General features: G+C 39.9%; 2 protein-coding genes and 1 non-coding gene across 3 annotated transcripts; 2 read left to right on the top strand and 1 right to left on the bottom strand.

Moving 5' to 3' along the window:
- Positions 1-22023: 22023 nt before the first annotated feature.
- On the bottom strand, positions 22024-23092 carry LOC138896527 (probable glutathione S-transferase parA). Its single transcript, XM_070181689.1, has 2 exons — positions 22735-23092; positions 22024-22544 (listed from the first exon to the last, which is right to left on the bottom strand). Exons 1-2 carry the CDS (start codon positions 23050-23052, stop codon positions 22200-22202), a joined length of 663 nt encoding a protein of 220 aa, XP_070037790.1. The 5' UTR covers positions 23053-23092; the 3' UTR covers positions 22024-22199.
- On the top strand, positions 22589-22668 carry LOC117279157 (small nucleolar RNA snoR4). Its single transcript, XR_004509566.1, has one exon. It is a non-coding gene; the product is annotated as a small nucleolar RNA snoR4 (small nucleolar RNA).
- A 17737-nt stretch (positions 23093-40829) lies between the features above and the next one.
- On the top strand, positions 40830-42901 carry LOC108948098 (zinc finger BED domain-containing protein RICESLEEPER 2-like). Its single transcript, XM_070180684.1, has 3 exons — positions 40830-41820; positions 41953-42726; positions 42810-42901. Exons 1-3 carry the CDS (start codon positions 40830-40832, stop codon positions 42899-42901), a joined length of 1857 nt encoding a protein of 618 aa, XP_070036785.1.
- The last annotated feature ends 29188 nt before the right edge of the window (positions 42902-72089 follow it).

The raw sequence follows: 72089 nt of genomic DNA, 5'->3' as shown, positions 1-72089 counted from the left end.
AATAAGTTTGAAAACAGAAATTTTTCCAAAATCCTTTCAATAATAAATAAAATATCTCATTTTCTTTTTCAGATAACCATTGTAAAATAAATGCATCACTATGCCCATCTGTCAACATGTGTGAGAAATCATGAATAATGTGATACCGTACAGCATGAAAAAAATACATCTCTATGCATATATGTCATGTGTGCATGTCAATGCAATGTATCTCAGAGATTGTACTCATGTGTTCACACTCTCAGAGTACTCAATCTCACTGTCTCACATTCTCTCTCACTGTGCTCAGCACACTCAATCACTCAGCGCTATACAATACCTGTTGCGGTATGCAGCCCGATCTCTATTTATAGTCGACTGCGCTCACTAGGGGTGTGTACAGACTCATGAGGGGCTGCTACAGCCCAAGCGCTATAAGCACGGACAACTCACGTGCCATAATATGAATATCTGGATCCGCACGGCCAACTCACGTGCTGCACGACCAACTCACGTGCAATAGTATAATATATACAAAGCAAACATGGCCTTCTGAGGCGTGCAGCTCGATCCAAAAAATATCCTCACAATCAGGCCCTCGGCCTCCCTCAGTCATCAATCTCTCCAGTATCTCTCTCATGGACTCACAATGTCATGAGAACAACCCAAAATGATGATATGATGTATCAATAAATAATAACAGAGACTAAGATATGATATGTAATGACATGAATATGACTGAGTATAAATTTTTAATTTAAAATAAATAATTCACAACAATATGACCTCTGTGGATCCCAATAATACTGGCACATAGCCTCAACATGATTTTTAATATGCTTTTCAGCTCAATTTCTTTAACTCATAAAACCGTATGAAAAATACCAAGATCATTTAACTACAAAATTTCACATAATTAATTATGTCATAATTTCTATAGTGCACGCCCACACGCCCATCACCTAGCATGTGCATCACCTCCCAACAATTCACGAAATACATATATTCAGGGTTCATTCCCTCAACTCCAAGATTAGAAGAGTTACTTACCTCGAACAAGCTAAATCCAATGTCGAGCAAGCTAAGCAATACTCCAGAAATTCCATTCTGTGCATATCAACTTCCAAACGGCTCAAATCTAGTCACAATTAATTTGATTCAGCCCAAAAAAAAAAGTATAGGAATTAATTCCATATCAAAATACTAATATTTTTTAAAAATCCGAAATTACACTCAAAAATCGCACGTGGGGCCCACGTCTGGAAACGCGACAAAAGTTACAAAATATTAACGCCCATCCAACTATGAGTCCAACCATACAAATTTCACCAAATTCCGACATCAACTTGACCCTCAAATCTTCAATTGAAGTCTTTGAAGATTTCTACCATTTTCAACCCAATCTTTACCCATTTGAACTCAACACTCTTTCCATAAACCTTATTGATACGTATAAATAATACTATTACACCGAAGAATCATACTCTTAATCACCCATCATTACCCAAACTCGAAATTAAATATTAGGGGCTGGAACCATACCTCTTTGATGAAGAACTTGAGGGATTTCTTGTTGGATTTCAAGGCTTGGACAAGAATTTGATGAACAAGACACTTCATCTACTTTCTCTCTCTAGAACACTCTCACTTCTCTCTAAAATCATCAGATAATTGCCCCAAAATAAGCCCCAAAGCCTATTTATCAAAATGGGGTCGGGTTATGAAAATAGAAAAATTAACCCTCCAAAAGCAGATTTGCGGTCGCATAATGGACCGAAGAATGGGTATACGGGTCGCAAAATTGATCGCAAAATCGGCGCCCAAAACTGGGCTCTTCTGGTCCATTCTGCGACCAGTTTTGCGGCCGTAGAAGCAGTTTTGCGATCGTATAATTGGTCGCAGAATTGCATTTTTTCTAGCCTTTGCTAATTTGGTCATAACTTCTTGTAGGAATGTCCAAATGATGAACGGTTTGAAGCGTTAGAAACTAGACTCAAAGATCTTTCATTTGATAGTTAATACACCATAAAATACTTCGTATCATGAGAGTTATACTTATTTGAAGTTAGGTCTTGTGCAAACTCACTTGAAACTTTAGTCTTATGAAATTTCCAACTTCTACATTCGATGCCGAAACCTATCGAATCAAGTGCGATTGACTTCAAATATTGCACACAAGTCATAAATGACATAATGAAGCTATTCCAATTTCTATAATCAGATTCTGACCTCGATATCAAAAAGTCTACCCCCGGGTCAAACTTTTCAAATATTCAAAATCACCATACGGATCTATTGGAATCATCAGAATTAAATTCTGAGGTCGTTTACACATAAGTGAATATCCAGTCAACTTTTCCAACTTAAGTTTTCAATTATGAGACTAAGTGTCTCATTTCACTCCGGACCCGAACTTTCGGACCCGAACTAACTACCCCGATAAATCATAAATCAACTGTGAGGTATAAATTGAGCAGTAAATAGGGGAACGAGGTTATGATACTCAAAGCGACCTGTCGGGTCATTACAGTTAAAGTTTCAATTTACAAGGTATTATTCCAATAATGTTATGTATGTATATTTCAAATTTAATGGATTGAAATTAATTATTCTAATTGTTTTATTTCTTTCTAACTAGGAACGTTTGGACAATCACTATTTCTCATTAGTGTGCTATTCAATCTAACAATTCAAAAAGCAACATATCTCTAAAATTAGTAATGTATATTTTACCCCGCATAAAGTCAAATTTTACATATTTGACCTATTCCCGAGTCTCTCGCATTGCTCAAGTAAGTGAGTGACTCCATATGAGGACCTCACTCTCTTTTGCCTACTTTCTCTTCACACTGTTCTCAAAGATGAGGAAGATAGGCGGTAGTAGGTACCACAAGTTTTCTGTCACGCACATATATCCAGAAGCAAGTGTATATTAATAATACTATTTGCAGTAGAAGTTATGGCTTGCATATATTATCAGGACGTATTAGATGAAATACACTGTATCTAATTACACTGTGATTGTTCATGTTCTTAGGTTTAAACAATATCCAATTGTCTTGACATTGACAAATAATTAATTCATTATATATTGATCCTCATTGAACACGATTCATAAAAACTTGTACTTTATTCTTTACTTAAAGTTTTATTTAAATAATATTAATAGTATATTTATAGAACTGTGTACTACATGATTCGGCATACACGTGTAATGCATGTGTCGAGAAACTAGTTATATTAAAAGTGGGAACCCTAAAACTAGAAAGTTAAATTACCTAAATGTCCTTCTCATTAAATTAAATATCAATTTAAGAAATATAAAAAAAATAAACGCCCACTAACATCCCAAGCCAACCTTCATACCTTTTACTTAAGAGTCACATCCCTTCAATTGCTATGTTATTGGCTTACTTGGTCAATAAATCTCATTTAGTAGAAACAGTCAAGACACTTTGTTAAGTACAACATTTTATCCACAGACAGACAGACAGTCAGAGCGCACTATTCAGATATTGGAAGATATGCTTCACGCTTGTAATATAGACTTTAGAGGTTCTTGGGATCAGTTCTTGCCACTTACAGAGTTTTCCTATAATAGCAACTACCAGTCGAGTATTTAGATGGCTCCATATGAACCATTATACGGGAGGCAATATCGTTTGCCAGTTGACTGGTTTGAACCGGGAGAGGCTCGGTTGTTGGGTACCGATTTGGTACAGGATGCCTTAGAAATGGTCAAGATTATTCAGGATCAACTTCACACAGCTCAGTCTAGGCAAAAGAGTTATACTGACCGTAAAGTTCATGATATTGCATTCATGGTTGGATAAAGAGTATTGCTCCGGGTTTCACCTATGAAAGGCGTAATAAAATTCGAAAAGAAGGGAAAGTTGAGCCCTAGGTATATTGGACCCTTTGAAATTCTTGAAAGGGTGGGTGAAGTAGCCTACAAGCTTGCACTACCACCTAGTTTATCAGCAGTTCATCCAGTGTTCTATGTGTCTATGCTCCGGAAATATCATGGTGATCCGTCCCATATTTTAGATTTCAGCTCGGTCCAATTGGACAAAGATTTGACTTATGAAGAGGAGCCGGTAGCTATTCTAGCCCGGGAGGTCCGACAGTTGAGGTCTAAGAGTTATCCTTCAGTTCGGGTGCAATAGATAGGTCAGCTGGTAGAAGCATCTCCCTGGGAGTCCGAGTCGGACATGCGGAGTAGATATATAATACTACATGTTAGCATGTAATCCTAATACCTTTAGGAACATGTTATATTTTCTATTAGTAAAATTTGGTGCAGCGGGGATTAATGTATAGATGGTACAGGTTCATCAAGTCATTAGATCTTCGTGGAATGGTTAATGTTGTCCAAAACTAAAACCCGTATATCAGGCAGTTCCGGCCATTATCACTTGGGAGTTGTAGAGTAGGAGGAATGAATTTAGAAATGGTGGAGCAGTGTCATGTAATACAGTGATTCATTAAGTCAATAATACACTTTACTACTTGTCAAAGGTGAGATATCCTTGGCTAACTCATAGTCCTTTCTTGTGGCCGGACATGATCAAGGTTTTTGAAGGATATAAGCCTGTTCTTTTGACTAGAAGAGTAAACTGGAAAGTGTCTCATGTGGGATTGTACAAGTGTAACACTGATGGAGCTTCAAGGGGCAATCCAGGGCCAATATTATTTGGCTTTTGTGTTAGAGACAGTGTTGGAGTTTTGGTGTATGCAAGGGCACAAACTATGGAGGAGACAACCAATATTGTAGCTGAGGCAAGGGCCATAGTCAAATGAGTGGCATATTGTGTGGAAAAAGAGTTGCATCTTCTCATAATTGAAACTGATTCCTTAGTCATGAAGAGGATCATAGAAGGAGAATGGGATCCTCCTTAGTGCATTGTGGCAGAAGTGAAGAGGATTAAGGAGATGAGGGATCAGCTTAATGTGATCTTCCACCATGTCCTTAGGGAGGGCAATGTTGTGGTAGAGTTTTTATCTAACTATGGGTGATGTCGTTCCCTGTTTGGTCGTGAGACCGGGTGATCTCTCCTTATGTTATCTCTTCGTTCTTTCCTGGGCTCGCCTTGTACCGAGACGAGCCGTCGAGTCGGTCCATTGAGGTCGTCATCATCTGCTCGGACTTCGACACAGTAAGCATTATGGATTTCATCCCAAGTGATTTGGGGGTACTTCATTAACCAACTCAGCAATTTTCTGGTCGCTCTTGAACCCTCTCTACTCAACCCATTCTCAAAGGCTGCGACTGTCATCCCTTCGGACACATTTGGTAAGGTCATCCTTACCTTGTTGAATCGGGCGAGGAAGTCCCTCTCCTAAGGACTGCTTGATGGTGAAGATGTGTTTTATTCTTCTTTTGGCTTTCTTGGCCCCAACATGCACCGTCATGAACTTATCGGATGGAACTAACTGGTAGCTATGAATACCATGTTAATTCCCCTCCCGTGAGGGTTTCTCCAAATTTCTTCAGCAAAATAGAGGACATTTGTTCCTTGCTAAGGTCGTTGCCCTTCACGACGGTGATGTAATGAGTCATGTGATCTTCGGAGTCGGTCGTTCTGTCATATAACCTGAGATACGGCAACATTTTAAAGGTCTTTGGTATGGCATATGTGGCTGCTTTCTCGCTATCTTGTTGATTCGTTCTTGGTATTCTTTCATTTGATCTCGGAGCATTTTGTTTTCATTCTCCATTTCTTCCATCCTCTTCAGAACAACGGCGATGACACTATCACCTGCATTGCTAGTAACATTGTGAGTTATACCTGGTGTTGGAGGGTATGGTTGGTCGCCCTGTTCGACTGCTCATTGTACCGTGTGGGTTCTTGTGGTCTCTATGGTCGTGCATGGAGCAGCTTTGTTGAGCACACTTATTAATGTATCGGTCAACCATTCTTCGAGGAGCTTTTTCATGGCCATTGGTGTCCCTTCTCCTGTGGACGTGGAGGCCCCTTTTCCATTTGGTTTTGTTGTGCTACAATGGTCGTTGGTGCTCATTCAAATAGTACAAACAACCCAAAATCCTAAGGGGTAGTTTTTCACAAAGTTAGACAAGATACTTACCTCAAACAAGTTAATCAATCAACAAATAAGCCTTTCCCATGCAAATCCAATTCTGGACAGTTCGAATCTAGCCAAGATAACTTAATATCATAAATAAAAGTCGTAGGAAGCTATTTTGGATAATAAAGATTTAATCTTTAACAAAAATCAAGAAGTCAACTCTAAAAGTCTACCTCGGTCCCTCACCTCGAAACTCGGCCAAACTCACTAATTTTGAATATCCATTTCGATATGAGTCCAACCATACCAAAATCATCCAATTCTGACTTCAAATCGACCTTCAAATCCTCATTTTATACTTTAGGAAAGTTTTTACAAAATCCCCCAATTTCTCCAATTCAAATCACTAATTAAATGATAAAAACAAAGATGGAATCATGAATAATGGACAAATCTGAGTTAAAAACACTTACCCCGATCTAAATCGTGAAAATTCCCTCCAAAATTATCTAAAATCGAGCTCTACAACTAAAAATATGTTAAAATGAACCTAAACGTCGAAATAGAGTACTATATAGTCCGCCCAGGTGTTGTGCATCGCGATCGCGGAAATAGAGTTGTGATCGCGAAGAAAAAAATTGCCCAGCTGCCAGAACCTCTTATGCGAACGCGACACTCCAGTTGCGATCTTGATGACCATCCGCTCAGAACTACGTGATTGCAGTCCAGCCCTCGCAACCGCGATGAGCAAACGCGTGCCACCCCTCAGCCTTACTTACCTTCTACGCGAACACGGCTTCCCCCTCGCGTTTGCGATGAACAACCTCCCTCAAGCTCTGCCAACGCGTCCCTATATTTGCGAACACGATGTAAAAATTTCACCTGCCACCAAATAGAGCTACACGATCGCGACTTCCTCTACGTGATTGCGAATAAGGAAACTAGACATTAGCTGACAGCAATCCAAAACTTAGAGGAATGGTATGAAACCTATCCGAAACACACCCGAGGCCCCCGAGACCCCATTCAATCACACCAACCAATCTAAAAACACAACACAAACCTACTTGAGGTCATAAATCACACCAAACAATATCAAAACTCTGAATCGCACCCCAATTCATGCCTGCTGAACCAATCAACATTTCCAAATTCAAAATTAATGGCGAACAAGCCTAAGCAACTACGAATTACCTCAAATTTTTCATGATAGTCCCAAATGATACACAGACCTATACCAACTCTGGAATAATAATTCGAGCCCGATATTAATAAAGTCAACTCTTGGTCAAACCTGTCAACCTTCCAAGCCTTCAACTTTCCAACTTTCACCAAAAAATACAAAATCAACCTACGGACCTCCGAATTAACGTTCGGACATACGCCTAAGTCACAAATCACCATACGAAGTTATTAGAACCATTAAAACTTCATTCCGGAGTCGTCTACACACATGTCAAACTCTGGTCATCTCTTTCAACTTAAACTTCCAACTTTGGGATTAAGTGTCCCAATTCACCCCGAAACTTTCCCGAAACTAATGCAACTACCCTGGCAAGTCACATAACCACAAATGAAAATAGAAGAGGCAATAAATAAGAAAATGATGCTGCAACATATAAAACGACCGACCAGGTCATTACTTGTAGATATTCTTGAATCATTTAGGAGCATTCATTTAGATGCTAATTATTACATGACATCTATATATGCTAGTCTGGAGTCTCGACTCCGTTGATTGTAGCATGTGTTCTTTAAATGTTATATCTGAGCAACATTATGATTATTTGTTGACTTGGAAAAACATTCTTTATATCTTTCGACTGTTGATATTTTTGATTCTTGTTATTCATGAGATTATTTACTGTTTCAATTCTAAGCTTTGTTATTTATATCCTTGTTGTAAGTATCTTGATGCCTATAGCCTCGCTACTACTTCTTTGAGGTTAAACTTAATACTAACTGGGTATCGATTATGGTGTACTCATATTACGCTTCTGCATATCTTTTTTTGCAGATCCTCAGCTGGGTCCTAGTGGAGCCTATTGATTGTGCATAGGCGTTGCACAGAGAATTAGGGTGAGCTGCACTCAATGGATTCATTTCGCAGTTTTTGAGTCCCTGTCCTTTTACCATTCTTTGTCTATTTTATTATTTTAGACAACTTTGTTCATGTATTTAGACTTGTATTTATTCCGTAGTTGCTGGTGTACCTATTGTCACGACCCGAAATTTCCCACCGACGGAACCGTGATGGCACCTAACATTTTACTTGCTAGGCAAGCCAATGTTAGAAAAATCGTTAAACCAATTCCTTATTTCCATTCAGTAAATAACCATAATTAATTAAGATGAAATATATTAAGTGCGGAATATCATAAAACTGTATTAATTACTATCACCCGGATCTGGAGTCACAATTCACGAGCATTCTAGAATTTACTACAAGTAATAGTCTGAAAGAAATACAACTGTCTGAATGAAAGAAAACAGTAGGACATAAAAGATAGACGGGGACTTCAAGGTCTGTGAACGCCGACAGATCTACCTTGAGTCTCCGAACAGCAGACCAGTAGCAAATCTCGATCAACCTGAGCCGGTATCAAAATCTGCACAGAACGTGTAGAGTGCAGCATCAGTACAACTGACCCCATGTACTAGTAAGTATCGAGCCTAACCTCGACGCAGTAGTGACGAGGCTAAGGCAAGGCACCTATAAATCAACCTGTATAATTTAACAGTGTATATGCAAATAACAGAAATGAAGAACTAAACAGGAAATGTCGGGAGGGGAACATACTGAGGGGAATACAAGATAAAGAACTACAACAGAGTGATCACCAGAGCAGTCAATATACCATGAATCAACATGAATAGTGAATACAGTAAGGAAAAATGCACGGCATCACCCTTCTTGCTTTTACTCTCAATCTCACCATAAAATAAATAGAAACGGCACGACATCACCCTTTGTGCATTAACTCTCATATCATGGCATGGCATCACCCTTTGTGCATTAACACTCACAATATAGCACGGTATCACCCTTCGTGCATTAACACTCACAATATAACACGACATCACCCTTCGTGCATTAACACTCACAATATGGCACGACATCACCCTTCGTGCATTAACACTCAAAATATGGCACGACATCACTATTCGTGCATTAACACTCATAATATGGCACGACATCACCCTTCGTGCATTAACACTCACAATATGGCACGGCATCACCCTTCGTGCATTAACACTCTCCCTTACCATAATGCAATGCATAAATATCAACAGGGAGATAGAATAACAAGTACAAACCTTACCTCAATATTTGGTTCAATAACATCAATCTCAACTTTGAAATAAAAACTCAATTATCACCAGAAAATCCGTAAACATGATAAGAACGATAAATTGAACAACACTAGTATAAACATATCGCAATTAGGCATAGGAATAAGACAACATAAGAAAAACTGAGAAACATGGAAAACAGGTAAATTTGGCGGCGCATAAGTACTCGTCACCTCACATATACGCCGCTCACATGAATTTCACTTAGCAAGTAATCTAAGGTTCCTAATTCCCTCAAGTTAGGGTTAGACACAACACTTACCTTGCTCCGTAGGCCACTTAATTCTCAATCACAGCTTTTTCTTTGGAATTCACCTTCAAACCACTCGTATCTATTCAAAAAATGACTCAATAATATCAAATATTGCTAAAGGAATCAATTATATTGCATAAATTAAATTTTTCAAATTTTCCTCCAATAAGTCGAAAAATCGACGCCGGGCCTGCTTGGTCAAAACTCGAGGTTCGGACCAAAATCCTTTTACCCATTCACCCCCGAGCCCGAATATGTAATTAGTTTTGGAATCCGACCTCAAATTGAGGTCTAAATCCCCAAATTTTCGAAATCCCTACTTTCGACCCTAACCCCTAATTCTACCATGAAAACTCTAGATTTTAGGTTAAAAATTCAAGAAATGTAATGGGTAATTGAAAGAAAATGGTTTAGAATCACTTACCAACAATTTGGAGAAGAAATGACTCTTGAAAAATCGCCTCTCACCGTTTGGTTTATGAGAAAAATGAGTTTTTTGGCTAAAATTCCGTTTTTGGGTTCTGTTAAGTGCTGGGCGACAGTGTTCATCGCGTTCGCGAGAGCACTGTCGCATTCACGAAGTGTATGGGCTGCCAAGCCTTCGCGTTCATGAGACAGTGCTTGCAATCGCGTAGGCTACCCTTCCCTGGTCTTCGCGTTCGTGAGCCATTGTTCGCGTTCGCGGTGAAGAAAAAGCTATCTGCCCCTCCCTAGTGCCTAACACTTCACGCTCGCGATGGGCTTGTCGTGTTCGCGAAGGGTAAGTCCCCCATCACTTCGCGTTCGCGGCCAGGCCTTCGCGTTCGCGAAGAAGAAAACTTCAGCTGTCCAGTTTACTCTTCGCGTTCGCGAGAGTACCTTCGCGAACGCGTAGAAGGACATGCCAGAACACAAACTCTGCAAAAAAAACAAGATTTCAAAAGTCCAAAACATCCCGTGGCCTATCCGAAACTCACCGAGCCCTCGAGACTCCAAACCAAACATGCACACAAGTCTAAAAATATCATTCGAACTTGCTCGCGCGATCAAATTGCCAAAATAACTCCTAGAACTACGAATTTAGCATCAAATCAAATGAAATTCTCAAGAACACTTAAAAATTCATATCTTCTCAACTGGATGTCCGAATCACGTCAAATCAACTCTGGTTTTCACCAAATTTCACAGACCAGTCCGAAACCAGAATACGGACCCGACACTAACAATGCCAAACATCAATCAATTCTTAAAAATAATTAATTTTTAGACTTTTAATTTTCATCAAAAATTCATAACTTGAGCTAGGAACCTCCGAGTTCGATTCCGGGTATACGCCCAGGTCCCATAATTCGATACGGACCCACCGGAACCGTCAAAATATGGATCCGGGCCCGTTTACCAAAAATGTTGACCGAAGTCAACTAAAATCAACTTTTAAGGCATAAATTCTCATTTTCATCAATTTTCAACATAAAAGCTTTCCGAAAATCTGCCCGGACTGCGCACCCAAATCGAGAAGGGTAAAACTGAGATTTTTAAGGCTTAAGAGCGCAGATTTGAGTTCTAAAACATAAGATGACCTTTTGGGTCATCACATACTCCACCTCTAAAACAACCGTTCGTCCTCGAACGGACATAGAAAAGTACCTGGGGTGGTGTAAAGATGGGGATATCTACTCCGCATATCGGATTCAGAATCCCAAGTAGCTGCCTCAATAGGCTGACCTCTCCACTGCACTGGAAATGAAGGGTAACTCTTGGATCTTAACTGGCGAACTTGCCGGGCTAGAATTGCCGTCGGCTCCTCCTCGTAAGTCAAATCCTTGTCCAATTGGACAGAGCTGAAATCTAACACGTGGGACAGGTCACTATGATATTTTCGGAGAATAGACACATGGGATACCGGATGAACGAAGGATAACCCTGAAGGCAACGCAAGTCTATAAGCTACCTCCCCCACTCTCTCGAGGATCTCAAATGGCTCGATATACCTAGAGCTCAACTAGTCCTTCTTCCCAACTCTCATAACACTCTTCATGGGCGATACCCGAAGCAATATTCTTTTTCCAACCATGAATGCAATATCACAAACTTTACGGTCGGCATTACTCTTTGCCTAGACTGAGCTGTGCGAAGTCAATCCTGAATAATATTGACCTTGTCCAAGGCATCCTGTAACAAATCGGTACCCAACAACCGAGCCTTTCCCGGTTCAAACCAACCAACTGGCGATCGTCATCACCTTCCGTATAATGCCTCATATAGAGCCATCTGAATGCTCGACTGGTAGCTATTATTATAAGCAAACTCCGCAAGTGGCAAGAAATGATCTCAAGAACCTCTAAAGTCTATAACACAAGCACGGAGCATATCTTCCAATATCTGAATAGTGCGCTCTCACTGTCCTTCTGTCAGTGGATGAAATGATGTACTCAACTCCACCCGCGTGCCTATCTCACGCTGTACAGCCCTCCAGAACTATAAGGTAAACTGCGTACCTCGATCTAAAATAATAGACATGGGCACCCCGTGAAGGCGGACAATCTCACAAATGTAAATTTCAGCTAACCTTTCTGAAGAATAGGTAGCGCCACTGGAATGAAATGTGCTGACTCAACAATGTGATGACTTGGTCAACCTGTCCACAATGAACCCAAACTGTATCAAATTTTCTTTGAGTCCATGGGAGTCCAACAACAAAATCCATAATGATACGCTCCCATTTCCATTCAGGAATTTCTAACTTCTGAAGCAACCTACTAGGTCTCTGATGCTCGTACTTAACTTGCTGACATTTCAGACACCGAGCTACATATGCAACTATATCCTTTTTCATTCTCCTCCACCAATAATGTTGCCGCAAATCTTGATACATTTTGGCGATACCTGGATGAATAGAATACCTAGAACTGTGTGCCTCTTCAAGAATTAATTCACGAAGCCCATCCACATTAAGCACACAAATACGACCCTGCATTCGCAGAACTCCATCTTCCCCCACAGCAATCTGTTTGGCATCACTGTGCCGCACCGTGTCCTTAAGGACAAGTAAACGAGGATCATCATACTACCTCTCTCTGATGCGTTCATATAAAGAAGACCGAGCGACTGTGCAAGCTAGAACTCGACTGGGTTCTGAAACATCTAACCTCACGAACTGATTAGCCAAAGTCTAAACATCTGCAGCTAATGGCCTCTCACCAACCGGAATATACGCAAGACTGTCCATACTCACAGCCTTTCTACTCAAAGCATCGGCCACTACATTAGCCTTTACGGGGTGATACAACATGGTGATATCATAGTCTTTCAACAACTCCAACCATCTTCTCTGCCTCAAATTAAGATCTTTTTGTTTGAACAGATACTGAAGGCTACGATGATCAATAAATACCTCACACAAGACACCGTAGAGGTAATGCCTCCAAATCTTCAGCGCATGAACAATGGCTGCCAATTCTAAGTCATGAATAGGATAATTCTTTTCGTGAACTTTCAATTGCCGCGACGCATATACAATTACCTTGCCATCTTGCATTAATACTGCACCAAGCCCAATGTGAGAGGCATCACAATATACCGTATACGATTCTGAACCTGTGGGTAATTCCAACAATAGCGTTGTAGTCAAAGCGGTCTTGAGCTTCTGAAAGCTCAACTTACACTCGTCTGACCATCTAAATGGGGCACCCTTCTGGGTCAATCTGGTCTTAATAGTTGTTCATAATCAAATTACAGAATTGTCAATTAACTTCATGTTAACAAAAATCTCATTTCAAACCTTCACAATACTAATAACGAGATGCGAGGCATGAAAACCTCATAATTATTTACCCGAATTAACGAGTCACATTTAACGCCACCTGGGCGGGCACCTACCTCGTAGGTTACAACTCAATATTACAACACGAATTTGGCAAGTATGCACAGAGAATTTCATACAAAAATTTTTCAAATAAACCTAGCAGACATGACTCACTATTAGTACTATAATACAAATTTAATTTTCATAAGGGAGAATTTAAACATAAGAATTTTTATCACAAGGATCTCGTCCTTATATAACTTCCACCGCAGCTCATAGCCCGGTTTAAACATATCAATTTATTTAAAAATATGAGGACCTCGGCCTCAGTTCTGAATCACAAGTAATATGCACATCTTGCCAATCGAAACTTTCCATTTTCTCCTTGTAAATAACTTTCGTTAAACAAAATCACAACACATAATGAACCCCACACTGGTAGGGCATATAATTCACAATTTGTAAATAAATTATCCGGAAATACATCAAAACATACTGAAATAAGTACCAAAAAGGCACCTTTAGCCTCACAGATCTTATTAGAGTCCATCATGGAATGATAGGTGTAGTTATCTCCACAAAACCTCCCAACAGAAGTAAACACATAAGTAGATTATAGAATTACGAAGCTCACTCATAAGTGGAGCACAATAGGAGGACTCGTCTTGATACTCAGAATCGAATCAAGTTAAGGAAATTATTCCATTATTTTAAATTGAGGTCGTACATATAACGACACTATCTGATGTAACGAACTCCACCATACCATAAAACAAATATAACAACGGCTGGGTCTCAACTTCTAAGACGCCTTCTACCCTCCTGTCCTCCACCTTAACTGATCGTGTGGGTGGTGTAGTAACTGCAATGGGGCATGTAGCCTGAGTGCTTTGATGAAATATGCCTCTCCCAAGTTTGAGACAATTTTCTCATGATGTGCCCAGTATCGTCGTATTCATAACAACCCCTTTGCGGGTTTGGCTGCTCATATTGAGTTTGTGCCAGATAACTGGGATAACCATTGTAGGAAACTCATGTCAGTGGTGCATTAAAAGAACTTACTGGAGCACATCGATTAATTCGATGTACGAACTGGGCTGGCCGACTGCCCGATCCTCCGCCATAACGATTTATAGTCGCAGAGTAGAATCCACTAAATTCCCCAGAACCTCGAGACGTCTTGGACTCCTTAGTTTCCTTTTTCCTCACCCCGAACATGTTCTAATATCTTGGCAATTTCTACCACTAGTGGAAATGAAGTATCATTCTGTAGCTCCCGAGTCATACAAAAGTTTACAATCATAATTAAGTCATTTAATGAGTATGTGGACTCGCTCTCTGGCTGTAGGTTTAGTAAAGTAGGAATATGACGAGCTAACTTATTGAACCTGATGGCATATTATGACACTGTCATGGTGACCTGACGCAATCATTCAAACCCTATGCGCCATGCATTACGAAGAGTCCAGGAAACAAACTCTTTCAAAAGTATTTCTGAGAACCGAGCCAAGTGGGCGGTGTTGTATTGGCTGGTCTGCCCTCTTCATAGGCTTGCCACAGACACCTGTGGAGAATTATCTCTGCCAAGGCCAATTTCTTCTTTTGTTATGCTGACTCAACACTGTTGAGCTGACCCTTTTCTTAACATACTCTTCGATTCTTCTTAGGGGTAAACTTTACCCCTATTTATATACAATGATCACAAAAGTAGAGCTCCATACATACAATTCTTAGTCCAGAATCTCGTCAACCGCTGTACTTCCTCCGAAGCACCCCAAAATCCGCAACCGTGATGTCCATGCTGAGTAGACTTTCTGTAAATTTAATGTTGTTTCTCTAAGTCCTTTGGTACTGAAGTATAAGATTATTATGGAGGCGGACATACTGGAAGTCCCAACCTTATCCTCTACAAAACCTCAGGCCTTAAATACGTGTAAATTTTGGGAGAATTTTTCAGTACCACATATATACATTTCAGGCCAAAACTGATATAACACATGACTCGCAATCCATTCATTGATAGTGGACTCCCCCACTCGGCGCGAAGTCATAGCTCACCATTTCCGATGGTCCACAATATTAACTTTCACAAGTCGTATAAATCAACCAGATGCCAAGGTACGTTGCACCCCCACATTATTCACTAGGTGATCTCTTTATACGTCCGCATCTTCAGTCGCAATCACACGTTGAGGCAATATTTGAGCATCTCTGGCTCCCTCGTAGTTCATCTGCGGCATCACGAACCGTCGATGCACAACTGATACCGAGTGCGCAATGACATACACGAGTAGATACAAAGGAATGTGAGATATAGGTTTCAAGCAAAATCAATGCCGCACGGTAAGGAATAAAAGAGGTGATATTGTTCCTAAACTCCATAGCCTCTGAGAGATAAGTACAGACGTCTCCATACCGATCCTTCAGACTCTACTAAGCTTGCTCGTGACTCGTGAGACCTATGTAACCTAGGGCTCTGATACCAACTATCACGATCCGAAATTTTACACCGACGGGATCGTGATGGCGCCTAACATTTTACTTGCTAGGTAAGCCAATGTTAGAAAAATCGTTAAACTAATTCCTTATTTCCATTCAGTAAATAACCATAATTAACTAAGATGAAATATATTAAGTGCGAAATATCATAAAACTGTATTAATTACTACCACTCGGATCTGGAGTCACAATTCATGAGCATTCTAGAATTTACTACAAGTAATAGTCTGAAAGAAATATAACTGTCTGAATGAAAGAAAACAGTAGGACATAAAAGTTAGACGGGAACTTCAAGGTCTGTGAACGCCTACAGATCTACCTTGAGTCTCTGGACAGTAGACCAGTAGCAAATCTCGATCAACCTGAGCTGGTATCAAAATCTGCACAGAAAGTGCAGAGTGCAGCATCAGTACAACTGACCCCATGTACTGGTAAGAGTCAAGCCTAACCTCGACGAAGTAGTGATGAGGCTAAGGCAAGGCACCTACAAATCAACCTGTATAATTTAACAATGTATATGCAAATAACATAAATGAAGAACTAAACAAGAAATATCGGGAGGGGAACATATTGAGGGGAATACAAGATAAAGAACTACAACAGAGTGATCACCGGAGCAGTCAATATACCATGAATCAACAAGAATAGTGAATACAGTAAGGAAAAATGCACGGCATCACCCTTCGTGGTTATACTCTCAATCTCACCATAAAATAAATAGAAACGGCACGGCATCACCCTTCGTGCATTAACTCTCATATCATGGCACGGCATCACCCTTCGTGCATTAACACTCACAATATGGCACGGCATCACCCTTCGTGCATTAACACTCATAATATGGCACGACATCACCCTTCGTGCATTAACACTCACAATATGGCACGGCATCACCCTTCGTGCATTAACACTCTCCCTTACCATAATGCAATGCATAAATATCAACAGGGAGATAGAATAACAAGTACAAACCTTATCTCAATATTTGGTTCCATAACATCAATCTCAACTTTGAAATAAAAACTCAATTATCACCAGAAAATCCATAAACATGATAAGAACGATAAATTGAACAACACTAGTATAACACATCGCAATTAGGCATAGGAATGAGACAATATAAGAAAAACTGAGAAACATGGAAAACAGGTAAATTTGGCGGCGCATAAATACTCGTCACCTCACATATACGCCGCTCACATGAATTTCACTTAGCAAGTAATCTAAGGTTCCTAATTCCCTCAAGTTAGGGTTAGACACAACACTTACCTTGCTCCGTAGGCCACTTAATTCTCAATCACAGCTTTTTCTTTGGAATTCACCTTCAAACCACTCGTATCTATTCAAAAAATGACTCAATAATATCAAATATTGCTAAAGGAATCAATTATATTGCATAAATTAAATTTTTCAAATTTTCCTCCAATAAGTCGAAAAATCGACGCCGGGCCCTGCTTGGTCAAAACTCGAGGTTCGGACCAAAATCCTTTTACCCATTCACCCCCGAGCCCGAATATGTAATTAGTTTTGGAATCCGACCTCAAATTGAGGTCTAAATCCCCAAATTTTCGAAATCCCTACTTTCGACCCTAACCCCTAATTCTACCATGAAAACTCTAGATTTTAGGTTAAAAATTCAAGAAATGTAATGGGTAATTGAAAGAAAATGGTTTAGAATCACTTACCAACAATTTGGAGAAGAAATGACTCTTGAAAAATCGCCTCTCACCGTTTGGTTTATGAGAAAAATGAGTTTTTTGGCTAAAATTCCGTTTTTGGGTTCTGTTAAGTGCTGGGCGACAGTGTTCATCGCGTTCGCGAGAGCACTGTCGCATTCACGAAGTGTATGGGCTGCCAAGCCTTCGTGTTCGCGAGACAGTGCTCGCATTTGCGTAGGCTACCTTTCCCTGGTCTTTGCGTTCGCGAGTCATTGTTTGCGTTCGCGGTGAAGAAAACGTTGTCTGCCCCTCCCCAGTGCCTAACACTTCGCGTTCGCGATGGGCTTGTCGCGTTCGCGAAGAAGAAAACTTCAGCTGCCCAGTTTACTCTTCGCGTTCCCGAGAGTACCTTCGCGAACGCGAAGAAGGACATACCAGAACACAAACTCTGCAGAAAAACCAGATTTCCAAAGTCCAAAACATCCCGTGGCCTATCCGAAACTCACCCGAGCCCACGGGGCTCCAAACCAAACATGCACACAAGTCTGAAAATATCATACGAACTTGCTCGCGCGATCAAATCGCCAAAATAGCACCTAGAACTATGAATTTAGCACCAAATCAAATGAAATTCTCAAGAACACTTAAAAATTCATATCTTCTCAACTGGATGTCCGAATCACGTCAAATCAACTCCGTCTCTCACCAAATTTTACAGACCAGTCTTAAATATCATAATGAACCTGTACCGGGCTCCGAAACCAGAATACGGACCCGGCACTAACAATGCCAAACTTCAATCAATTCTTAAAAATAATTAATTTTCATCAAAAATTCATAACATGAGTTATGGACCTTCGAATTCGATTTCGGGCATACGCGCAGGTCCCATAATTTGATACGGACCTACCGGGACCGTCAAAATATGAATCCGGGCCTGTTTACCAAAAATATTGACCAAAGTCAACTAAAATTAACTTTTAAGGCATAAATTCTCATTTTCATCAATTTTCAACATAAAAGCTTTCCGGAAACCTGCCCGGACTGCGCACGCAAATCGATAAATGATACTTTTAAGACTTAAGAGTACAGATTCGAGTTCTAAAATATAATATGACCTTTTGGGTCATCACACCTGTGCCGCCTAGTCTTGGGGGTTATACTGTATTGGCCGTGTTTAGGCCTTGTCATGAATGTATCAGATATGTTTGCTGTTTTGGAACTATTTATGTCTTTATTTATAATATGACTCTGTAATTAAAGAATTTGGCTATATATTTTTGAATTATGAATTGACTTGCTTAGCAAGTACGGATAGGTGCCATCACGGCCTAAGGTGGGATTTTGGGACGTGACAATTATATTATAATAATAACGAGCCTATTTGGCCAAGCTTCTAGGAGGTTAAAACCTTTTTGTCAAAAAAGTACTTATTTAGAAATTTGAGGTGTTTGACCAAGACATAGAAGTGCTTTCAAGCAGCAACTAGTTTTTCTGCTTTTAGGAAGAAGCTACAATATTCTAGCTTCTTCTAAAAAATAGAAGCAGAAGCAAACATTTAATTTTTTCCAAGATAAAAATATCCTTACTATAAATTTATATTTTTTATATTACCCCTCATTAATTTAACATTTTTCTTCAATATTTTTTGTTTTACCATCCCTTTCTTCTTTTTTTTTTTATTTTTATTTTTTGTAGTGCTTTTATTCTGCTTCTCCTATTCTTTTCTTGGAACAATCTCTCTACTATAAATAGATTTCTTCTTTTCTCTTCCAACATTTTTTTTCTCCTATTACTCTTTAAAATAACAAGGCTAACTATGATATTCAAGCACTCTCTTCAATATATATGATATCTTTTTTCTTTTGTAGTATACCAAAATTATATGATCTCCAGTTTATATATTTATTTATATTCTTTTTGGTGTGCGCGCATATATATATATATATATATATATATATATATATATATACACATACTATTATTGACAGAATGCAATATTACCTAGTTTGTTATTTTCTCAAGAATAGATAGTGATTTTCATACATGTAACTTGGAAGCACATATGTCCCTATCAATATTATTTCATTGGTATATTTGTATATTGATTGAAAAATATATATATATTGGGTTCTGTTAAGTACTGGGCGACGGTGTTCATCGCATTTGAGAGAGCCCTGTCGTGTTCGCGAAGTGTATGGGCTGCCAAGCCTTCGCGTTCGCGAGATAGTGCTCGCATTCGCGCAGGCTACCCTTCCCTGGTCTTCGTGTTTGTGAGTCATTGTTCGCGTTCGCGGTGAAGAAAACGTTGTCTGCCCCTCCCCAGTGCCTAACACTTCGCGTTCGCGATGGGCTTGTCGCGTTCGCGAAGAAGAAAACTTCAGCTGCCCAATTTACTCTTCGCGTTCGCGAGGGTACCTTCGCGAACGCGAAGAAGGACATGCCAGAACACAAACTCTGCAGAAAAACCAGATTTCCAAAGTCCAAAACATCCCGTGGCCTATCCGAAACTCATCCGAGCCCTCGGGGCTCCAAACCAAACATGCACACAAGTCTGAAAATATCATACGAACTTGCTCGCGCGATCAAATCGCCAAAATAGCACCTAGAACTACGAATTTAGCACCAAATCAAATGAAATTCTCAAGAACACTTAAAAATTCATATCTTCTCAGCTGGATGTCCGAATCACGTCAAATCAACTCCGTCTTTCACCAAATTTTACAGACCAGTCTTAAATATCATAATGAACCTGTACCGGGCTCCGAAACCAGAATACGGACCCGGCACTAACAATGCCAAACTTCAATCAATTCTTAAAAATAATTAATTTTCATCAAAAATTCATAACATGAGTTATGGACCTTCGAATTCGATTTCGGGCATACGCCCAGGTCCCATAATTCGATGCGGACCCACCGGGACCGTCAAAATATGAATCCGGGCCTGTTTTCCAAAAATATTGACCGAAATCAACTAAAATTAACTTTTAAGGCATAAATTCTCATTTTCATCAATTTTCAACATAAAAGCTTTCCGAAAACCTTCCCGGACTGCGCACGCAAATCGATAAATGATACTTTTAAGATTTAAGAGTACAGATTCGAGTTCTAAAATATAATATGACCTTTTGGGTCATCACACCTGTGCCGCCTAGTCTTGGGGGTTATACTGTATTGGCCGTGTTTAGGCCTTGTCATGAATGTATCAGATATGTTTGCTGTTTTGGAACTATTTATGTCTTTATTTATAATATGACTCTGTAATTAAAGAATTTGGCTATATATTTTTGAATTATGAATTGACTTGCTTAGCAAGTACGGATAGGTGCCATCACGGCCTAAGGTGGGATTTTGGGACGTGACAATTATATTATAATAATAACGAGCTTATTTGGCCAAGCTTCTAGGAGGTTAAAACTTTTTTGTCAAAAAAGTACTTATTTAGAAATTTGAGGTGTTTGACCAAGACATAGAAGTGCTTTCAAGGAGCAAGTAATTTTTTTACTTTTAGGAAGAAGCTACAATATTCTAGTTTCTTCTAAAAAACAGAAGCAGAAGCAAACATTTAATTTTTTTCAAGATAAAAATATCCTTACTATAAATTTATATTTTTTATATTACCCCTCATTAATTTAACATTTTTTTTTAATTTTTTTTGTTTTACCATCCCTTTCTTTTATTTTATTTTATTTTATTTTTGTAGTGTTTTTATTCTACTTCTCCTATTCTTTTCTTGGAACAATCTCTCTACTATAAATAGATTTCTTCTTTTCTCTTCCAACATTGTTTTCTCCTATTACTCTTTTAAATAACAAGGCTAACTATGATATTCAAGCACTCTCTTCAATATATATGATATCTTTTTTCTTTTGTAGTATACCAAATTTATATGATCTCCAGTTTATATATTTATTTATATTCTTTTTGGTGTGCGTGTATATATATACTATTATTGGCAGAATGCAATACTACCTAGTTTGTTGTTTTCTCAAGAACAGATAGTGATTTTCATACATGTAACTTGTAAGCACGTATGTCCCTATCAATATTATTGCATTGGTATATTTGTATATTGATTAAAAAATATATATATATATATATATATATATATAAATTAATTTCTTTTTTTTAAATAATTTAATTATAAATAAACCTTTATTATCCTTTTTTATAATTAGACACTTAAAAGTACTTTTTGAAAAGATTTGACCAAATAGAATTTGCTTATCAAAAGTGCAAAAAATACTTCTCAAATGAATTGGCCAAACATAAACTGCTAATTTCCAAGAGCACTTTTCAAAAAATACTTTTCAAAAAAAGTAGTTTTTGGACGATCGAGCTTTACGTTTCAATCCCAAACAAGTTGGGCTCGACTATATAAACTCTAACCAGACATGTCGCTTCACTAATTTAAATCCACCTTAGTTCAAAGAAGTGCTTAAGCAAATAAAGTTTTAGAGACTGAACTACGCCAAACATAAACCTTATAGATAGAGTAGCAACAAGTAAAGTTTTAAAGACTAAATTACACCAAACCATAAAATTTATAGACAGAGTAGCAACAATATTGATAAATTGATGCTTGAACAACTAGGGACGAAGGACATGATTGGTTTCTGCAGTAGGTAAGAAGTGTTTCTTGTTCAAGCAAGACCAAGCTTGTGCTTGAGTTCCAAGACAAAACCATAGATCTTGTGAGGATGAGGAAGGGACTTTGAGACACTCTCGCTCTCCATACATGTTTTTGCCCATACCACCAGCTTTGGACACTCTGCTTCTATACTAAAGTTTGCACAAGTCTCATAAGAATAAAACCAACTAGTAAAGGGAACCAAAGCCACATCCACAAAACCCAGATTATCACCACCAAAGTAAGTTTTATTTCCAAGCTCTCCTTCCAAAGTCTTGAGTATTTCTATGAATTCCTTCTTTGCTTCTTCTTGATCTTCACCTTTACCGCTCCACACTCTTCTTCCTGTGCTATATATCTGCATTAAACCAACGTCCATAAGTATTGACAGAATCAGGAATTCTAACAAGGGGATAAAAAAATTCAAATGTGAAACACCTAATATTCAAATGTACGACGACCTTAAACAGCTCGGTGAAACTACACAAGATGAACTTAGTAAAGGTCATGTTACATTGACTGTTAAGTCTTTGTGAGATGTTTATTACCTTCTTGTCAATATAGTCGGCCCAGAATCTGGCTTGTGACCTTTCGTAAGGATCAGAAGGAAGTAATGGACATTTGTCATGCCAGACTTCATCAATGTACTCAAGAATGTTTAGAGACTCACAAATGGCTTTACTATTGTGAATCAAAATAGGGATCTTTTTGTGAACAGGGTTCATCTCCAGAAGCAAAGGGCTTTTATCAGATAAGTTTTCCTCCTTTGCTTCATATTTGATTCCCTTTAAGGCCAATGCAATTCTTAGCCTCATACCAAAAGAGCTTGGCCAGAAATCTAGCAGAACCACGTTGTTGCTCTCCATTCTTTTTGTTTGAGAATATATATGTAGTGCTTATAAAAGTCATTGAACATTAGTAGTACTATTTATAGTGATATATATTTGCTTAGATGTCATTGCTTGCGTAATGGGAAGATTTGGTTTGATATTGCAAATACTTCTTTTCCAAGAAAGACTACTTAATATAATTAAAGCATGCCAATGTGAACGAAATTCGTCAAAATATTCTTTCTAGTAGAAAAAACTAAGTTGTCCTCCTTTCATGAACATTTGGATATTTAGGACTGGACCCTTTTCTTCTTTCAACTGATCTGTACGCTTGTGCTAGCTACTTCATGATGTGGACGGGGATGTGTATTAATTGAGGTGAACGGTAGATTTTGTCTAGACAATTAATTTATTTTTAGTGTTTTATCTTTATTTTTATTCTATTTCTTTTTTAAAAGGAATCATATTTTATATTTAAGGAGTAGTAAGTTTTTAATAACAAAAATGAAACATCCTCACTTTATCGCCAATGACTCATCCATCTATATTATCTATCTATATCTATATATCTTTATCTATATCTATATCTATTATTATTATAAAAGTGAGAAGCCCTTAGCTTAAAAGTTAAATTACAAAACTATCCTTCTGATTTATCTAAATATCCTAATTAACTAAAATACCCATCCTATTTGTTTAAGTATCTTAATAATTTAAAGAGTCCTAATTTCGAAGAGTTGCCACAAAATGCCGATTAACTTATTCCGAACAAGAAGAAATACAACGGCTCTGTCATTCTACTGAGTATTAACACATCCTTTCAGCACCACTTAACTACGAATCCTTTCAAAATGAGACTTACAAAATTCATAATTCAATACACTATCAAGATTATAATTGATAAATCATAGAGGTTATCTTTGCAACAAATTGAAAGGCACCTTCTATATTTGCCTTGAATATGGTGGTTGTTTTTTATTGCACCTGTTGGAATTATTTATCAGTTTGAAATCGAAGAAGAGAAATAGAAGACGTACGCACTGGTTTACAAAATTTGTGATTATGTGGGCAAAGAAAATTAGATAGAATCTGAGTGATGAATCAAGAAAGCATGACAAGAAATCGGGTAACTTTTTAGCTTCACATATTATTTAATTATCAATTTCTACCTTTGGATTTTTATAAAATACACCAATCGATGTAAATGGTAGGGTAAATGACTTGTTGTCTGTTGCTCTTGAAATACATTTTTGTTGTGTTCGGGAATAAATGAGTTATTATTAAAATTAACTTTTTCGTTCCATTGCTAAACTCAAATTCATTAATTGACATATTCTATAGTTACATGCATAAGTTCATGTGGAACTTTACTTTCAAGTTATTATCTAATATGAAGTACTTTATTTAGAAGGATCATATTTGTTTATCTACAATGTTTTAGATATTGCTTAAGCCTTTTGATTAGAAATTTACTTTTTTTTCATGTCCAAGTACATAACCACACAACTAATTCTACATTCGGATGCATCCGGATATTATCTTTTTATGAAAGCAAAAGTCTAAACAAACTAAAAATGAAAAGTATATTTTAAGTGAATTCAATGAGAAGTCTGTATACGGTCAAAATAGATTTCGGTCTTCCTACGTTCGATCGAGTTCGAATGGTAAGCAACCAAAGTGAGATTTTGGGATGAGTTCCGAAGACAGTACAAACGGGCCTTGAGTCCGAAGGCTGATCGAGGAGTTGGCTCGATACTTTTATCGAGCCCGTGACCAAATCGATCCGCAAGGCATTGCTTCGAGGTCGGAAATGTGCTACGCCCACCCCGAAGGTCGAACTCAAGCCAAAACCGAGAGCTCGACCCAATAACGAGTTCGAGCCAATATCGAGCTCACAGACAAGAGCCGTTACAACCGCACTAAGGGAGAGAATCTTGGTGGGAATCGAGGAAGAGATAATTCATCATGGGTCCTCCACTATATGCTTTATTTTATTATAAATAAAGTAGGATCCCTCTATTATAAAAGGGGGGGATCCTTGTAAGCATAGAGACACCGAATACACTGTAACAAAAGATCACTTCTCATATTGAAAGATATCTCCTTGTGCTTGTTTTACTTTATCTTATTCATTCTTTTTGCTCACTATTCCCATTCTCATAGTCAAGAATACACATATTTCTATCTCTCCTTACGATTTGTATCAAATTGTATCACATATCCTTAGAACCATACACAAATTTAACGTTATCTGATTTTTCAGGTAAACAGTTTGGCGCCCACCGTGGGGCTAAGGATAATAGTGATTATTTGATATAAATCTGCAGTACACATCAGTTTATAACTTCGAATCAGCAATGGCTTTACCTATCGACCACGAAGCTGGCCTTCATGATGAAACCAATAACTTGGTACCTGGGGCCGGAAGGCCACTTGACGATGGCACTGAGGCTCGAATCGAAGTACCCGAAATTCGAGCTGAAGTACCATTAGATGTCAATTCGCAAGTGGCTCTTGAGGCGAACCAACGTTCCGAACCGGAAAAAAGCATTCAAGGCAGTACTCGATCCGTAGCTCGAGACACCCATAAAGTGGGGAAAATCGGAGCCAGCTTACGTATGATCTTCGAGATGTTACAAGCCCAACAAGTAGAGACAGCTCAGTTGCAGAGCCAAACTCATATACAAAGCAGGCCAGATCCCAATCCGCTTCGAGAAATCACCCCCAGAACGGAGCCCGCCATAGTGAAATCAAATGAGCAAGAATCAGGGACCACTCCCGAAATTACTAAATTGCTCGAGGAACTCACAAAACGAGTCAAAGTCAACGACAAGAGAGTGAAAACATACAATGCCAGGGTCGATCAAATCCCGGGAGCTCCACCAATGATAAAAGGGCTGGATTCAAAAAAAATCATACAAAAGCCTTTTCCCTCGAGTGCGGCTCCAAAACCAATCCCCAAAAAATTTCGTATGCCCAAAATTCCCAAATATAACGGTACGACTGATCCTAACGAACACGTCACCTTTTACATATGTGCCATCAAGGGTAATGATTTGGAGGACGATAAGATCGAATTTGTGTTGTTGAAAAAGTTCGGGGAGACCCTCTCGAAGGGAGCGATGATCTGGTATCACAATCTGCTGCCAAATTCCATCGATTCTTTTGCCATGTTAGTAGATTCGTTCGTAAAGGCACATGCTGGTGCCATAAAGGTTGCAACAAGGAAATCAGACCTCTTCAAAGTAAAGCAAAGGGGTAATGAAATGCTGAGAGAATTCGTATCCCGATTTCAATGGAACGCATGTAATTGCCACCGGTCATAGACAATTGGGCCGTCCAAGCTTTCACCCAAGGGTTGCACGAGCAAAGTTCGATAGCATCACGTCGGCTGAAGCAAAAGTTGATCGAGTATCTAGCAATAACTTGGGCAGATATACACAAACGATATCAGTCAAACATTAGGATCGAAGATGACCAGTTGGGAGCTCCGTTTGGACCCATGCATCAGAATAGGAAACCTACTAAAAACCAAAGGGAGATCGACAGAGAACAGAGGTCGAACAGAGACCGATATCAACCGTACGTCGCAGATCGGATGAACAACGGTTCAACATGCAATACCGCTCGAAACAATCAAAGGATTGATCGAGGGCAAAATTCTCGGGGACTTGTGAGCAAGAGCGGCCTTGATAAATATGTCGATCCTATAGAAGCACCTCGGTTATCGGAATATAACTTCAGCATTGATCCATCTGCCATCGTGTCGGCTATCGGACGAATCAAAGACACTAAATGGCCTCGACCCATGCAGACCAATCCTGCCCAAAGGAATCCCAATCAAATGTGCGAATATCATGGCACCCATGGCCACAGAACGGAAGATTGCAGGCAACTAAGAGAGGAAGTAGCCCGGTTATTTAACAAAGGCCACCTTCGGGAATGTTTGAGCGATAGGGTGAGGAACCATTTTAAAAAAAGGGATTTCGGCAAGCGAAACAAGTAGGAAGAGCCACAACACGTCATTCACATGATCATCGGCAGTGCTGATACCCCTCAGGGACCAGTGCTTAAACGCACTAAAACATCGATTGTGAGAGAAAAGCGATCTCGAACTCAGGATTACACACCCATACGATTTTTGTCCTTCAATGATGAAGATGCAGAAGGGGTTGTACAGCCTCATAACGATGCACTGGTAATATCCGTACTCATGAATAAAACTAAAGTTAAGCGTGTGTTGATTGATCCAGGTAGCTCGGCCAACATCATCAGATTGAAGGTCGTAGAGCAGCTCGGCATGTGGGACCAGATCGTACCCGCAACCCTGGTTCTAAACGGATTCAATATGGCATGTGAAACCACCAAATGCAAGATAATTCTACCAATAAACGTGGCCAGAACCATCCAGGAAACAAAGTTTCACATAATCGAAGGCGACATGAGGTACAACGCCCTTTTCAAAAGGCCATGGATCCACAACATGAGAGCTGTACCTTCGACCCTACACCAGGTCCTCAAATTCCCAACATCGAGATGAGTCAAAACAGTGTACGGAGAACAACTAGCCGCAAAAGAAATGTTCGCCATCGAGGAAGCGAAACCAATATCCTTGCCTTCGTCAGTAAAGGGATCAGGCTCAAAAGGAGAACGAGACACCAAATAGCAATCACAGACATCGGCTTCGACCCAACCAGATAACCAAATGATCGAAGAAGATGATGATCAGAGGGTCCCTTGATCCTTCGTGATTCCTGATGACACCGACGCCACCAAATCAACAATTGAGGAATTGGAGCATGTCACACTAATCGAGCACTAGCCCGAATGAAAGGTATACCTGGGAACGGGGTTGAGGCCCGAACTCAGGAAGAAACTTGTCCAATCTCTTATCGATAACATTGATTGTTTTTCCTGGTCCCATTTAGATATAACAGGGATTCCACCGGACATAACGACGCATCGGCTAAGCTTGGACCCTAAGTTCAGACCAGTAAAGCAAAAGAGAAGACCCCAGTCCGAGGTAAAACACGCATTCGTAGAAGACGAGGTAACCAAATTTCTCAAGATAGGGTCCATTCGGGAGGTGAAATATCCTGAATGGTTAGCCAATATAGTTATAGTGCCTAAAAAAGGAAACAAACTTAGAATATGCATGGACTATAAGGATTTAAACAAAGCATGCCCCAAAGATTCTTTTCCGCTACCCAACATCGATCGCATGATCGATGCCACAGCCGGTCACGAGATCCTCACTTTTTTCCATACCTATTCCGGGTATAATCAAATCCGGATGAACCCGGAGGACCAGGAAAAGACTTCATCTGTCACCAAATATGAAACATATTGTTATAATGTGATGCCCTTCGGGCTAAAAATATGGGGGCTACTTACCAACGCCTAGTAAATAAAATATTCGAAGAACAAATAGGTAAATCAATGGAAGTTTATATTGATGACATGCTAGTTACGTCCCTGCGCGCAGAGGACCATCTGACCCATTTGCAGGAAACGTTCGAGATTTTGAGGAAATATAACATGAAGCTCAACCCCGAAAAATGTACTTTCGGGGTCGGTTCGGGTAAGTTCCTCAGCTTCATGGTGTCAAATCAGGGAATCGAGATTAACCCCGATAAAATCAAGGCCATCAAAGACATCACCATCGTGGACAACGTAAAAGCTATACAAAGGCTTACAGGATGAATTGCGGCCCTAGGCCGATTCATTTTGAGATCATCAGATCGAAAGAAAAAAATTTCTCCCTACTCAAAAAGAAGAACAATTTCGCTTGGACCCCGGAATGCCAACAGGCATTGAAGAAACTGAAACAATATCTGTCGAGCCTACCACTACTTCACACTCCAAAAGCAGACGAAAAACTTTGCTTATACTTGGCAGTATCAGAAATCGTAGTAAGCGGTGTCCTAGTTCGGGAAGAGCAAGGTACGCAATTTCCCATTTATTATTTAAGTCGAACCTTAGGAGAAGCAGAAGCTAGATATCCACACCTAAAAAAATTGGGACTTGCACTGATAAGCGCCTCTAGAAAGTTACGACTATACTTTCAATGTCACCCCATATGCGTATTAACAACTTACCCACTTCGTAATATTTTGCACAAGCCCAAACTATCAGGTCGATTTGCCAAATGGGTCATCGAACTCAGTGGGTACGATATCAAATATCAACCCCGTACGACCATCAAGTCTCAAATTTTAGCAGACTTTGTGGCAGATTTCACGCCAACCCTCGTATCCGAAGTTGAAAAAGAATTCCTGCTGAAATCAGGTACGTCCTCGAGGGTATGGACCCTTTTTATGGACGGGGCCTCAAACGTAAAAGGGTTCGGGTTGGGCATAGTTTTAAAGCCACCCACAGGTAACATTATTAGGCAATCTATTAAAACTACCAGGTTGACTAACAACGAGGCCGAGTATGAGACCATGATTGCAGGTCTCGAGCTAGCTAAAAACTTGGGAGCAGAAGTCATAGAAGCCAAATGTGACTCTCTGTTGGTGGTAAGTCAAGTAAACAAAACCTTCGAAGTTAGAGAGGATAGAATGGAAAAGTATTTGGACAAACTACATATCACAGCACGTTCCACGAGAGCAAAACAGTGAGGCTGATGCACTTGTGAATTTGGGATCATCGATCGAGGAAGGTGACTTGAGCTCGGGGACTCTCGTTCAACTCTTGAGATCCGTGATCAAAGAAGGTCACGCCGAGATAAATTCTACAAGCTTAACCTGGGATTGGAGAAATAAGTATATTGAATACTTAAAGGACGGAAAGCTCCCATCGGACCCTAAAGATTCAAGAGCCCTACGGACTAAAGCTGCTAGATTCACGGTGGCTTCAGATGGAACATTATACCGAAGGACATTCGATGGACCATTGGCAGTATGCTTGGGTCTAGGAGATACCGATTACATCTTACATAAGGTGCATGAGGGTACTTGTGGGAATCACTCCGGTGCCGATCCATTAGTCCAAAAAATAATCAGGGCAGGGTATTATTGGATCGATATGGGCAAAGATGCGAAGGAATTTGTTCGAAAATGTGACAAATGTCAAAGGTTTGCACCAATGATCCATCAACCCAGAGAGCAACTTCACTCGGTCCTATCCCCATGGTCATTCATGAAATGGGGAATGGATATCGTCGGCCCTCTGCCATCAACCCCAGGTAAAGCTAAATTCATCTTATTTATGACTGATTATTTCTCTAAATGGGTTGAAGCACAGGAGTTCAAGAAAGTAAGAGAGAAAGAAGTTATAGACTTTATCTGGGATCATATCATATGCCGATTCGAGATACCAGCCGAAATAGTATGTGATAATGGGAAACAATTTGTGGGCAGCAAAGTGATGAAATTCTTCGAAGACCACAGAATAAGAAGGATATTATCAACACCGTATCACCCCAGTGGGAACGGAGAGGCCGAATCAACGAACAAAACCATTATTCAGAACCTAAAGAAGAGGTTGAACGACGCTAAAGGAAAGTGGAGAGAAATCCTACCCGAAGTCCTTTGGGAATATCGAACGACGTCGAAATCCAGTACGGGGGCGACCTCATTCTCCTTAGTATATGGGTCCGAAGCATTGATACCAGTCGAAGTCGGCGAACCCAGTACTAGATTTCAATACACGACGGAAGAATCAAATAACGAGGCTATGAACACTAGCCTCGAATTATCAGACGAAAGACGAGAAGCTGCTCTCGTCCAATTGGCCGCCCAAAAGCAGTGAATCGAAAGATATTATAATCGAAGAACCAAGCTCCGCCATTTCAAGCCCTTTGACTTAGTACTAAGGAAAGTCACCATCAATACCCGAAATCCGAATGAAGGAAAACTAGGACCAAATTAGGAAGGACCATATTAGGTTCTCGAGAACGTCGGAAAGGGATCATACATGCTCGACATTATAAACGGCAAACAACTATCAAGCAATTGGAATGTGTCACATCTAAAACGATACTACTGCTAAGGTACGACCCTTCCATATTCATTTACATTTCAAAACTGACTCCTGTAGAAGTCCAAGCAGGAGCTAAGATAGATCCTTCGCCATAGATCTGAAAGCACGCGTTGCACTCTTTTTCCCTTAGACCGGTTTTATCTCAAATGGGTTTTTCGGCAAGGTTTTTAACGAGGCAACCAAAGATCGTGATGCACTTACAACAGTATCCGAGGCCTCTTTACAATCGACCTAGAATACTGGGGGGCAGTAGCCTTCAAATATATCAAGTTCTGATGCAAGAAAGGTATTTCGCAATAACGGGGTTCCAATAGGAAAAGTTGTAAGAGCCAAATGGTCAAAATGAACCATGCTCATGTAGTTGGCCCGAACCCAGGCGCGAAACATGAACACATGTATAGTGACTTGCAAAGAAAGTTCTCCTCTTTACCGACATCTTATATCCAAGAAAAATTCCTCTATTTGGAGATTTATTACACAAACAGAGTTAAGATAAATTCGACCACTAAGCCTACGGGCTACTTTATTTCGAGTTCGAGCAAGCACTCACTCGACCATTATGCCTACGAGCCAGTTTATCCCGAGTTCGCATTATTCACTCGACTACTAAGCCCACGGGCTACTTTATTTCGAGTTCGAGCAAGCATTCACTCGACCATTATACCTACGGACCACATTACTTCGAGTTCGAATCATTCACTCGATTACTAAGCCTACGGGCTACTTTATTTTGAGTTCGAGCAAGCACTCACTCGACCATTATGCCTACGAGCCACTTTATCCCGAGTTCGAATTATTCACTCGACTACTAAGCCCACATGCTACTTTATTTCGAGTTCGAGCAAGCATTTACTCGACCATTATGCCTACGGGCTATATTACTTCGAGTTCGAAAAATTCACTCCACTACTAAGCCTACGGGCTACTTTCATTCCGAGTTCGAGCAAGCACTCACTCGACCATTACGCCTACGGGCCACTATATCCCGAGTTCGAATCATTCACTCGACTACTAAGCCCACATGCTACTTTATTTCGAATGCGAGCAAGCACTCACTCGACCATTACACCTACGGGCTACATTACTTCGAGTTCGAATCATTCACTCGACTACTAAGCCTACGTGCTACTTTCATTTCGAGTTCGAGCAAGCACTCGCTCGACCATTATGCCTATGGGCCACTTTATCCTGAGTCTAATCATTCACTCGACTACTAAGCCCACGGGCTACTTTATTTCGAGTTTGAGCAAGCACTCACTCGACCATTATGCCTACGGGCTACATTACTTCGAGTTCGAATTATTGACTCGACTAATAAGGCTAAGGGCTACATCACTTCAAATTTGAATAAGCACTCGCTCGATTATAGAGGCTACGAAATCCAGAATTTGATTAAGTTGTTTAAATCTTTGTGAAAACATTTATAAGGCATGTATAAAGTCTTCACAAAACAGAAGCAAGTCGGCAAAGTTGTCTATATACAAAATTGTCTACATGATTGATTACAAACGTAAAAACTATGGACTAAGTTTCCTGGTCATCCTCAGGAGCAGTTTCTTCTCTATCGGGATCCCCCCATTCTCAGATCCGCTCTTGCTACCATCATCATCATCATCATCGCCATCAGAAGCCAAGGCTTCAGCTTTAGCTTCGAGCTCTTTAGCATTTTTTATCTCTTCAGTAAGGTCGAAACCTCGAGCGTGTATCTCCTCGAGGGTCTCCCTCCGAGACCGACACTTAGCAAGTTCGGCAAACCAATGTGCTCGAGTGTTGGCAGTATCCGCCGCCTCTCATTCCTCTATTTGAGCAGCCTCGGCATCAGCCCGATACACGGCAATGGACTTGTCCGCCATGACTTTCGATGACTCAACCTCCGCCTTGGCCTCAGCAAGCCATGTTTCAAGCTCCTCGATCCTCTTAGCCTGAGCCGAACCCTTTTTCTTGACGCTTCGAAGCTGAACATCGGCCGATAATAATTTGGCCAAGATGGTTTCTTTTTCCGCAGCCAGGCGATCGATAGTCTCCTTCCACAGATTACATTCAGCCTTGATTTGATCGACTTCTTCCCGAAGTAACGCGATCTTTTCAACCTTTTGCTGCAGCTGAGATAACAAAGGGTTAACTTCCACAGTTGAGTCAAACCCATACTCTAACAGAACGAGGCTCACCTGCTTATCTAGTTTGGCCTTTTCTTCACGAGCCTTAGCCAAATCTGCTTGGAGGTCCTTTATAGCCTCGTCCTTTTGGCTGCAAAGAAGCCGCAGGGCATCTCTCTCCCCCGAGACCTTCTGAAGCTCGACCTCACACTGGCTGAGGTCGACTCGAAACCTACTAATGGCCTGCACAGTAGGGAAAGAACACAAGTCAAGTTTGGAAAAGAACGAAGAAACTAAGTACAGTAAAATCATTACGCGAGAAATGAAATGTTGGGCCTCTTCTAGGAGAAAAGAAGCGTCACCAATGTCAGAGACATCATCGACTCTACTAAAGCAATCTCGAAAAGGGTCCCCTACACTAGAGCCTCCGCCCATATCGGGGGTCTTCAATTCTTGAGCTTCCTTTAACGCCTCCTCAGAAAACGTTGGAAGAGAAGGCAAATGACCCACTATCATAGTCCCAAGCGAATCGCTCGGGACGCTCTGATCGAGACTCGGGGTACCGGAACCGACCCCGACCGGTACAGCCACCATCGGCTTAGAAGCTCTGGCGACCTCGATAGCTTTCGCAGATTGGATCACAAAATCTGAGGCATCATCTTTTTTTTCTTCTTCTTCTTCTCTCAGTCGTTAGACCGAGTCCATCGAAAGAGCGATTGCCTTCCTCCTCACCCTTCGAGTTTTGAGCTTGGGGTCCTCTGACCGAAAGATAGCTTTTCGTTTCTTATCTTTCCCCGATTTCGGGACCGGGGACTTGGTTCCTTTTTCACCACTCGAAGTCCTCAAAACGGCATCCTTGGTACACCTGCATGAAAGGAAATCGGTAACGAATGGAGCATAAAAAATATTTTGAAGAACACGAGAAGCAACCCTTACCATGATTCTTGGCCTCCCATCTACCTTTTGCCAAATTACACCAAGCGCGTTCGGCATAAGAAGAAGTCGAGGCTAACTTTCGAACCCAATCCTCGAGGTTGGGTACCGCTTGTGGCATCCAAGGGGCAGCTGTATATTAGAGAAAGACATCAGATAAAATCGGAAAAAGATACGAAAAGCAACGTCTTATGAAAACCACTTACGGTCGAAATTCTATTCCTCGGGGAACGGTATCTTCTTTTCCGGAATGAGGTCACGGGTCCTCACCAGGATATAACGGCGCATCCAACCCCGATCCTTGTCTTCGTCGATGCTCGACATCAAAGCCTTCAATGCCCGACGATGAAGCCTGATTAGTCCTCGAAAGATTTGAGGCCTATACAATCGTATGAGGTGATTCAGGAAAAAATCCAGCCCCCCAAGCCTTGTTGGAGAAGAAGCGAAGTAAGGTTACTATACGCCATAGAGAGGGATGAATTTGACCAAGGGTGACCTGATATCTTTTGCAAAAATCAATGATCACCGGGTCGACGGGACCTAACGTAAAGGGGTAAGTGTAAACACTTAAAAACCCCTCCATATGGGTGATGACGCTCTCTTCGGGGGAGGAAATTTGCAACACAACCTCGGAACCCCAGTTGCAGTCTTTCCTCACAGCCTCGAGATGACCCTCCATTATTGAGCACATGTACATCGACACATGCTCACATCGACCTGGAACAAATGAAGGATTCTCAACCTTAAAATCGATCTTCAGAGTACACGGGCCGGGAACATACTCATAGGTAGGCGGCTCCACCGGCGCCTTATCGCCGGATGGCCGTGAAGAAGAAGCTTTCTCCTTCTGAGGTACAGTTTTCGAAGTTTTGGCCATTGATATGAAAGAAAGAAAGGCAAAGGAAGATGAAAAGTTGATGACACCAAACGCTGGTGTAGATGGCTCTGCAAGCGGCGAAATAGAGAGAAAGGGTAAGAAAATTTGGAAGAGTGAAGACGTAAAAGTGGTAAATGTTAGATGGAGGGGTTATTTATAGGCTTGCATCGTGGCGGTTCAATATCAGAAGTGGCCGACTACCGTCTTACATACATTAAATACCTTGAAAGACTAAATCGATGGGACAACTGTCACATACGTCATGATCGAGCCCTATGAAAACGTCAGCTTATAACCCGATCGAACCGTCGAAGATCATATCGATTCTCACAACATCCTTCCTGAGAAACGAGGGGACTATCTGTATCCAGTCAAAATAGATTCCGGCCTTCCTACGTTCGATCGAGTTCGAATGGTAAACAACTGGAGTGGGATTTTGGGATGAGTTTCGAAGACAGTACAAACGAGCCTCGAGTCCGAAGGCTAATCGAGGAGTCGGTTCGATACTTTTATCGAGCCCGTGACCAAATCGATCCGTAAGGCATTGCTTCGAGGTCGAAAATGCGCTACGCCCACCCCGAAGGTCGAACTCAAGCCAAAACCGAGGGCTCGACCCAATAACGAGTTCGAGCCAGTATCGAGCTCACAGACAAGAGCCGTTATAACCGCACTAAGGGAGAGAATCTTGGCGGGAATTGAGGAAGAGACAATTCATCATGGGTCCTCCACTATATGCTTTATTTTATTATAAATAAAGTAGGATCCCTCTATTATAAAAGAGGGGGGAGGTGGGGGATCCTTGTAAGCATAGAGACACCGAATACACTGTAACAAAAGATCACTTCTCATATTGAAAGATATCTCCTTATGCTTGTTTTACTTTATCTTATTCATTCTTTTTTGCTCACTATTCCTATTCTCATAGTCAAGAATACACATATTTCTATCTCTCCATACGATTTGTATCAAATTGTATCACATATCCTTAGAATCATACACAAATTTAACGTTATCTGATTTTTCAGGTAAACAAAGTCTTCCAACAAACATATAAGGTTTACCTTGTAAATCTAAATCTTACCGAACTTCAATATCTATTTGTTTGACTTTTTGCACTAAATATTAAAATAATAGCTGTTTTCCAACAATAATATAGGTAGCTGGGTAGAGGAATGTGAAAAATAAATAAGCAAGCATAACAATGCATATTAGAAGGGAGAAAGTGATCATAACCGTAGAGGAAATGGGAGTTTAGGATTTGAAAACTAAATCTATTTTGTAATTTTGTTGTGTGGATATGATAGTTTGGTGGTAGTGTGACGGGTTTGCTGATTGGAAGTGTTATTACATAAAATATCGATGTGAACGTCATATTCACATATTATAATCTGCAATTGTTTGGCAAAATGCTTGAAAGATAATTTTAACAGTATGATCTTCCATATAGTGTATTCCTGTCCAAATATGCAGTAAACTATTTTCATAAATATAAATTGACAAGCACAACAGAAGCATGCTCGACCATAAATATTTTATTCGATATAAATTTATTTTGTATTGCTCAACAGATTAGCTGGATTACTCAATCATATAATTTATAATATTTCAGTTTTTTATTAATTAGAATTATTTTAATATACTAACGAAAATAGGTACTACCAGTGGAAAATGTTAAACAATATCTAGAAGATGGAAGTATATGTTATATCTAATGCATGGAAACTAAACATGACAAATCATGAGTACATTAAAAAATTAATTAAAACTAGCAAAATTATTTCTTATCGATAATATTACACTCCACGATTACTAAAATTATCGCATGTATATATAATAGTGTGTGTGTGTTTGCGCGAGCATTTATATGTACATATTCACATATATTACATTATATCATGCACAAAAAATATTAATATTTACTTTTATATTGAAAAAATTATCACTGGGAACGATGCAAACTATGTAGAATGGAGAAGTAAAATAAATTTGTTAACAAATATTATATTAGCTAGAGTATGAAAACAAAGGCGTGTTTAGTGCAATATCTTATAGATTGACTTTATTTAGTTTTATTACATTTTATAAAATATAAGTAATTAATATTAAAATATTTTCCTATGTGAATTTGGGAGATACTTATAATTTATCATCATCTTATATTCATAAGTTGCAAAAAAATCTTGAATGCTTCTTTTGTCATCCTAATGAGTTTTAATCTGAGCCTCCAATATTTTGTTGCATAGTTAGTGGATATTCAGCATCTTAATTTCGACAAATAAGTCACCATGCGACAATCCATATTGATCATTCACAAAACAATATGTTCTATTCTTCTAAGTATAATTATATAATCAAAACTTTATTTTAATTATGTTAATACTATTTTACGAAATTGTATACAATATATCTTGGCATACACGTACAACGCACGTGCCCACAAACTAGTTATATTGTAAGTGAGAATCCTAAAAGTTAAAAAGTTGAATTACTAAAATAACCTTCTAATTGATTTTAAATATCTTACTAATAAAAAAATAGGTAGTTATTCAGAACAATAAAAATTCGAAGAGCCACAATAATTGTCGTGATGGTTCACAAACGTTGCATTTAGAACATATATACATAATTGAGAAAACTACCCTCTATAGCCCCTTAAAATTTTAATAGCCCATATTTTTTTCACTTACACGAAATGGCCCTTCGGTGCAAACATATTACATGTAATAGCCCGAAATGTCTATTTTTGTATATTTTTTGTATAGTGACAGTCTATTTTGTATATTTTTTTGTATAGTAACAGTCTATTTTGTATATATGTTGTATAGTGACAGTCTATTTAGTATATATTTTATATAGTGACAATCTATTTTGTATATTTTTTGTATAGTGACAATCTATTGTATATAAATTGTACAGTGACAGTCTATTTTGTATATCTTTTGTATAGTGATAGTCTATTTTGTATATATGTTGTATAGTGACAGTCTATTTATTATATTTTTGTATAGTGAGAGTCTATTTTCCATACTTCTATGCTAAATATTGACTTTAAATACTTTTCAAACTTAAACGTGTCTCTTTCACGTGAAATTACTCTATATTGAACTACAACAACTATTTGTGCCGGATTTTGTCAGAAAACTCAATTTTCCGGTCATGTTAGTTCTGCTTCCTCCTCCCATCCTTCCAATCTTATTCTTTCTGCCACTTTTCAGCAATAGTGATACAACTAAGATCTGTTTTAAAGGTTTTGAACAATTTATGTGGAAGAGCTTTATGGCATATACTTTTTCTTTGGTCGTTGAGGAGAGAGATTGACGTCGCTCATGAAGACATTCTGCCGTCGACAAAATAGATCTTGTGGCTAGCCACTAGAAATACTTTTGGGCTATAAAATATATATTGCAATTTTGGGCTATCGGGTAATATATGTTTGGGCCGATGGGCTATAAATAAATTTTGCTCTACATAATTTGCAAGTATGTTGCATCGTAATCCAGATTCGTAATTCCCTATATAAACCCACTATCCAGTGCATAATCGCCATTATAAGCACATGATAAAATTCATATTGAGTTTGGATAAATTCCTACATTCAATAAATGTTAAGCTCAAATTAAAATTAATTATTTAAGTCCATCATGGATTTAATTAAAGTATATTTTTTTAATTGGGCCAGTCCATTTAATTGGACTCCAAAAGATGAGCCCATTTTACTAGCCCAAAGTCCAAATGGCTAGCAGCCCGTCTTAAAGCCCTGGCTCATGCCACATGTCAAGTGACATGGCAATTCAAGTCAAAAGAACGAGCCAATAAAATCATGCCATGTGTCAAGTGATGTGGCAATCCAAGCCAAATAAATGAGCCAATAAAATCATGACATATGTCAAGAAAGGGTGGCATACCAAGTCAAATCAACAACCAATAGTGTTGTGCCATGTGTCTAGATGGTATTGGTCAATTCAAACGGACCAATCAAATCGCATAGCTACACCACTCCCTACAACTATAAATAGAGATCTTCACAAAGCTAGAAGACATCAGAAGTGATAATAAGAAGCAAGCAGAGAGCTCGTGGATCAAACACCGCATATTTCTCTACAAGCGACAAGTTCAAGCACTCAAGCTACAAGTTCAAGTTCAAGATCAAGATCAAGATCAAGAACGAAGCCAAATGAAATACCAAGATGTTCAAGATTAAATTACTTGTTCGTGATCAAATCTAAATTCAAGTTTAAGAAAGAGATTCAAGACCAAGCTTTACAAGCCTTTGAATCAAAATCAAAATCAAGTTCATCAAGATAGTTTACATTCTCGAAGAATCAGAGGAATAACATAGAGATTGTATCACTTAATATTTATTGAAATCAAATACTATATTTGTTACGCAATTTTTCAGTCTTGATTATTTATTTTTTTCGACGCGAAAATTTGTGGTTACAGTCATTACATAACTTAATTAACAATTATCCATGTTAGGAGTCATACGTGGAAATAATAGGATAGATTTTCTTGATCGTGGAAGTGAAGCTGTCATGTTATAAACATTAATCGAAGAAGAAAAAGGATCTAGCCATTGATAACAAAGTGGTAGAGTTATGCTTGAATAATTGATAAAGCCACCGTTTCGAAAGGATGACATTTTACTATTATTAAACTTGCTCACTCATGTGAGATTACCATGGTTTATTGCAAGATTACATCATCAAAAGTAGGGATGGCAATTGGGGCAGGGTAGGGCAGGGCGGGGGCAGGGAAAACTATTAACGAGGCAGGGCAGGGGAAGATTTAAATAGGGCGGGGCAGGGCAGGGCAGGGCAAAATGCTATATTTAAAAAAAATTAATAAGTTAGGGCAGGGCAGGGTAAAATCCGAATTAATAGATGGGTCGGGTAAAGAATAAGTGACCCGCGTATTTTTATTCTTTTTTTCCAATCCCCTCTTTGAATCAAACCCTCGGCTCTTCCAAAGGAGTAAAGGACGAAACCAAAACTCTTCTTCTTCAGTTGAGTTCTTCCAGGCAAACTTTAATCTCCATTCTCCAACAGGAAACAAATCAATAAGTTACGAGGTAACACTCTCTTGCTTTCAACTTCTCTTTCTCTTGTAAGAATTTTTATTTATCTCTTAATTTTTAGTTTATTGTTATGTTTTTCACTTTTTCTTAATTTTCGCCAACTTTACTGTTTGTTCTTGTTTAGTAGAAAGTTTTCAACTTTGTCATCAATTTGCACATCTTCATAAATATTTTTTCTTGTTTTACTAGAAAATTTTTACTTTTCTGCTTTTTTTCTCTAGGTATTTTTCTGAACTTATTGCTTGCTTTGGCATTTTTTAGCTTCACCTTATTTCTGGGAATAAACAAAATAGTAAGGGAAAATGTTTATGCATTTTCATAAAGGACATTTGTGGTTTCTCTCTAATTTGTAAGTACCAAATTATCCAAGAAAAGCTTGGATATGTGGATGGTGATGTCTCTTTTGATCAGAATGGTGAAGATACTAAGTTCAAGATAATTTACACTTATAATCTTGAAAATATGTTGAATATCCACTAAGTTGTATTACAATAGTTTTGTTCTTTTCAGAGGTTTATGTACATTCTGCTTGTTTAACTATCCACACCGGTGATGTCTCTTTTGTGTTGCAATTTTAGGGGCTATTACTAGTTGCAGAACGGATATACTGTTTAATTTGCACCTATGTTTCCAAATTCTAAACACCGTTTAAAATTAGTTCATCTTCCTTTGCCAATTATGTTACTTGCTAGTACATGAGGTTGTGGCTCTAGATCTTCTTAAAGTCCTCCTGGTAGTCTTGTTGAGTTACAAGAGCTTATGCTTAGTACATTTGTCTGCTTTTTATACTAGATGATTATTTTTCAGCTTTTAGTGATATTTCTTTTTTTTGTTTTACTAGATAATCATGGCATCTCAAAATGAAGAGAATCTACCAGCTTCATCTTCTAATGCCATTTCCTTAGACGATGAGAGTCAAAGGCCTTTACAACAAGATGAAGTTGAACTGGGAAAAAGAAGATATTCCCGAGCATGGAAGCATTTCAAGCCGGTGAAGGATAATGGTATTTCATATGGTCTTTGTAAGTATTGCGATCGCCGATATAAAAATGCTAGGAATTGTGGGACAAAATCTATGTTAGATCACATACCTAAGTGTCCTAACAGGCCAAGAGATGTACAAAATGAGGGTGATACCGGGGGTAGTTATTTTGATCAAGATATTTCACGTAAACAACTTGCACATGCCATTATTTTACACGAGTATCCACTCTCTATAGTTGATCATGTGGGATTTAGGAACTTTGTTGCGAGTATCCAACCTATGTTTAAGATGGTTTCTAGAAATACAATCAAGAATGACATAATAAAATTTTTTGACAATTTGAAATCGCAAACTTCTAAGTTGTTGGAGAAAGTCACGAGTAGAATTGCAATAACAACCGATATGTGGACTTCCAATAGTAACAAAAAAGGGTTCATGGCTATTACTGGTCATTTCATTGATGATTCATGGAGGCTTCAAAGTCATATTCTGAGATTTGCTTATGTCCCTGCTCCACATGATAAAGATGCTTTGTGTGGTGCTTTGGTTAATTGTTTGTTTGATTGGAATCTTGAACGAAAAATATCAACTATCACAGTTGATAATTCTAGCACAAACAATGCTATGATTAAAACTTTATTGGATGAGAAACTTAATAAAAAAGATTTGTTGTTGACTGGTCGAGTATTTCATGTGCGTTGTGCTGCACATATTTTAAATTTAATTATGCAAGAAGGGTTAAAGGTTATAGGAGATAGTATTAGCAAAGTGCGTGATAGTGTCTTGTATTGGATTGGATCAGCTGGCAGAATTGAGAGGTTTGAAGAAGCTGCACGTTTGGTTCACTGTTCTTGTAATAAGAAGTTGGAGTATGATTGTCCTACTCGGTGGAACTCGACATATCTGATGTTGAGAACGGCTATAGAATACAAAGAGGTGTTTAGGAAGTTGAGTCTAACTGACACAAATTATTAGTCTTATCCAGCTGAAGAGCAATGGAGTAATGCAGAAGATGTTTCTGATAAGCTCATACTTTTTTATCGTATCACCGAACAATTTTCAGGAACTCAATATCCAACATCCAGTCAATACTTTACAAAAGTTTGTGAAATTAAGCTAGAATTGGAAGCTTGGGTGAAGGAGTTTAATCCTTTGATTAGCGATATGGCTTCTGCGATGTTGTTGAAATTTAAAAAATATTGGGATGATCTGCATATTTTGATGGGAGTAGCTGCAATCTTTGATCCACGGTACAAGATGAGGTTGGTAGAGTTCTTTCTTCCACTAATTTATGGTGAAGAAGCTTCAACTAAAATTCAAGAAGTTCGATCCAATTGTTATAATCTCTTTCAAGATTATAAGAGTAAATTATCTGGTCCACATGATTCATTAGCTTCTAGTTCTAGTGAAGTCACTAGTTTTATTGAGGGTGATCGGCTTTCGAGCTTTGATAGATTTGTTGCTTCGAGTGGAGCTATCGTGGAGACAAGATCAGAGTTGGATATGTACTTAGAAGAAGGCCTACTACCTCGAACTCCTTCATTTGACAATTTGAGTTGGTGGAAGACAAATGGATTGAAATTTCCTACATTGCAAAAAATGGCACGTGATCTCTTAGCCATTCCCGTGTCTATTGTTGCTTCAGAATCGGCATTTAGCACCAGTGGGAGGTTGATTAGCCCACATCGGAGTAGACTCCATCCCACTACTTTGGAAGCTTTAATGTGTGCTCGCACGTGGTTATGGAATGACTTAAATGGTAAGTAATTTTCTCATTATTATCTTAATAGTTCAATTATTTAATAGTATATTGATACATTGAACTATGCATTTTTCTTTTAGGTTTGTCTTCAACGATTGATAAAGTTTCATGTCCAACATTGCTTGATGAAGAGGAAGAGCCGGATTCAAGTGGTTTATCGCAACATTGCTAAGAGGGCATACCTGAACATGCAACATTATTCTCATCATCTTGGATATTCTATGTTGTATAACTTGCTAGCAGTGACAGTGGACCATTCAATAACTTTGGATTTGCACCTATGGCTGGAATTAATTACACTGAATTTGATATTAAAGCCATACTTGGCATTTGTTATACCCTTCAATTTCTGCTTAGTGATTAGTTTGTTTCATAGAATATTTTGACACAATATTGTTATCTTCTTTATTCTCATGCAAGAGGCAGAGAGTAAAGTTTAGTGCCAAAACTGGAACTCTCGTGCAATATTTTTGGTTTTGTCATTGAACCTGCCTAAAAAGTATTGTGTATGTAGTAGTAAAATTAATGAAGATGAGAGATAGTTTCTCCAATGTGCGTCTTCTCAAATATTTATTGCTTGATGAATTAGTACTTTGAGATAGAAAGTTATATAAAAGTACGTCAAAGCAACAGTTTAATTTGTATTTAGTATTTCTATTTCATCTATTTTTTAATAAACTCTCATGTAACTAATAGAAACACCCATCAATTAATCTATTAAAGATATAACTTTGACATAAATTCCAATACAACAGACAAAAGATCAAATTTTGATCAATTTGCAAGCTCAAAGGAAAATAATATTTTAAATGTTTCAATAGATAGTTGAAAAGGTAAAAGAAATTAAAAGCATACTGCAAAATAAAAAAAAGAGAAAAATAAAAAAGAGTTAAACGGGGCAGGGCGGGGCAGGGCTTAATAGGGCGGGGCGGGGCAGGACAAAATTTTGACCAAAAGCTAAATGGGGCAGGGCAGGGCGGGTCAATATTTTAGCGGTCAAGACTTGACCTGCCCTACCCTGCCCTATTTACATTCCTAATCAAAAGATAAAATTCCAGTATTTCCATTCTTTATGTTGAATTGAATAAACAAACCAATAATATGGCGTGGTTTTGGACTCAAAATGAATTTCTCTAAGGAAAATCATGTCAATGGATGAATTGAGAAGGAAGTGGTGATAAAACCAGGTTTTACTTTCTTTGCTTTATTCAATAATTATTAATTTTCTTTCCAGTATGATACATGAAATTTAGTTTCTACAATTGTTGCCGTAAATGTTTATCTTATGATGATCTCAAAATATTTTATTTGCATCCGTAATATATAACATTTATTTAAAGGTTAATTTTATTATTCTTTCTATCAAATAAAATAATCAGTTTGTTTGTATACAATTTGGTAGCATGTATAAAATTATATACAATATAATCTTTTAGATTGTAAGATAAGAACTAAGTTTACACTAATACATTAAAATTACTATTAAGATCATGAAAGGATATTTGATATGTATTAGTTTTGGTCACTAGAGATATACGTATGCTATTATGGTGGGAACAAACTAACAAATTTTGATATGATTTAAATGTTATAAAGGATTGGTTGAAAAGCAATCAAAAAAGAAATTTGCATCCTCAAAATGACCGAGGAGTTGTTATCCTTTCCGATGAAGGACAATAGTTAATTTATAAATATAGAAATTTCTAATCATAAAGCAACCTAAGATAATCCTCCAATGACTATTGATAATGTAGTAAGCCAAGATGATACTGCCGTAATTGGAGTAAGAGTGAACTAACTCAGGTATATAATATGAATAAACAAATATAAAAAAATACATCAGGAATATCATTTACAAGAAAGTATTTGGTGAGATAAGTTGAATCATATATTTCTACTTAGCTTATAAAATAAAAAAGTAATTAAAAATCACATGTATCTGAGTAATTAAACCTTGATTGTTCATATTTGTAGGTTAAGACGATAATTATCTTGACATCGGCAACCAAATCATTGTACGATGATTCACATTCATCATTCACAAAAACTTATATTTTATTTTTTCATGTATTGCTATTTAGTCAAAACTTATTTTGATAATATTTATATTATTTAACAAAACGTATATTACATAACTCAGCATACACGTGCAATGCACGTGCCGAGAAACTAGTTATATTAAAAGTAGGAACCCCAAAACTAGAAAGTTAAATTATCTAAATGTCCTTTTTATTAAATTAAATTTCAATTTAATAAATATAAAAAAACAAACGCCTGCTAATGTAACGACCCGACCGGTCGTTTTGAGCATTTGCACTTCGCTCGTTAGTTTACGGGCATGAGTAGCTCCATATGATATATTTTGACTTGTGTGAATCGTCAGTTTTGGTTTTCAGGTTATTCGGAATCGAATTGGAAGAATGGACTTCATTGTTGAAGCTTTAAATTGGGAGAGTTGATCACTTTTGACTTTTTAGCATTTGACCTCGAATTGGAATTTTGATGGTTTCGTTAGCTCCGTTGGGTGATTTTGGACTTAGGAGCGCGTCCGGATTGTAATTTGGAGGTCCGTGGTTGAATTTGGCTCGAAATAGCGAAAGTTAAATTTTTTGAAAGTTTGACCGGGAGTGGACATTTTGATATCGGGGTCGGATTCCGATTTCAAAAATTAAAACGGGTCCGTAATGTCGAATGTAACTTGTGTGCAAAATTTGAGGTCAATCGGACGTGATTTGATAGGTTTCGGCATCAGTTGTGGAAGTTTGAAGTTTCAAAGTTTATTGAATTCGAATTGAGGTGTGATTCGTCGTTCCGATGTTGTTTCGTGTGTTTTGAGGCCTCGAGTAGGTCAGTGTTATGTTATGGGACTTGTTGGTATGTTTGGACGGGGTCACGAGAGGTTCGAGCATGTTTCGGATTGATTTCAGATCATTTCTCTTAATTTTTGTACTACTGTATTCTGCTGTTTTCTGGTATCTCGGTTCTTCATCGCGTTTGCGTGGCAAGTGTCGCGAACGCGTAGTGTATTTTGATGGCAGCAACAATTGTTCTTCGTGATCGCGAAGTACGTCTTGCGTTCATGTAGAGATGGGGCAAGTCCTCTTCGCGTTCACGTATGGAGGATCGCGTTCGCGTAGTGTTGGGGTTAGCAGCCGAAAATTTGAGCGTTCTTCTATGCGATCGTGTAAGGTTAGTCGCGTTCGCGAAGCTTTGGCAGCAATGTTCATCACGTTCGTGCGGGGTGCATCGCGAACGCGTAGAGTCTTTTGTGGCACAGTGCATTTTTTTCATCGCGAACACGATGGTTTTCCCGCGTTCGCGAAAGAGGACGTCTTGGCAGTGTATATAGTACTCTATTTCGAAGGTTTCAGACATTTTTACATTTTGGGAGATATGGAGCTCGGATTGAGACAATTCTTGAAGTAATTTTTCACCATATGAATTAAGGTAAGTGTTCTTTACTCGGTTTTGGTTATATTTCATGAATCTACCTTCGTTTTTGGTAATTGGATTGTGAATTTTAATGAGGAAATTGGGAGGTTTTGGCCTAAAGTTTCATCATATGAATTTTTGAGTTATGAACATCGAGTTGGAGCCGGATTTGAGTGAAACTAGTATGGTTGGACTCGTGATTGAATGGGTAGTTGGATTTTATAAATTTTGTCGGGTTCCGAGGTGCGGGCCCGGGTTGGGCTTTTGGCCGATTTTGGGCTTTTTGATTCAAGATTTGATCTTTTTTGATCGGGATTGGTTCCTTTAGCATTGTTTGATGTATTTGAGTTGTTTTGGTTAGTTTCGAGCCGTTCGGAGTTCGGAAAGCACAGGATGGTATTTTGGAGCATCGCTTGGCTTGCTCGATGTTAGAATTGGCTTATTCGAGATAAGTAACTCTTCTAATCTTATTGCTGAGGGTATGAAACCCCAAAATACGTGTTATATGATTGGTATTGAGATGATGCACATGCTAGGTGACGGGCGTGTGGGCATGCACCATATGAATTGGGACTCTGTTATTTCCATGGCACAGTATAGTGGCCCTACTTTGTTGGTATCCGTGCTTTCACTATGTGATAAAGTAGTTAAGCTGTCAATCATGCTAGATATTATGTTTAGGTATTATGCCGATACTGTTTGGTTCCATAGTGGCCGTTTCTTACTGTCACCTAACTGATTTCATTGATATTTCATACTCAGTCATATCCATGCATTCATGCCATATCTCAGTCTCAGTTATTATTTATTGATACATCATATCATTGTTGCCGGGCTAGTTTTATGACAGTGTGAGCCCGTGAGTGAGACTCGAGAGATTGATGACTGAGTGAGGCCGAGGGCCTGAGTGAGTGAGATAATTCTGGGATCGGTCTGCACCCCGCATCATGATACATTGACTACATTTATGGGATCGAATTGCACGCCGCAACGAGCCTTAGGGCTGTATATATATATGGATCGGGTTGCACGCCGCAACGAGCCTTATGGCTATTTATATATTATAGGACCGGGTTGCACGCCGCAACGATATAGCGCCTAGACTGAAAGGAGCCCCTCCAGGAGTCTGCACACCCCCAGTGAGCGCAGTCGACTATAAACAGGGATCGAACTGCACGCCGCAATGAGTATTGTACAGTACCGAGTGATTGAGTGTGCTGAGCATAGTGAGAGAGAATACGAGACAGTGAGGTTGAGTTCTCTGATAGCGTGAGTACATGAGCTCATCATTGAGATTCATTGCATTTGACATGCGTACTTGAGATATATGCACAGAGATGCATTCCCTTCTGCTACCCGGTGTTAGTGATATTTATGATTTTACCTGTATCTTGACATGTAGGCATAGAGACATACTTTCCTCATACTATCTGAAAATGAGACATCTTACTTATTATTGAAATAAGTTTTGAGAAAAATTACAGTTTTCAAACTTACTCGTATTTTGGCTTTTTCAGTAAAAGATTTGGGTTTTCACTGAGATACTTGAAAAGAAATGCCTACATTTTCTGGAAATGTGAACAAAATGAGCCTTTTATTTCTGAGATACTCTTTTATTACTTGTACTATGCTGTTATGTTGAGTTGTGGAATATTGGTGTTGGACCCGACCTTTGTGTTAGTGTCACGACCAAATTTTACCTATAAGTTGTGATGGCGCCCAACACTACAGCTAGGCAAGCCAACTGATAAATTAAGCATACATTGATAAAATTTAAAATCAAGAAAATATATTAAAACCCAAACTCTACCAATGTGTGTGCCAAGACCTGGTGTCACAAGTGTATGGGCATCTAGTAGATTATACAAAACCTCAAATACTGTCTGAAATAAAAATAGACAGAATGAAAAAAATAAATACAAAGAGAGACACTAGTAGCTGCAGAACGGATCAGAGAAACAGCTCACCACTATGCCCCTGGATAACGTGGGTGCAAGACGATAGGTCCCCCACTAGTACTTGCCTCAGTTCCTGCACAAAAAGTGCAGCAAGTGTAGTATGAGTACGTGAACAACGTGTACCCAGTAAGTATCAAGCCTAATCTCGAAGTGGTAGAGACGAGATGACCGACTTTGACACTCACTATGGGTCAATAATAATAATAATTGAAATACAACGAGGATATTTAAATCAGTATGGTTTACAGAGTTTAAAATAATTTATTTAATCAGCGAAAATAATCAAATTTCTTCAAATGCAACAATTCTCAATATATTAATTAAATTTCAAGATTTTTTTATTTATCAATTAGCTTTGCAAGTTGAAATAAATTATTAAAGTATCGTGTAATTATTAATATTATTAAGCATGATTTCTGCCGAGGACGTACGGCCCGATCCAGAGTGTCGTGTACACTGCCGAGGGACGTGCGACGCGATCCATAGATGCATCTATCCTGCCGAGGCATTCGGCCCGCTCCACAAGAAAGGAGGACATTTTCTTATGTACCTCCGGAAGGAGAATATATTTATTATGAGATAAATTTGGGAGGAAAAATAATTTCTTTTAATAATTAATTAATTTTAAACAGAAAATCAAACATATAAATTTTTCCATCCATTAATATTGTGATCTAACAATTCACAATATATATATATATATATATATATATATATATATATATATATATATATATATATATATATATCAAATAATATTAATTAAACAAGGAATAAAATTTACACAAGTAATTCATGCTTTGAGTCCTAAACTACCCGGACTTTAGCATTAATAGTAGCTACGCACGGACTCTCGTCACCTCGTGCGTACGTAGCCCCCGCAATTATCAATAATTATTCAATTTAATCCCTATGGGGTAATTTCCCCCTCACAAGATTAGACAAGAGATTACCTCGTCTCAAAGTCCACTTTCCAATTATCGCGTCGCGTAAAATTCTCGATTCGATGCCGAAAAATCCGAAACTATCCAAAAGTTATATAAAATAATTAATATATGTTCAATAAATTCGAAATTCATCTATTAAATAAATTACCCTATCCAAAATGGTAAAAATTTTAAAATTCATCCCAGGCCCACATGTTCGGATTTTAGAAATTTTCGGATGAAAACGTTACCCATAATCTCAAGAACTTGAATATATAATTTCTACCCAATTCCATAACCATTTCCGTGGTGAAAATCAAAAACACCCATTTCTAGATTTTTCTTCAAAACTCCAAATTTTTACAAATTTACATATCTAAATCCATATATAAACCATGTATTTAACTTGCAATAGGTGTGAATTAACTTACCTCTAAGTTGCTAGGTGAATTCTCCTCTCAAGAAGCTCCCAAGATCGTCCAAGAATGAAGAAATGAGCAAAAATGCTCAAATCACCGCTTTAAACACTCACTGCCCAGTGATCATCGCGCCCGCGGCAAAATTTTTCGCATCTGCGGCTTCGCACCCGCGATGGTTTTTTTTCACCTGAGGATTCACACTCGCGATGGATTTTTCGCACCCGCGGTGGATTTTTCGCACCCGCGGCCACACCAGATATCAGCTGCCTCAACTCTTCTTCAAATTCTAAATTCGATCCGTTAACCACACGGAATCCACCCGAGGCACTCGGGACCTCAACCAAATATAGCAACAAGTCCTACAATATCATACGAACTTATTTGAAACCTCAAATCACATAAAACGACACTAAAACCACGAATTATGCTCCAACTCAAGCTTAATGAAACTTAAAATTTCCAACTTCTACATTCGATGTCGAAACCTATCAAATCAACTCCGATTGACCTCAAATTTTGCATACAAGTCATAAATGACATAACGGAGCTATAAAAATTTTCAAAACTATATTCCGACTCCGGTATCAAAAAGTCAACTCCCCGGTCAAACTTTTAAACTTAAATTCTTGTTTTACCCATTTCAAGCCCAAATTTAACTACGGACTTCCAATCACGCTCTTAAGTCCAAAATCACCATACGGAGCTGTTGGAATCATCAAAATTCTATTCCGGGGTCGTTTGCACATAATTCGACATCCGATCACTATTTGAACTTAAACGTTTTAATTGTTTCATCAAAATTCCATATCTCGGGCTAGGGACCTCGGAATTTGATTCCGGGCATACGCCCAACTCCCAAATCACGATACGGACCTACCGAAACTGTCAAAATACTGATCCGAGTCCGCATGCCCAAAATATTGACCAAAGTCAACTCAATTGAGTTTTAAGCTCTAATCCACATTTTAATCCATTTTCACATAAATTTTTTCATAAAATTTTATAGATTGCGCACGCAAGTCGAGGAATGATAAATAGTACTTTTCGAGGTCTTAGAACACATAATTAATTATTAAATTTAAAGATGACATTTTGGGTCATCACATTCTCCACCTCTTAAACAAACGTTCGTCCTCGAACGGGTTTAGAATTATACCTGAAGTGCTGAATAAGTATGGATATCTGCTCCGCAGGTTTTCCTCGGCCTCCCAAGTCACTTCCTCGACTGGTTGGCCCCTCCACTGGACTTTTACTGCAAAAACCCTCTTGGACCTCAACTGGCGAACCTGTTTATCAACAATGGCAATTGGCTCCTCTTCATATCCCAAGCTATTATCTAGCTGAACTATGCTGAAGTCTAACCTATGTGATAGGTCGGCATGATACTTCCGGAGCATAGATACATGAAAAATCGGATGAACTCCCGATAGACTGGGTGGCAATGCAAGCTCATAAGCAACCTCCCCAACTTCTCAACACCTCAAATGGGCCTATAAACCTTGGGCTCAATTTTCCCTTTTTCCCAAATCTCATGATTTCCTTTATCGACGAAACCTTCAAGAGAACTGTTTCACCTACCATAAATGATAAATCACGCGCTTTCTGATCCGCGTAACTTTTCTGTCTGGAATGTGCTGTACGAAGTCGCTCCTGAATCAACTTTACCTTTTCCAAGGCATCCTTTACCAAATCAGTACCATATAACTTAGCCTCGCCGGGCTCAAACCATCCGATAGGTGAACGACATCGACGGCCATATAAAGCCTCAAATGGAGCCATCTCGATGCTGGATTGGTAAATTTTATTATAAGCAAACTCGGCCAAAGGCAGGAAACGATCCCACTGTCCTCCAAAGTCAATCACACATGCCCTGAGCATATCCTCCAAAATCTGAACTATCCGCTCTGACTGCCCGTCGGTCTGCGGATGAAAGGCTGTGCTGAGCTCTACACGGGTCCCTAATTCACTCTGTATTGCTCTCCAGAAATGTGAAGTAAACTGAGGGCCTCTATCTGATATGGTAGAAATTGGCACACCGTACAACCGAACTATCTCCTGAATATAAATTTGGGATAACCTCTTTGAAGTATACGTAGTCACAAAAGGAACAAAATGTGCCGACTTGGTCAACCTATCAACAATGACCCAAACTATATCAAACTTTCGCAAGGTCCGCGGCAACCCAACTACAAAATCCATAGTAATTCGTTCCCATTTCCACTCTGTATAGTTAACTGCTGAATTAGGCCACCTGGCCTCTGGTGCTCATATTTAACTTGCTGGCAATTTAGACACCTAGCTACATACTCAACTATGTCCTTTTTCATTCGTCGCCACCAATAATGCTGCCTCAAGTCACGATACATCTTCGTAGCACCTGGATGAATAGAATACCGAGAACTGTGTGCCTCCTCCAAGATCTTTTTCCTCAGTTCATCCACCTTAGGAACACACAGACGATCCTAGAGTCGTAGAACACCATCTGCACCAATAGTGACTTCCTTGGCACCATCTCGTAGTACCGTTTCACGAAGAACCATCAAGTGTGGGTCATCATACTGGCGAGCTTTGATCTGCTCAAATAGTGAAGATTGGGCCGTAACACATGCAAGAACTCGGTTGGGCTCTGAAATATCTAGCCTCACAAGTCTATTAGCCAAGGACTGAATATCTGAGGCTAATGGCCTTTCCTTTACTGAAATGAAAGCCAAACTACCCATACTCTCTACTTTTCTGCGCAAGGCATCTGCAACCACATTTGCTTTGCCCGGATGATACAGGATAGTAATATCATAATCTTTTAGTAACTCCAGCCATCTGCGCTGCCTCAAATTTAGGTCCCTCTGCTTGAACAAATGCTGCAAACTGTGATGATCAGTGTAAACTTCACAAGACACCCCATAAAGATAATGCCTCCAAATCTTAAGAGCGTGAACAATCGCAACTAACTCCAAATCATATACCGGATAATTCTTTTCGTGGGGCTTCAGCTGACGTGAAGCATATGCAATAACCTGCCCTTCCTGTATCAATACACACCCCAAGCCAATGTGCGAAGTGTCGCAATACACTGTATACATCCCCGAATCGGAAGGCAACACTAACACTGGTGCTGTAGTCAATGCTGTCTTGAGCTTTTGAAAGCTCACCTCACAATCATCAGACCATCGGAATGGAGGACACTTCTGGGTTAATTTGGTCAAAGGTGCTGCAATAGATGAAAAACCTTCCACGAACCGATGATAATAACCTGCCAAACCCAGAAAACTCCTAATCTCAGTCGCCGAAGTGGGACCATGCCAATTCTGAACTGCCTCAATCTTTTTGGGATCAACTTTAATGCCTTTGTCCGATACAATATGTCCCAAAAATGCTACAGACTCAAGCCAGAACTCACATTTAGAGAATTTAGCATATAGCTTTTGTTGCCGCAATGTCTGAAGCACTACTCTCATATGCTGCTCATGCTCCTCCTTACTGCGTGAGTAGATCAAAATGTCATCAATGAAGACAATGACAAATGAATCAATATATGGCCTGAATACCCTTTTCATCAGATCCATAAATGCTGCCGAGGCATTAGTTAAACCGAAAGACATTACCAGAAACTCATAATGACCATATCTAGTACGGAAAGCAGTTTTCGGAACATCCGAATCTCGAATCTTCAACTTATGATATCCCGACCTCAAATCGATCTTAGAGAACACCCTAGCACCCTGCAACTGGTCAAATAAGTCATCAATACGCGAAAATGGGTACTTGTTTTTAATAGTGACTTTGTTCATTTGGCGATAATCAATACACATTCGCATTGTGCCATCTTTCTTCTTCACAAATAATATCGGTGCACCCCAAGGCGATATACTCGGTCTAACAAACCCTTTGGCTAGTAATTCTTCAAGCTGTTCTTTCAACTCTTTCAATTCTTTCGAAGCCATGCGATACGGTGGGATAAATATAGGCAGAGTATCTGGAGCCAAGTCAATACAGAAATCAATATCACGATCAGGTGGCATACCTGGAAGATCTAAAGCAAATACATCGGAGAACTCCCGAACTACAGGCACTGAATCAATAGCCGGAGTCTCTGCAGTAGTATCTCGGACATAGGCTAGATAAGCCAAATAACCCTTCTCAACCATGTGTTGAGCCTTTATAAAAGAAATAATTCGATTAAATGAACTAACAGACGAACCCTTCCACTCCAGCCTAGGCAAAGATGGAATAGCCAAGGTAACGGTTTTGGCATGACAATCTAGAATAGCATGATATGGAGATAACTAGTCCATACCCAGAATAATTTCAAAATCGATCATCTCGAGCAATAAGAGATCTGCTCTAGTTTCATAACCACATAATCTATTAATACAAGACCGGTAGACCCGATTCACAATAATAGAATCGCCTACAGGAGTGGACACATAAACAGGAGTACTCAAGGACTCACGAGAAACACCCAGGATTGGAGCAAATAGAGATGACACATATGAATATGTGGATCCTGGATCAAATAATACTGAGGCATCTTTGCCGCAAACAGAAATAATACCTGTAATCACAGCATTCGAGGCTTCTGCATCTGGTCTAGCCGGAAAAGCATAGAACCGAGCTGGAGCGCCAACTCGCTGACCTCCGCCTGGCTAACCTCCACCTCTAGGACGGCCCCTACCCACCTGTCCTCCACCTCTTGGTGGTCGGACTACTGGTGGAGCAACTGGTCCGGTAAACATAGGCTGCTGACCCTGCTGTACTGGTCTACCCCGAAGACTGGGGAAAAACCTCCGTATATGACTGGGATCCCTACACTCATAACAACTCTTCGATGCGATGGGCTGCTGACTAAGTGTCTGACCCTGGGAACTGAATACCCACTGGGAGGACCCTGAATAGCCGGTGGGCGGTAAGAACTCTCTGGTATAGCACTGAGATAAGGTCGCACTGGAGCACCTCGAGGAGGTGGTGGTGCTGGATATGGGGGTCTGCTAGACTGCCCCCTCACAAACTGACCTCTGCCTCCAGACGGAGCACCCCTGAACTCTCCAGAGTACCTGAACCACTTATCTCTCATAATCTGCTCTCGGCTCCGCTGATGCACACCCTCAATCCTCCGGGCTATCTCCACAACTCACTCATAAGAAGTACCCATCTCAACCTCTCGAGCCATAGTGTCCTGAATACCAGTATGTAAACCGGCTACAAACCTCCGCACTCTCTCCGCCTCATTAGGGTGTATCATAAGTGCATGGCGAGATAATTCAGAAAACCTCGCCTCATAATCAGTCACTGACATCTGACCCTGCTGGAGCTGCTCAAACTGAAACCGCAACTCTTCCATCTGGGAGGATAGAATATACCTATCCAGGAAGATACAGGTGAACCTATCCCAAGTCTTGGGAGGAGAATCTGCTGGTCTACCAAGAGCATAAGACTGCCACCATCTACGGGCTTTGCCCTCTAGCTGAAAAGTAGCAAAGTCAACCCCATGAGATTCCAATATCCTCATGTTCTGCAGTCTGTCCCTGCAACGATCAATGAATTCCTGTGGATCCTCATGTCGCTCACCCCCAAAGACATGAGGATGTAGTCTAGTCCATCTGTCCAATAGTTTCTGAGGATCGGCGGCTACAGCTGGCCTGGGCTCAGGTGTAGCTGCTGCCACTGGGTGGGCTCCACCCACGGGTAGTGCACCTTGGGTCTCATATACAGCAGCTGCCTGTCCATAAGCCTGCGCGGTAGGGGTTTGTGCTCCCCCGCCGGCCTGAGATGTGGCTAGGTCTGTCGGAAATAAACCGGCCTGAGTCATATTGTCCATGAACCGCAGCATGCGACCCATGACATCCTAAAATTCCGGTACAGATGTGAAATCCACCGAAGCTGGCTCTGCCACAGGCACCTCACCCTGCTCCTCAATGATGAGATTCTCTGCTGGACCCACTGGCGGCATAACTGGAACAGTCCTGGGACGTCCTCGCCCTCTACCATGGGCTGGAGCCCTACCTCGGCCTCTGCCTCGGCCTCTAGCAACTGGGGGAGTAGCTCTTCCCTGGTTTGGAACTTCATTCGAGCGCGTTCTCACCATCTGTGAGAGAATAAAAGAAGGATATTTAGTACTACATTAATTGCACGATGGAATATGAAGAAAGGTAATTTTCTAACACCCTATAGCCTCTTGAAGATAAGTACAGACGTCTCCGTACCAATCCGCAAGACTCTATTAGGCCTGCTCATAACTTGTGAGACCTAAGTGAACCTAGTGCTCTGATACCATATTGTCACGGCCCAGTTTCACCTATAAGTTGTGATAGCGCCCAACACTACAGCTAGGCAAGCCAACTAATAAATTAAGCATACATTGATAAAATTTAAAACTAAGAAAATATATTAAAACCCAAACTCTACCAATGTGTGTGCCAAGACCTGGTGTCACAAGTGTATGAGCATCTAGTAGATTATACAAAACCTCAAATACTGTTTGAAATAAAAATAGACAGAATGAAAAAATAATACAAAGAGAGACACTAGTAGCTACAGAACGGATCAGAGAAACAGCTCACCACTATGCCCCTGAATAACGTGGGTGTAAGACGATAGGTCCCCCACTAGTACTTGCCACAGTTCCTGCACAAAAAGTGCAGCAAGTGTAGTATGAGTACGTGAACAACGTGTACCCAGTAAGTATCAAGCCTAATCTCGAAGTGGTAGAGACGAGGGCCGACTTTGACACTCACTATGGGTCAATAATAATAATAATTAAAATACAACTAGGATATTTAAATCAGTATAATTTACAGAGTTTAAAATAATTTATTTAATCAGCGAAAATAATCAAATTTCTTTAGATGCAACAATTCTCAATATATTAATTAAATTCCAAGAATTTTTTTTATTTTTTATTTATCAATTAGCTTCGCAAGCTGAAATAAATTATTAAAGTATCGTGTAATTATTAATATTATTAAGCACAATTTCTGACGAGGACGTACGGCCCGATCCAGAGTGTCGTGTACACTGCCGAGGGACGTGCGGCGCGATTCATAGATGCATCTATCCTGCCGAGGCGTTCGGCCCGCTCCATAAGAAAGGAGGACATTTTCTTATGTATCTCCGGAAGGAGAATATATTTATTATGAGATAAATTTGGGAGGAATAATAATTTCTTTTAACAATTAATTAATTTTAAACAGAAAATCAAACATATAAATTTTTTCATCCTTTAATATTGTGATCTAACAATTCACAACATATATATATATATATATATATATATATATATATATTTCATCTAACAATTCACATTATATATATATATAAATATATCAAATAATATTAATTAAACAAGGAATACAATTTACACAAGTAATTCATGCTTTGAGTCCTAAACTACCCGGACTTTAGCATTAATAGTAGCTACGCACGGACTCTCATCACCTCGTGCGTACGTAGCCCCCGCAATTATCAATAATTATTCAATTTAATCCCAATGGGATAATTTTTCCCTCACAAGATTAGACAAGAGACTTACCGCGTCTCAAAGTCCACTTTCCAATTATCGCATCGCGTAAAATTCTCGATTCGATGCCGAAATATCCAAAACTATCCAATAATTATATAAAATAATTAATATATGTTCAATAAATTCAAAATTCATCTATTAAATAAATTACCCTATCCAAAATGGTAAAATTCTTAAAATTCACCTCGGGCCCACATGCTCGGATTTTGGAAATTTTTGGATGAAAACGTTACCCATAATCTCAAGAACTTGAATATATAATTTCTACCCAATTCCATAACCATTTCCGTGGTGAAAATAAAAAATACCAATTTCTAGGTTTTTCTTCAAAACTCCAAATTTCTACAAATTTACATGTCTGAATCCATATATAAACCATGTATTTAACTTGCAATAGGTGTGAATTAACTTACCTCTAAGTTGCTAGGTGAATTTTCTTCTCAAGAAGCTCCCAAGATCGTCCAAGAATGAAGAAATAAGCAAAAATGCTCAAATCCCCGCTTTTACACTCACTGCCCAGCGATCATCGCGCCCGCGGCAAAATTTTTCGCATCCGCGGCTTCGCACGCGCGATGGCTTTTTCGCACCTGCGGATTCCCACCCGCGATGGATTTTTTTCACCCGCGGTGGATTTTTCGCACCTGCGGCTTCGCACCCGCGGCCACACCAGATATCAGCTGCCTCAACTCTTCTTCAAATTCCAAATTCGATCCGTTAACCACCCGGAATTCACCCGAGGCCCTCGAGACCTAAACCAAATATACCAATAAGTCCTACAACATCATACGAACTTATTTAAAACCTCAAATCACATAATACGACGCTTAAACCAAGAATTATGCTCCAATTCAAGCTTAATGAAACTTAAAATTTCTAACTTCTACATTCGATGTCGAAACCTATCAAATCAACTCCGATTGACCTCAAATTTTGCACACAAGTCATAAATGACATAACGAAGCTATGAAAATTTTCGGAACTATATTCCGACTCCGGTATCAGAACGTCAACTCCCCGGTCAAACTTTCAAACTTAAATTCTTGTTTTAGCCATTTCAAGTCCAAATTTCACTACGGACTTCCAATCACGCTCCTAAGTCCAAAATCACCATATGAAGCTGTTGGAATCATCAAAATTCTATTCCGGGATTGTTTGCACATAATTCGACATCCGGTCACTATTTGAACTTGAACTTTTTAATTGTTTCATCAAAATTCCATATCTCGGGCTAGGGACCTCGGAATTTGATTCCGGGAATACGCCCAATTCCCAAATCACGATACGGACCTATCGGAACTGTCAAAACACTGATCCGTAACCGCTTGCTCAAAATGTTGACCAAAGTCAACTCAATTGAGTTTTAAAGTTCTAATCCACATTTTACTTCATTTTCACATAAAAACTTTCCATAAAATTTTATGGATTGCGCACGCAAGTCGAGGAATGATAAATAGTACTTTTTGAGGTCTTAGAACACATAATTAATTACTAAATTTAAAGATGACATTTTGGGTCATCACATTCTCCACCTCTTAAACAAACGTTCATCCTCGAACGGGTTTAGAATTATACCTGAAGTGCTGAATAAGTATGGATATCTGCTCCGCATGTTTTCCTCGGCCTCCCAAGTCACTTCCTCGACTGATTAGCCCCTCCACTGGACTTTTACTGCAGAAACCCTCTTGGACCTCAGCTGGCGAACCTGTTTATCAACAATGGCAATTGGATCCTCTTCATAACCCAAGCTATTATCTAGCTGAACTGTGCTGAAGTCTAACCTATGTGATAGGTCGGCATGATACTTCCGGAGCATAGATACATGAAAAACCGGATGAACTCCCGATAGACTGGGTGGCAATGCAAGCTCATAAGCAACCTCTCCAACTTGTCTCAACACCTCAAATGGGCCTATAAACCTTGGGCTCAATTTCCCCTATTTCCCAAATCTCATGATTCCCTTCATCGGCGAAACCTTCAAGAGAATTTTTTCACCTACCATAAATGATAAGTCACGCGCTTTCTGATCCGCGTAATGTTTCTGCCTAGACTGTGCAATATGAAGTCGCTCCTGATTCAACTTTACCTTTTCTAAGGCATCCTTTACCAAATCAGTATCATATAAATTAGCCTCACCAGGCTCAAATCATCCGATAGGTGAACAACATCGATGGCCATATAAAGCCTCAAATGGAGCCATCTCGATGCTGGATTGGTAACTGTTATTATAAGCAAACTCGGCCAAAGGCAGGAAACGATCCCACTGTCCTCCAAAGTCAATCACACATGCCCTGAGCATATCCTCTAAAATCTGAACTGTCCGCTCTGACTGCCCGTCGGTCTGCGGATGAAAGGCTGTGCTGAGCTCTACACGGGTGTTACACCCTATATTTTGTACGTAAAAATGCATCGTAAGCAAACTAATGTAGGACCAAAAATGAGATAATATTTAAAAGTATATAAAGTAATTTAATCATGTTACCTCTGAGGTTACAAATATTGAAGATCATGAACAACAAGTACAAAGAGGGTTGGACTGTTCAGAAGCTAAAGCAATTGAAGAAAATAATGTTTCGTCGAAAGTCGACAAGTTGGGAATGTTATAACATATACCTTTGGGGTGAGACTAGGGTGCTTAACATGATAAGGAGATTATGTTATGATTTATATTAGTCGTATGACATCCGTGTATTATGTTTTGAAGTCAAGCGAGTTGTGGAACAAAAGTCGATGAAAGTCATCACAAGTTACATTCATAAGTTTTACTGAAACTTTGGGTCAAATGTAACTGCGATTTTCTCCCAATATACTTAGAGTTATGGGGTGTTCCACCCATAAAATTAAATATCTATGAGTCTATTTTTCAACGCATTAAACCGTTTGTCAATACGACATTGGAGTAGAAAGATATGGGCATTTGTGCGATACTGCACAAGCTGCTAGGTGACAAGTAGGTGTGTCACCTACTTGCTTAAATGAGAGCCCAAAAAATGGGCCATTTCGGGTCGTCCAAAGAGGCCTTTTAAAGGCCTATTTTCTTCATATATTAGACTTAAAATAGAGCATAATAACCAGACATAATCTCTACAAAGAATCCTCCCAAAAATTTTCCACAAACCCTAATTGATTTTCTCTCCCTTTCAAGTTCTAATTGGAGATAAAACCTAGAGTTTGAAGAACCAAGATAGGAGCTGAGTTATCCAACAAATAAGGTGAGTTTACTGCTCTCTTTCATCCAGTTTTTCTTCTATAAATTCATGGTAAGTCGTTCTATACTTGTGAGAACTCACGGGACGGTGATCGGAAGCCGTGAGTTCGAGTTATTCACTTGTAGCGGACTGTTTTGTGGACTGCTTTGTGTTGCTGTTGGGCTGCGTGTATTACTACTATTTTGTGGAGTTTTAGAGGAGGAAGGGGGTGTAGAAACACCATATAAATATAGGGTGGTTGGCTGGTCGTTCGTCATAACATTTTTGGGTCGTTTGACACTACTACGGTGGTCGTTTTGTGTATGAAGAGATTGGGGTGTGTTGGGCTGTTTTGTAGTATTTGATGGTGTATATAGGGCTGGAAAATGATGTATATATGTTGTTATTGTTCTGTTCTTGTATTGTTGGTGTTATCTTGAATTTGGAGGAAGTAAGGATTATAGGGGAGATGCTGCCCGTTTTAATACAAAATAAGTTTGTCGTTCGTTGTGCGATAGTTGTACCTTTCGTAACTTAACGATAGTATTATTATCATTCTTGTAGATTAAGGTGCGAAGAGGTGAGTTCAACTTGGTGATTGGAAAGATTGTGATAAGGTATGTTAAGGCTAAGCCTTCCTTCATTTTGGCATGATCTCGTAGCTATATGTGTTAGTAATGAGACAAAAAGAGAAGTTCATATTCATGAATTTATTCACACTATTCTAGTTCTCATAAGTTACAATATTATTCCTTATCGAGACTCTATATTCAATTTTAGTATTGTCTTCTTCCAGTCAAGAGAGAAGCAAGCCTATATATACAGTATTACAGTATTTTCATTACCATCGAGCTATAATCGATGGGCAGGCCCCTATTGGGCAACCTCTGATCAGATGGAAAGTTATATACCGAGCCTACTGTGGCCGAGCGCCTATGAGTGAGCCCAGCATGGTCGAGATACATAGCCTAGTATGGCCGAGCGCCTATGAGCGAGCCTACTACGGCAGAGCAGTTATATATACCGAGCCTTATAAGGCCGTACAATTATTTTACTTACTATATTGAAGGATTTGAGTCAGTATCAACAGGTAAGTATATCTCCAGATCATCTTTGACTCCCAATTATTTTCAGTTATTATATTATCAGTTCAGTTTCAACTTTCAGTTATGTTATCGCCTTATATACTCGGTACATTATTTTGTACTGACGTCCCTTTTCTGGGGACACTGTATTTCATGCATGCAGGTTCAGATAGACAGACGGGTATACCTCCTTAGTAGGTGTTTCCAGAGTTCAGCCTGATCGGTAAGCTCCACATCCTTCGGAGTTATCGGGTCTAGGTTTTCGTGTACATCTTCTGTGTGTATGTATATATATTATGGGTAGGTCGGGGCCCTGTTCCGATCACAATATATCTATCAGTAGAGGCTTGTAGACATATCCTGTTGGTTAGTGCAGTATGTTGGGTTTGTAGGCCTGGTATGTATAATTTGGTGGTTTGTCAGCTGTAATAGCTATGACGGCCTTTTTGGCCTAGCTTTATATTGATGTTTTAGTTAGCGCTAGTTTCCATTCAGTTTTATATTTTGCTTCGCAAATTGTCTTGCAAGGTGGCCCTATGGCCAAAGTATGACATTATATGTTCAGAGTCCCTTAGTCGCAATATGGTACGCCAGATTAGGTGAGGCACCGGGTGCTGGTTTCGCTCCTAGGTTCGGGGCGTGACAAACTTGGTATCAGAGCAGTTCTGTCCTAGGGAGTCTACAAGCCGTGTCTAGTAGGGTCTTGTTTATAGATGTGTTGTGCACCACATTATATAAGCAGGGAACTACAGGGCATTTAGGAGTTGGTTACCCTTCTTTGAAATCTAAATCGTGCTATAGAACTGAGTTATAGGAAATTTGAATTAAACTTATGTGTTGGTGTTTGCATGCACAGATGACGGTGACTAGGAAGACTACGGCTAGCCAGAGGAGAGATACAGCAGCAGGTGAGGGGACCAGCAGGGTACCCCAGTAGATGGGGCTCAGTCTGAGGCTCAAGGCGAGACCCCTACTCAGCCATTACCGGCTCCTCCACCAACTACGGAGATTCCTAGGGAAACCGCACATCCAGTTCCCCCTCCACTTCCATCAGATCAAGACTTGAGGAGTGCGGTGCATTTGTTGACACAGTTGGTAGCTACCCAGCAACAGGCTAGGGCATCAGCTAGTGCAGGAACTTCTGAGGGGTCTGGGAGTTCAAGGGTCCGAGAGTTTATTGCTTTGAGTCCCCCAGAGTTCACGGGGACAGATCAGAGGGAGGACCCGCAGGATTTCATAGATCAGCTTCACAGGATCTTTCGTGTTATGCATGCCACGGAGAAAGAGGCAGTTGAGCTAGCAGCTTTTCGACTCCGAGATATAGCCATCCTTTGGTACGAGGGATGGGAGAGGTCCAGGGGACGTGATGCACCTCCAGCTATTTGGGAGAATTTTTCAGATGCCTTCCTTGACCAGTACTTACCACGGGAGATCCGACAGGCTCGAGTCGATCAGTTTCTAGCCCTCAAGCAGGGTAATATGAGTGTTCGAGAGTATAGTCTCCATTTTGACTCATTGGCCAGATATGCACCATCCATAGTTGCTACTATGCGGGACAGGATTCACAGGTTTATAGCAGGGTTAGCCCCAGAGTTAACCGAGGCATGTGCCACCGCTGCATTGCAGGATAGTATGGATATCTCCCGGATTCAGGCATTCGCCCAGAATATAGAAAGGGGTAGGCGTCGGCAGCAGGGTACAGAGAGGGCTGAGCAAGGGCAACGTAAGAGGATGAGATTTCCCAGGTCTCAGGAGCAATCTCAGGGTAGTTATAGGACCCAGTACTTCGGACGGCCACCTAGGCCTCCGCCACCTCAGTTACAGGGTTATAGGTATGACCGCTATACTCAGTTAGGACCAGGCGAGAGCTCACGGGCGTCGGGTTTGCAGCGACAGTGAGGTTCTGCACAGACATGGTCATTTCCTCCGCGGTGTGACATATGTGGTAGAGGACACTTGGGCCAATGCCGAGCAGGTTCTGATGCTTGTTATACATGTGGGCGTCCGAGGCATATGATGCGAGATTGCCCAAATAGAGATTCTGGGGGAATGGCACAACCAGCGAGTTCAGCAACAGGATCATCTATGTCCGTGCATCCTTCAAGGCGCGAGTCTCAGTCTTCGGCTGGTAGAGGTCGAGGCAGAGGTAGAGGTTCCAGTTCAAGTGGTAATCAGAACCGTATCTATGCTTTAGCGGGTCGACAGGACCAGGAGTCTTCACCAGACGTTGTGACAGGTATATTAACCATTTGCTCTCACGATGCTTATGCTTTGATAGACCCAGGATCTACTTTATCGTATATTACCCCATTTGTCGCGAGGAAGTTTGGTATAGTGCCTGAAATACTAAGTGATCCTTTTGCGGTATCTACACCGGTCGGAGAATCGATTATTGCTAGACGGGTTTACCGAGGTTGTACGGTGACAATTTGTAGTCGTCAGACCTCAGCTGACCTAGTTGAGCTAGAGATGATGGATTTTGATGCTATCATGGGCATGGACTGGTTGGCAGCTTGCTATGCCACAGTTGATTGCCGAGCAAAGGCAGCCAGATTTCATTTTCCGGGTGAGCCAGTCCTTGAATGGGTAGGTAATACACCAACACCCAGAGGTAGGTTTATTTCCTATCTGAAGGCGAGGAAAATGATCGCAAAAGGGTGCATTTATCATATTGTGCGAGTTAGAGATGCAGATGCTGAGATACCTACACTTCAGTCTATTCCCGTAGTCAAAGAGTATGCAGATGTGTTTCCAGATGAGCTTCCAGGTATTCCTCCAGAGCGAGAGATTGATTTTAGCATCGATTTGCTTCCAGGAACTCAACCAATATCCGTCCCTCCGTATAGAATGGCACCTGGCGAATTGAAGGAGTTGAAGGAGCAGTTAAAAGATTTGCTGGAGAAAGGTTACATCAGGCCCAGTACCTCACCTTGGGGTGCACCAGTACTATTTGTGCGGAAGAAAGACGGCTCGCTGAGGATGTGTATCGATTATAGGCAGCTGAACAAGGTAACTATTAAGAATAAGTATCCACTTCCAAGGATCGATGACTTGTTTGATCAGTTGCAGGGGGCTAGATGCTTTTCAAAGATAGATTTGAGGTCGGGGTACCACCAGGTCAGAGTTCGGGAAAAAGATATTCCGAAGACAGCCTTCAGGACCCGATATGGCCACTTCGAGTTCCTTGTCATGTCCTTCGAGTTGACTAATGCACCCGCTGTATTTATGGACTTGATGAATAGCCTATTCCGGCCATTTTTAGATCTGTTCGTGATAGTATTTATTAATGATATTCTGGTTTATTCCCGTTCAGAGGATGAGCATGCGGACCACCTGCGAGCGGTACTCCAAACCCTCCGTGATCGTAAGTTGTATGCTAAGTTTTCTAAATGTGAGTTCTGGTTGAAGTCTGTAGCATTCTTGGGGCATATTGTATCAGATGAAGGGATAAAGGTGGACACTCAGAAGATTGAGGCCGTGAAATCTTGGCCTAGACCTACCACTCCGATAGAGGTTCGTAGCTTTCTAGGCTTAGCAGGATACTATCGGAGGTTCGTAGAGGGTTTTTCTTCCCTTTCGGCACCATTGATGAAGTTGACACAGAAAGAAACTAAGTTTCAATGGACAGAGGCTTGTGAGCGGAGTTTCCAAGAGCTTAAGAACAGGTTGACCTCAGCACCAGTTCTAACACTTCCAGAGGGTCCAGAGGGTTATGTCGTGTATTGTGATGCCTCGGGTGTTGGGTTAGGATGTGTCCTGATGCAACATGGGAAGGTAATTGCTTATGCTTCAAGGCAGTTAAGGAAGCACGAGAAGAATTATCCAACCCACGATCTCAAGTTAGCTGCGGTTGTCCATGCACTTAAGATATGGCGGCATTATTTATATGGTGTTCATGTTGATGTATTTACCGATCATAAAAGTCTACAATATATATTCAAGCAAAAAGAGTTGAATTTGCGACAGAGGCGATGGCTTGAGTTATTGAAAGATTATGATGTTAATATTCTCTACCATCCAGGGAAAGCTAATGTTGTAGCAGACACCTTAAGTCGCTGATCTATGGGTAGCTTAGCACATGTTAAGGCCGAGAAAAGACAATTAACTAGAGAGATTCATCAATTGGCTTGTTTGGGGGTTCGGTTAGTAGATTTCGACGATGGTGAAGTTGTACTCCAAAACACTGCAAAATCATCTCTCATAGCTGAAGTCAAGGAAAGGCAGTACGATGACCCAGAGTTGGTCGAGTTGAGAGAGCGAGTTCCGCAGCAGAAGAATCCATTGTTAGAGCTCAAGGGAGATGGAGTTCTCAGATATATGGGTCGTTTGTGTGTTCCAGATGTAGCAGGGCTATGAGACAGGATTATGTCAGAGGCACATTATTCGTGGTACTCCATTCATCCTGGGTCGACGAAGATGTATTATGACATTAAGGATGTGTACTGGTGGAACGATATGAAAAAGAACATTGCTGAGTTTGTCGCCCAATGTACTAGTTGCCAGCAAGTGAAGGTAGAGCACCAGAAGCCTGGAGGGCTAATGCAGACTATAGAGATCCCGACATGGAAATGGGAGGCGATAAACATGGACTTTATCACGGGTTTACCTCGTTCTAATCGTAAGTTCGATTCCATATGGGTGATAGTCGATAGGCTCACGAAATCAGCTCACTTCCTACCGGTCAGATCTACATATACAGCAGAAGATTATGCAAAGTTATATATTAAGGAGATAGTGCGGCTACACGGAGTACCAGTTTCTATTATATCTGACCGTGGGGCTCAGTTTACAGCACATTTTTGGAGGTCATTTCAGAGAGGTCTAGGGACTCAGGTGAATCTCAGCACAGCTTTTTATCCACAGACTGATGGACAAGCCGAGTGCACAATTCAGACGCTCGAGGATATGTTACGAGTATGTGTGTTGGATTTTAAAAGAAGTTGGGATGAACATCTACCTCTTATCGAGTTTGCATATAATAACAGTTACCACTCCAGTATTCAGATGGCTCCGTACGAGGCTTTGTATGGGCATAAGTGCAGATCTCCTATAGGGTGGTTTGATGTTGGGGAATCTGGGTTATATGGGCCAGACCTGGTTCAACAGGCCATAGAGAAAGTAAAGCTTATCCGGGAGCGACTGTTGACAGCTCAGAGTCATCAGAAGTCATATTCTGACGTGTGGTGATGAGACTTAGAGTTCAGGATTAATGACTGGGTATTCTTAAAGGTATCACCTATGAAGGGCGTGATGAGGTTTGGCAAGAAAGGCAAGCTTAGCCCACGGTATATTGGGCCTTATAGGATCATTCGGAGAGTGGGCCAAGTAGCTTATGAGTTAGAGTTTCCCTCAGAATTGGAGTCTGTCCATCCGGTTTTTCACGTATCTATGCTACGGAAGTGCATTGGCGATCCTACTGAGTGGTGCCCACGGATGATGTACAGATTACAGAGGACTTGTCATACGAGGAAATTCCAGTTGCCATCCTAGACCGACAAATCTGCAAGCTACGAAATAAGGAGGTAGCTTCCGTGAAGGTTTTATGGAGGAGCAAGAATGTAGAAGAGATGACGTGGGAATCGGAGGAAGAAATGAAGTCTAAATACCCCCACCTATTTCAAACTGAAGATATGGCTCGGGATGGGATGCTACAACACAGCTCTATTCAGGCTAGCAGGTCATCAGGTAAGCTTTTATTTTTCACTTTTAGTATTTATGATTTACGGTTGGTGAGGCAAAGTGTTGCTATTTATAAACATTGGCCATATGTGGCATGCATAGTATGTTTTCTGGCTACGTGCAGGTTGGTTTTAACCTAGTGTACGAAGGATACTCTTGCAAAAGTTTCCAAAGTCTCTAAGAGTAAACATTCGAGGACGAATGTTCCCAAGGGGGGAAATGATGTTACACCCTATATTTTCGTACGTAAAAATGCATCGTAAGCAAACTAATGTAGGACCAAAAATGAGATAATATTTAAAAGTATATAAAGTAATTTAATCATGTTACCTCTGAGGTTACAAATATTGAAGATCATGAACAACAAGTACAAAGAGGGTTGGACGGTTCAGAAGCTAAAGCAATTGAAGAAAATAATGTTTCGTCGAAAGTCGACAAGTTGGGAATGTTATAACATATACCTTTGGGGTGAGACTAGGGTGCTTAACATGATAAGGAGATTATGTTATGATTTATATTAGTCGTATGACATCCGTGTGTTATGTTTTGAAGTCAAGCGAGTTGTGGAACAAAAGTCGATGAAAGTCATCACAAGTTACATTCATAAGTTTTACTGAAACTTTGGGTCAAATGTAACTGTGATTTTCTCCCAATATACTTAGAGTTATGGGGTGTTCCACCCATAAAATTAAATATCTATGAGTCTATTTTCCAACGCATTAAACCGTTTGTCAATACGACATTGGAGTAGAAAGATATGGGCATTTGTGCGATACTGCACAAGCTGCTAGGTGACAAGTAGGTGTGTCACCTACTTGCTTAAATGAGAGCCCAAAAAATGGGCCATTTCGGGTCGTCCAAAGAGGCCTTTTAAAGGCCTATTTTCTTCATATATTAGACTTAAAATAGAGCATAATAACCAGATATAAGCTCTACAAAGAATCCTCCTAAAAATTTCCCACAAACCCTAATTGATTTTCTCTCCCTTTCAAGTTCTAATTGGAGGTAAAACCTAGAGTTTGAAGAACCAAGATAGGAGCTGAGTTATCCAACAAATAAGGTGAGTTTACTGCTCTCTTTCATTTAGTTTTTCTTCTATAAATTCATGGTAAGTCGTTCTATACTTGTGAGAACTCACGGGACGGTGATCGGAAGCCGTGAGTTCGAGTTATTCACTTGTAGCGGACTGTTTTGTGGACTGTTTTGTGTTGATGTTGGGCTGCGTGTTTTACTACTATTTTGTGGAGTTTTGGAGGAGGAAGGGGGTGTATAAACACCATATAAATGTAGGGTGGTTGGCTGGTCGTTCGTCATAACAGTTTTGGGTCGTTTGACACTACTACGGTGGTCGTTTTGTGTATGAAGAGATTGGGGTGTGTTGGGCTGTTTTGTAGTATTTGATGGTGTATATAGGGCTGGAAAATGATGTATATATGTTGTCATTGTTCTGTTCTTGTATTGTTGGTGTTATCTTGAATTTGGAGGAAGTAAGGATTATAGGGGAGATGCTGCCCGTTTTAATACAAAATAAGTTTGTCGTTCGTTGTGCGATAGTTGTACCTTTCGTAACTTAACGATAGTATTATTATCATTCTTGTAGATTAAGGTGCGAAGAGGTGAGTTCAACTTGGTGATTGGAAAGATTGTGATAAGGTATGTTAAGGCTAAGCCTTCCTTCATTTTGGCATGATCTCGTAGCTACATGTGTTAGTAATGAGACAAAAAGAGAAGTTCATATTCATGAATTTATTCACACTATTCTAGTCTCATAAGTTACAATATTATTCCTTATCGAGACTCTATATTCAATTTTAGTATTGTCTTCTTCCAGTCAAGAGAGCAGCAAGCCTATATATACAGTATTACAGTATTTTCATTACCATCGAGCTATAATCGATGGGCAGGCCCCTATTGGGCAACCTCTGATCAGATGGAAAGTTATATACCGAGCCTACTGTGGCCGAGCGCCTATGAGCGAGCCCAGCATGGTCGAGATACATAGCCTAGTATGGCCGAGCGCCTATGAGCGAGCCTACTATGGCAGAGCAGTTATATATACCGAGCCTTATAAGGCCGTACAATTATTTTACTTACTATATTGAAGGAGTTGAGTCAGTATCAGCAGGTAAGTATATCTCCAGATCATCTTTGACTCCCAATTATTTTCAGTTATTATATTATCAATTCAGTTTCAACTTTCAGTTATGTTATCGCCTTATATACTCGGTACATTATTTTGTACTGACGTCCCTTTTTCGGGGACGCTGTATTTCACGCATGCAGGTTCAGATAGACAGACGGGTATACCTCCTCAGTAGGTGTTTCTAGAGTTCAGCCTGATCGGTGAGCTCCACATCCTTCGGAGTTATCGGGTCTAGGTTTTCGTGTACATCTTCTGTGTGTATGTATATATATTATGGGTAGGTCGGGGCCCTGTTCCGATCACAATATATCCATCGGTAGAGGCTTGTAGACATATCCTGTTGGTTAGTGCAGTATGTTGGATTTGTAGGCCTGGTATGTATAATTTGGTGGTTTGTCAGCTGTAATAGCTATGACGGCCTTTTTGGCCTAGCTTTATATTGATGTTTAGTTAGCGCTAGTTTCCATTCAGTTTTATATTTTGCTTCGCAAATTGTCTTGCAAGGTGGCCCCATGGCCAAAGTATGACATTATATGTTTAGAGTCCCTTAGTCGCAATTTGGTACGCCAGGTTAGGTGAGGCACCGGGTGCTTGTCTCGCTCCTAGGTTCGGGGCGTGACAACGGGTCCCTAATTCACTCTGTATTGCTCTCCAGAAATGTGAAGTAAACTAAGGGCCTCTATCTGATATGGTAGAAATTGGCACACCGTGCAACCGAACTATCTCCTGAATATAAATCTGGGCTAACCTCTTTGAAGTATACGTAGTCACAAAAGGAACAAAATGTGCCAACTTGGTCAACCTATAAACAATGACCCAAACTGCATCAAACTTCCGCAAGGTCCGCGGCAACCCAACTACAAAATCCATAGTAATTCGTTCCCATTTCCACTCTGATATAGTTATCTGCTAAGTAGGCCACCTGGCCTCTGGTGCTCATATTTAACTTGCTGATAATTTAGACACCTAGCTACATACTCAACTATGTCCTTTTTCATTCGTCGCCACCAATAATGCTGCCTCAAGTCACGATACATCTTCGTAGCACCTGGATGAATAGAATACCGAGAACTGTGTGCCTCCTCCAAGATCTTTTTCCTCAGTTCATCCACCTTAGGAACACACAGATGATCTTGGAGTCATAGAACACCATCTGCACCAATAGTGACTTCCTTGGCACCATCTCATAGTACCGTTTCACGAAGAACCATCAAGTGTGGGTCATCATACTGGCGAGCTTTGATTTGCTCAAATAGTGAAGACTGGGCCACAGTACATACAAGAACTTGGCTGGGCTCTGAAATATCCAGCCTCACAAGTCTGTTAGCCAAGGACTGAATATCTGAGGCTAATGGCCTTTCCTCTGCTGAAATGAAAGCCAAACTACCCATACTCTCTGCTTTTCTGCTCAAGGCATCTGCAACCACATTTGCTTTGCCCGGATGATACAGGATAGTAATATCATAATCTTTTAGTAACTCCAGCCATCTGCGCTGCCTCAAATTTAGGTCCCTCTGCTTGAACAAATGCTGCAAACTGCGATGATCAGTGTAAACTTCATAAGACACCCCATAAAGATAATGCCTCCAAATCTTAAAAGCGTAAACAATCGCAGCTAACTCCAAATCATGTACCAGATAATTATTTTCGTGGGGCTTCAGCTGAAGTGAAGCATATGCAATAACTTGCCCTTCCTGCATCAATACACAACCCAAGCCAACGTGAGAAGCATCGCAATACACTGTATATATCCCCGAACCGGAAGGCAACCCTAACACTGGTGCTGTAGTCAATGCTGTCTTGAGCTTCTTAAAGCTCACCTAACAATCATCGGACCATTGGAACGGTGCACCCTTCTGGGTTAATTTGGTCAAAGGTGCTGCGGTAGATGAAAAACCTTCCACGAACCGACGATAATAACCTGCCAAACCTAGAAAACTCCTGATCTAAGTCGCCGAAGTGGGACGATGCCAATTCTGAACTGCCTCAATCTTTTAGGAATCAACTTTAATACCTTCGCCCGATACAATATGTCCCAAAAATTCTACAGACTCAAGCCAGAACTCACATTTAGAGAACTTAGCATATATCTTTTGTTCCCACAATGTCTGAAGCACTACTCTCATATGTTGCTCATGCTTCTCCTTACTGCGTGAGTAGATCAAAATGTCATCAATGAAGACAATGACAAATGAAACAATATATGGCCTGAATACCCTGTTCATCAGATCCATAAATGCTGCCGGGGCATTAGTTAAACCGAAAGACATTACCAGAATCTCATAATGACCATATCTAGTACGGAAAGCAGTTTTCGGAACATCCGAATCTCGAATCTTCAATTGATGATACCCGGACCTCAAATCGAACATAGAGAACACCCTAGAACCTTGCAACTGGTCAAATAAGTCATCAATACGCGGCAATGGGTACTTGTTTTTAATAGTGACTTTGTTCAATTGGCGATAATCAATACACATTCGCATTGTGCCATCTTTCTTCTTCACAAATAATACCAGTGCACCCCAAGGCGATATACTCGGTCTAACAAACCCTTTGGCTAGTAATTCTTCAAGTTGTTCTTTCAACTCTTTCAATTCTTTTGGAGCCATGCAAAACGGTGGGATAGATATAGGCTGAGTATCTGGAGCCAAGTCAATACAGAAATCAATATCACGATCAGGTGGCATACCTGGAAGATCTGAAGGAAGTACATCAGAGAACTCCCGAGATACAGGCACTGAATCAATAGCCGGAGTCTCTGCAGTAGTATCCCGGACATAGGCTAGATAAGCCAAATAACCCTTCACAACCATGTGTTGAGCCTTTATAAAAGAAATAACTCGATTAAATGAACTAACAGACGAACCCTTCCACTCCAGCCTAGGCAAAGATGGAATAGCCAAGGTAACGGTTTTGGCATGACAATATAGAATAGCATGATATAGAGATAACCAGTCCATACCCAGAATAATTTCAAAATCGATCATCTCGAGCAATAAAAGATCTGCTCTAGT

The sequence above is a fragment of the Nicotiana tomentosiformis genome, chromosome 7, assembly GCF_000390325.3.
Source record: "Nicotiana tomentosiformis chromosome 7, ASM39032v3, whole genome shotgun sequence".
Classification (NCBI taxonomy): Eukaryota; Viridiplantae; Streptophyta; class Magnoliopsida; order Solanales; family Solanaceae; genus Nicotiana; species Nicotiana tomentosiformis.
This window is presented reverse-complemented; position numbering and strand designations above follow the sequence as displayed.

What these genes read in the sequence shown, in the direction of transcription:
- LOC138896527 (XM_070181689.1), bottom strand. Translation starts at nt 23,052, where the DNA reads ATGGAGAGCAACAACGTGGTTCTGCTAGATTTCTGGCCAAGCTCTTTT. An exon ending in CCGACTATATTGACAAGAAG is followed by an intron (nt 22,545 to 22,734) that starts GTAATAAACATC and finishes GGTTTAATGCAG; the next exon opens with ATATATAGCACAGGAAGAAG.
- LOC108948098 (XM_070180684.1), top strand. Translation starts at nt 40,830, where the DNA reads ATGGCATCTCAAAATGAAGAGAATCTACCAGCTTCATCTTCTAATGCC. An exon ending in ACGTTTGGTTCACTGTTCTT is followed by an intron (nt 41,821 to 41,952) that starts GTAATAAGAAGT and finishes AGTCTTATCCAG; the next exon opens with CTGAAGAGCAATGGAGTAAT. An exon ending in GTTATGGAATGACTTAAATG is followed by an intron (nt 42,727 to 42,809) that starts GTAAGTAATTTT and finishes TTTTTCTTTTAG; the next exon opens with GTTTGTCTTCAACGATTGAT.